Here is a 52,254-nt window from a genome sequence, read left to right on the forward strand (position 1 = left end):
TGCAGGGTTTGAACGTCCCGCGCGGCTCGGGCCCAGCGCCTCAGCCCGGGCGGCCGCGAGGGCGGGAGGCCCTCCTGTTGCCCCCAGGGCCCAAGGCCCCGCCCGGTAACCGACACCGCGCACTTTCCACCGGGGCCTGAGGTGAAACCCGAGGAGGTGAACGACGGGCCCGCCCTCTTGGAAACCGGGTCCCCGGGCCGCCCGGCCAGCCCCAGCCGCCAGGACGCCGGCCGCGCGCGAGGCCCGGCAGGAGCGCCCCTGGCCGCCCGGCCCCTGAGCGCCCGGCCCCTCAGCGCCCGGCCCTGAGCGCCCGGCCCGGCAGGAGGGCCCCTGAGCGCCCGGCCCTGAGCGCCCGGCCCGGCAGGAGGGCCCCCGAGCGCCCGGCCCTGAGCGCCCGGCCCGGCAGGAGGGCCCCTCGCCGCCCAGCCCCTGAGCGCCCGGCCCGGCCCGAGGGGCGCAGGCGGCCGCCATGGCCAAGGACGAAGATGACGAGAAGAAGGCGAAGAAGGGGAAGAAGGGGAAGAAGGCGCCGGAGCCCGAGAAGCCCAAGCGGAGCCTGAAGGGGACGTCGCGGCTGTTCATGGGCTTCCGCGACCGCACGCCCAAGATATCCAAGAAGGGCCAGTTCCGCAGCGCGTCGGCCTTCTTCTGGGGCCTCCACACGGGCCCGCAGAAGACCAAGCGCAAGAAGAAAGCACGCACCGTGCTCAAGTCCACGTCGAAGCTCATGACGCAGATGCGCATGGGCAAGAAGAAGCGCGCGATGAAGGGCAAGAAGCCGTCCTTCATGGTCATCCGCTTCCCCGGCCGCCGCGGCTACGGCCGCCTCCGGCCTCGCGCCCAGTCGCTCAGCAAGGCGTCCACCGCCATCAACTGGCTCACCAAGAGGTTTCTCATCAAGAAGGCGGAGGAGGCCGGCAGCGAGCGGGCCGCCGTGGACGCCTGGCTGCACCGCGCGGGCTCCCGCGTGGGCTCCCGCAAGCTGCCCTTCCCGTCGGGCGCCGAGATCCTGCGGCCCGGCGGCCGCCTGCGCAGGTTCCCCCGCAGCCGCAGCATCTACGCCTCGGGCGACCCCGTGGGCTTCCTGCCCTCCGAGGACGACGCCCCGCTGCGGCACGCGGGCCCCCGCCGGTCGCTGTACGGGCTGGAGGGCTTCCAGGACCTGGGCGAGTACTACGACTACCACCGCGAGGGCGACAGCTACTACGACCGGCAGTCGCTCCCGCCCTACGACGAGCCCGAGCCCCGCCTGGCCGCCTACGGCCCCTACGGCCCCTACGACCCCTACGTGGCCTACGACCCCTACGCGGCCTACGACCCCTACACGGCCTACGGCCCCTACGGCCCCGCCTGGCCGCCCTACGCAGACCGCACCCCCGGGTACCCACCCGAGGACGCCTACGACCCCTACGGCCCGGACTACTACGGGGGCGTCTACCCCCCCGCGTCTCCCTACGCCTACAGCTACGGCTACGACGACTACGAGCCCCCCTACGCCCCCCCCGGGGCCTACGTGTCTCCCTACAGCTACTACGACGGTTACGGCTACGAGGCCGAGCCGTACGCGCACGGCTACTACCTGGACCCCTTTGCACCTTACGAAGGGCCATTCCTGCCCTACGACGTCCCCTACGAGGGGCCTGCCCTGGACCCCTACGGGGTGCCCTATGACGCGCCCTACGGCGTCGCCTATGCTGAAGGCATCTACGGGGGTGGCGGCCAGGCCATATACCCCCCGGAAGTGCCCTATCTTTACCCGGAGGAGTCGGCCTTCGCATACCCATGGGCGCCACCCCCCATCCTGTCGCCCTACAACCCTTACGCCCACCCCATGGATGACATCGCGGAGCTGGAGGAGTCGGAGGAGGCGGCCGGGGAGCAGCAGGGCACCTCCTTCCGCCTGCCCAGCGCCACCTTCTTCGAGCAGCAAGGCATGGACAAGCCCGCCCGCTCCAAGCTCTCCCTCATCCGCAGGTTCCGCCTCTTCCCGCGGCCCCAGGTGAAGCTGTTTGGGAAGGAGAAGCTGGAGGTGCCCCTGCCCCCCTCCCTGGACATCCCTCTGCCCTTGGGGGGCGAGGAGGAGGAGGAGGAGGAGGAGGAGGAGCCGCGCCTGCCCCTGCGCACGGGGCCCTACGCCCACCCGCTCTGGGGCTTCCTCACGCCGCGCGAGCGCAGCCTGCAGCGGGCCCTGTCGGCCTTCGGCGCCCACCGCGCCCCCCGCGGCCTGGGCTTCGGGCCCGCGTTCGGCCGCCCCGCGCCGCCCCGCGCCGCCGCCTCGCCCACCTCGCTGGCGCGCTTCCTCAAGAAGACGCTGTCGGAAAAGAAGCCCGTCCCGCGGCTCAGGGGCAGCCCGAAGGCCGGGCGCGGGGGCCCGGCGGTCCGGGAGGCGGCCTACAAGCGCTTCGGCTACAAGCTGGCCGGCATGGACCCCGACCGGCCCAACACGCCCATCGTGCTGCGCAGGGCGCAGGCGCGCGCGCAGAACAACAACAACTCGCACCGCGCGCCCGCGCCCGCGCCCGCGCCGCCCGCCCACTGGAGCGCGCTGCTCGCCCCGCCCGCGCCCCGGCGGCCCCCCAGCCCCGCGCCCCCCGCCGCCCGCCCGCCCCCGCCGCCCGCGGGCCCGCCCGGGCCGGCCTCGCCCTACGGCTCGCTCCGCCGCCACCCGCCGCCCTGGGCCGCGCCGGCCCACGTGCCGCTCTCGCCGCAGGCCAGCTGGTGGGCCTTCGCGGAGCCCCCGCCCCTGAGCCCCGAGGGGCCCCTCGACCTGCTGGCCTTCTCTGCCCCCCGGCCCTCCTTCCGCGGCTCCCACCTGCGGCGGGGGGCAACCTTCAGCTTCCCGGGGACCTCCCCGCCGGCGTCCCGGAGGCAGGCCTGGCCCCCCCTGCCCTCTCCCCAGCCCTCGCTGAGGAGCCTGCCGGGCCTGGGCTACCGCTCCCCCGTGGGGCCTGCGTCCCCGCAGCCGTCCTTGCGGGCCGGCTCCTTCCAGCCGACCTTCTCGCCCCTGCCCCTCCGGCCCCGGTCACTGCGGGAGCCCCTGTACCCGCGCCGTGTCTCCGGGCGGCCGGGCACCCCGCAGGCGCCCCTGCTTTCCCCTCTGCTGGGCCCCGGCCCGCGGCGCGGCTCCCTCAACCTGCCTTCGCGCCTCCCACGCTCGTGGCGCCGGCTCAGCGAGCCGCCCATGCGGGCCGTGAGGCCCAGGCTGCGCCAGTCCTTCCAGAGGCCTCTGAGTCCCGGGGCTTGGCCTGCGGCAGTGGCCGCCGCTGCGGCTGCCCCCGAGCTCCGGGAGAGCCCGCAGGAATCCGAGGACTCCGAAGTACCCTGGACGGTGCCCCCGCTGGTCCCCAGCTGGGACATGGACATGCCTCCCAGCCAGCGCCCATCCTCACCTTGGCCAGGACGCGCAGGCAGCCGCCAGGGCTTTTCCAGACCACCCCCTATACCGGAAAACCCCTTTCTCCAGCACGTTGGCCCTGTGCCGTCCCCTGACCCCCAGCTGGAGGACCCAGCCTCTGACTTGACCAGTGTCTTCCTGGGCACACACCATGACCTGGGGCCTGGAGAGCTGGCCAAATCGGCCAGCCCCAGCCCTGAGAAGCCCAAAGAAGAGTCGCACCCTGGGAACCCATGGCCACCAGCAAAGCCTGAGCCCCCAAACCCAAAGCCCCCCAAGGACTCTCCCCGAGAGCAGAAGATGCTAAGGCTCAGCCTCTCCCACCCTCTGGCTGCATATGACAGGATGAGGGCCACATGGCCACCACGGCGCCGCTGGGGAACACTACCCAGTGCCCCAGCCCCCTTGGAGTCCACTGGGGCTCCAGGGCTGCTGCCCAAGGCAGGTGAGCAGCGCAAGGCAGGTCCTGGGCGTCTGGCTGTAGTCCTGCCTCAGGTGCAGAAGCTGAGCTCTTCCCAGCAAGTTAGTTCTGCCACCCTGCAGCCCCCCACCCAGCCGACTGAAGACCCAGAACCCAGCCTCAAGATGAGAACCTGGAGTGTGCTCTGGTCCTGCCTCTGGCTCCCAGCGGAGACCCACCGACGCTGGCCACGAGTACATGCCTTCCCCCCATCCTGCTTCCTGGGCTCTGAAGCTGCCTATCTGCCCCATGGGGGCCCCTGGGAAGAGGTTGGCCCCAAAAGCTGGTGGAACAAGGTATGGGGGCACAGGTTAGAGGGAGGGCTTGGCGGTTCTGTCCTGGGAAACAGGGCTGGAGACAGCCTCAGGACCTTGATGAGCTGCTGCCTTATTGGGTCTCAGACTTCCTATGTGAAACGTGGGGAGAACAACCCCAGGCTCCGCAAACCTATGAAGGATTGGACAAGGGATGCCCAGCACAGACAGGCACAGAACAGAGGCACCAGAAACTCTTTCCAAATCACTTTGGGAAAGGGATCTTGTCCTAGCATGGGCTCTGAGCAGCCCTGGCCTAGTCCAGCCTGTATGGCACGTCCATCCCCAGCTGTTCTCAGAGATTTGGGCTGAGTACAAAACTTCAGGACTTGTCTGTCCACCCTGACCCACCCTGTTCTACCCTGTCCCACCCCACATTCACATTCATACTGTTCGTTTTCCTTCCTCCTGACCCTTCCTCCAATTAGAGTCTTCTCTCTCTCTGGGGTTCCTGCTTAAGGGCAGTCCCCTGGGCTGCAGGATTTTGGACTATCTGAGGTGAGGGGGCTTAGGAACCAAACTTCCAGCCTCTTCATTGCACAGTGGGGCAACCAAACTCTAGAAGGTCACACAGTAGATCAGGGCTGAGCCAGAATTCTTCCCCAGTCTGGCCACCTGTGGGGTGAGGGGCAGGCAGTTTTCTGAGGGGTGCCAAGCCCATGCCTGGCTGCCATGCTTGCGGTGGAATGTGAGCCCCGGTGGCTGTCAGCGAAGGGGGAGTGGTCACCGGAGCCTCCCCTGGGGTGCCTGGGGTGGGCGGGGCACAGGCAGCAGGCCGTTCTCAGCCTATGCAGACCGGTGCCCCTGGAGCGGGCAGCCAGCTAGCCCAGCAATGGCGACCGGGGCAGCCTGGCTGCTGGGGGGGCCCTGGCCCCGGCGGCGGGTGCCCAGAGCCGTGTGGGCCACAGCATTGCGGAAGCGGGCCACAGGGCGCCCTGGGGTGAGGGGCAAGGATGCCTGGGCACTCCTCACCCTCGAATACGTGAGTGGCTGAATTATTCAGGGTTTGCGGCCACTGGCACACATGGGCAGACTGGTGGGCGGGAGGCCAGGGCCCCAGGGTGATACTCCCTGTGGCCTACTTAGCACTCAGAGCTCCCTCCTGGTGTCCCCTTTCCTCACCTGCTCAGGGAGGGGTATGGGCTGGATCTAAGAGGCTGTACAGGCGAGGTGCACATGTGTGCCTCTGTGCTGGGACGTGTGCTGGGTGGGCCACAGCCAGGCAAGGAAAGCATGTGTGTGGCCCAAGGTCTAAGCAGCTGTAGCATTCATGGGTCCCGTGTGTGCACAGCCAAGCTCAGCAGAGATCTTGCAGTCCGAACGTGGCATCAGGACTTTTGTCTCAGGATCCTCAGGTGTGGGGACAGCCCCAGGTGTCCATGTGCACGAGACTGTGTTAAATGGACATGGAGAGCATGTGCCTCCAGTCAGGCACCACAGGCCTTCACACATGTCAGCAGGCATCTTGCAAGACCCCAGGTGTGCGTGGGAGTTGTCTGACCTGTAAATGCTGTTGCGTGTGGGTCTGTGCACATGGGTCTACATGTTTGCTCGGCCTATGCACCAGGGTACAGCACTGAGTGGGATAGCCCTTCTTGGTCTTGGTCTTCCTGGAGGCCCCTTGCACCAAGATACAAATGGTTCAAGTTGTCACATGAGCAAAGACTTGGGGTCCACCCTGGAAAAGGGTGTCAGCACTGGGTTGTGGGGGGTTGGGAGGGAAGTCAGTGGGAGCAGTGCCCATGTGCAGCACTTGGGAGCACATGGGAACGCCCGGGCAGAGGGCAGCTGTGTGTCCCTGAGGAAGGCTTCACGGCCCCTGGCGTTCCAAGGCAAGGAGGCCCACAGGACCCACCTGGCTGTGTTTAGGGTTCCCTCTTTCACAACAGGAGCAGATCCCAGTGTGTCCAAGCTAGGGAGCCATGCGTAGGCACCCTCTAATAGGTGACCAGAGGACTTTCTCCCACAGATGCACTCCATCCGCAACCTGCCATCCACTCGGTTCCTGGAGCAGCACCGGGAGGATGGTGTGGAGGACATGACACAGCTGGAGTGAGTGGGCAGGGTGGCAGGTTCAATGAGGGGTCACTGGGGAATGGCCACACTCCCAGCCAGAGCACCTCCTCCTAACAGGGATGCCTCTCACCTCCTGGGACATTTTCAGAGCCTTGGTTTCCTCATCTGCAAAACAAGGGCATACAGTGTCACAAAAGCCAGCTGTGTGTCCAGCACAGCTCTGCACATCAGATGGGCCTGGGTTCAAATCCCAGCCCCACCACTTACCAGTTGGAGCACCGTGGGCAAATCACTTCATTTCTATGTGCCTCAGTTTCTCAACTATAGGATGGGGATGGGATGGCTGTTATGAGTGTGCTGGCACATTGGAGGTGCTCAAAATGTGAGGGCTGTGCATCCAATTATGGTGACTCAACCCTCACAACTGCTACCTAAGAGCATCCCCAGCCCAGTGAGTGCAGTAGGGACAGTGATTATCATACCCACTGGGCAGATGAAGAAACTGAGGCATCAGGAGGTTAAGCAACTTCCCAAGTCCTCACAGTGTCAGAGATAGGACTTTCTGGCCAGGCCCTGCACTGGGGGGAAGTGGACCCTGACTGCCCTTCTTCCTGCTCTCCCAGAGACCTCCAAGAGACCACTGTGCTGTCCAATCTCAAGACCAGATTTGAACGGAACATCATTTACGTGAGTCCTGGGGTGGCTCTGCCCTAGGCAAGGGTCTGGCAGGCAGCTTCCTCCTTGTTTCCTGGGGCCCCAGTGGGAAGCACAGGTTTCTCCTGCTGGGCCCCAGACTAGTGGCCTCTGGTTTTAACTTTGAGGTTTCTACTATTTGAGCCTGAGGCTCAGACATCCAAGGCCCTAAACATAGAGTCTTAGAGCAGGGGGTGCCAGGAGCAGAGACCTGGAGACAGGGAGCCCAATGAATAAAGCTTCCCGAGTCCTAGAATCCAGAGACCTGGGTCCCAGGAGTGGAGTAGCCAAGGGGAGGACGGGAGCCACTGATCACAGAATGACAGAACAGAGGCCCAGGACCACAGTGCAGGCATCAGGGTCACCCTGAAGGGCTCTGGTCACCTCAAAATCCCCTATCCTCCCAACCCCTTGCCCCTTCCAGACAGTGGAGGTTTGGTTTTATGATGAGGCAGAAGCTTGGAGCCTGGCCCTGACTATGAATAAGTGAGGTAGGCAGCAGCTGGCACTGGGGGGCTTTCCTCACTCCAGCCTCCGACCATCAAGCCGTTAGAGGGCCCAAGGTTTGAACACTGAGGTCAGGCAGCCAGACATTTGTCCCCATGGAGACAGGGATCCAGGTTCCCAGGGGCAGGGGAGGGACACACAGGGCTGCAAGGAACCACGGGCACTGAGGCCACTGTCCGCACAACAGACGTACATCGGCAGCATCTTGGTGTCGGTGAACCCATACCGGATGTTTGGAATCTACGGGCTGGAGCAGGTGCAGCAGTACAGTGGGCGGGCCCTGGGAGAGAATCCTCCGTGAGTACTTCCTGGACTGGGGAAGGGAACTGTGCTGGGCTCTCCTGAGTCTGTCTGAGCTTGGTGAGCCTCTGGCTGCCCCTCAGTCATAGGTTGGGGCTGGTGGCAGTTGGCAGTCCACCTGCTCAGCCCAACAATATTTCCCCAAGCCCTGGCCATAGCCCCTACTGGGGCTGCGGCCACTGGGGCTCAGACCATGATGGGGAACATTTCCCCAAGAATGAGGGGTGGAGCAGGATTGCCTGCTTGACTGGACAGAGATGCCACTCCACCTGCCTTCTGGGAGGTTTGGAAGCACAGAAGAAGGTCCATAGTAGTGCTCCCTGTGGCCTGTCTCTCCAGGCATCTCTTTGCAATTGCAAACCTTGCCTTCGCCAAAATGCTTGATGCCAAACAGAACCAGTGCATAATTATCAGGTGAGCAGCAGGTCAGGCTGGGTACCTTAGTGCATGTGTGGAGGGGAAATATGGGGGGACCTCAGGCAACAGGTCTGCCTCAGACAGACTGCTGTGGGTCCTGGGAAAATCACTCAGCTTCTCTAGGCCAGCTGGCCTGCCCATGTCCTCTTGCAGCATGGCAAGGTATAGGGAGCCTTGGAGAGGCAGTGAGCTGGTTGAAGCTTACTCTGTTCCTTTGCCTGGTCAGTGGCGAGAGCGGCTCTGGAAAAACTGAGGCCACAAAGCTGATTCTACGCTACCTGACCACCGTAAACCAAAAGCGGGGCATCATGCAGCAGGTAAGTCTGTCTGTCTTCCCAGGGTCCTTAACTGAGCACCCCTTGTGTTCCCCAAGAGGTGAGACTTCTTGGCTCCACTTGGAGGTTGGGGAGGCCAGGCCTAGGGTTGCACCAAGAGTGCTCTTAGGACTTGGAGCTCTCTCTCCCCTCCCAGGTAGAGTCTGTGGGGACCTCCTTTCTGCATCCATGCAGCTCCAGGTTCTACCCCTCCTGGGCCTGGCTGGAGGAGAGGCCACATGGGCAAGGGGAGTCACTCTACTCCTGCCTGGCCTCGCCTTCCTGGTATGGCGCTCAGTCGTTGTGAAAGAGGCAGGAGAGGCCTGAATGTGGGGCAGGTCCATGGGGGTGTGGGCCTCTAGATGCTGGGACACTGAGGAGGCCAGGCCAGAGTCTGCAGGATTGGAGGTCTGCTCAGAATGCAAACCCTGTGAACCTAAGAACGTTAGAGGTTTTCTGAGGACCTGTGTGCCTGGCCTGAGCTGGGCTCTGGGGAGGCAGGCAGCAGCAACACAGCCTGACTAATGTTCCCACCTTTGTGGAGGAAACAAAAAGAAAAGTCATACACCAGTGAATTATGTATCTGTGGAAGGGTGGTAAGTTGTGGAGAAAGATGTAGGGAGGGGGATGGGGAATACTGGGGTTTGTAATCTGAAGTGTGGTAGTCAGGGTGGGCTTTGCTAAGAGGCAAGGAATGGGCCAGAGGATGTCTGGGGGAAGAGCAGACAGGCAGCGGGAAAAGCAAGTGCAAAGGCCCTGGGGCGTAAACAGGTTTGGTGTGCTCAGGAGATAGCAGAGTGGCTGCATGGAGTCCAGGTGAGGGAGGGCGGTGGCTCAGGCCAAGGAAGTAGACCCCAGTGCAGTTCAGAGTCCAGCCAGCAACTTACTGAGGGACCAGATAAGGTTGTAATGGGGGGGACAGTCTAAGGGCAACCAGAGGCATTTGGCCTGAGCCACAGTGAGTACAACGCTGCCATCAGCTGGGTGAGCAAGGCTGAAGAGAGAAGACAATGGTGACCTTGAGGTGTCTGCTGGGCATCCACACAGAGATGGTGGGGAGGAAATGATGCACCTGAGCCTGGAGGTGAGGGAAGGTGGGGCTGGAGGCAAAGGTCCACCAACTCAGAACCTGACTCTCAGACTCTCCACTCTGGGCCCATAAAGGTTTGTAAATGGTCATGTGACCCAGCCAATGGCAATCTCAGCAGGTGATCTTGGGGGGCATCAGGCGGGGGCTGCTCAGCCCTCAGGTGGGAGTGGATTGGCCCAGGCTTTTGTTACTTCCTGGTGGGCTCCTCTGTTGCTTACCTGGATGTTGCAGCCCTTCCCATTAGCCTGAGTCTCCTGGCAGCTAACCAGACCGTCCCTCTGCTCCAGGCAAGGTTTTCAAAACCTGTAAGCTTATACTCCTGGAAGGATTGGCTAGGCAGGCAAGCAGATGTGTATGTGGCGCCCCTCCCATGAGCAGTGCCTTCAGTCATATCCCTCCAGAGCCTCACGGGCAGCCTGGGACAGGTACACTGGGGTCCACTCATGGATGGGGAAACTGAGGCCTGGGAGGGAGATGACTTACCCAGTGTCCCAAAGTGAGAGGATAGAGGCACTGGGATTGGAAGTTTACGGCAGAGGCCATCTTGGCAGGATTTCGGGGGATAGTTGGAGTTGTGGGACATGGCAGGTCTACGAGTTTCTATGCCCAGCTTGTGAGTATGTGCCTGCCAGCCGCTGGGACAACTGAGGGTTTATTTCATAGCCACTACTCATCCCTGCTCATGTAATCAGGCCAGATTTAGGGTCAGTTTTAGGCATGGCAGAATCCAAGGTCTTAAACAATGTCCCTTGTCCTGGCTCCACCCCCTCCCATGTATGGGCATCATCCTCAACCAGTCTCCCATTGGGCAGCAAGATGGTGCTGCGAACCACAACCCACACCTCTCAACAGGCCAAAAAAATTCTCAGGCCTCTCTCTCATTGGGCTGGTTTTAGCCTTGTGCCCTCACTGGACCCAGTCACACTTTGGCTAAGGCCTGGGCCACAGGGCTGAGAATATGACAAGGGTTCCCCAAGGTGGGGACTGGCTGGACCCTCTGCACCCCAAACCATAGGCACCACTCCATCTGGGGGCTGGGCTGATGGCACCACAGGACCAGATGTTAACCCACCTGACTCACCTGTCCTTTCCCCTGGCCCCTGGCCCCGTGCCCCAGACCTGCAGTGGGCACTAGGGACAGAGAAGCAGCTTACCCACCCCTCAGGTGCCCTCAAGGAACTCCCAGACTGAGGGATAGTACAGGCCACAGTCCAGGCAGACCTTGACTCGCTGAGCTACCCCAGGCTGGCCCCTGCTCCTTTCTGGGCCTCAGTCTACTCCTCTGTACAATGGGCACAGTATTTCTTGGATTAAACAAGATCATGGGAATGACCAGATGGAGGGGACAGGCACTTTCCCCAAGCTAACAGGTATTATTTCTACAGACACTGGGCTTCTCCTGCCTCTCCCTTAAGAGTTTATCCTGAGAAGATGAGTTAGCAAGAGAACACTGCATACACAACTACGTACACACTGATTATGGTGCTGTGCTCTCACTCTTACGGACACGTTACCTCACCTCTCCAAGTCTCAGTTTTCTAATCTGTAAAGTGGGTGATATTTGGGCCTACTTTATAGGAATGCTAATTAGCCAAAGGATCCAGTGCATAGTAGGTGCTTAATAAGTGGGAGCTGTGATTAGCTGTGCCCTGGGCAGCTCTGCTCTCATAAAATACGATTCCTCATTTCATCTCTTTAGCAGAGATTTGTTGAGGGCCTCCTGTGCACCAAGTCCTGTGTAGATGCTGGGCCCCAGAGGTATGCAGAAAGACAGATTCCTCCTGTAGAGGCAGACATTTTAGTGGAGGTAGGCATACAAAGAAACGAGAGAATTTGCCAATGGTGCTAAGAGCTCCAGAGGGAGAGAATTCTGGTGCTCAGAGGCAGGAGTGCACCTGGGTGTGGAGGCCACAGTCAGGAGGGCCATGGTGCTGGGCAGAGCCAGGGAGGGGAGATGAGGCCAGCAGGGGTTGTGCTGTGTAGGGCCTTGGAGATCACAGTGAGGTCTTGGCTTTGAGCCTGAGTGAGGTGGGAGAACGTGACCTATGCAGGTTTTCAAGGAACCCCTGGAAGGAGCACAGGCAGGGTCAGGGAGAAGGGTCTTCCAGGAGCCAGGTGATCCATGACTATGATGGGGGGAGAAGAGGACATCCCAGAGCCTTTCAGGGGTAGATCTAGCAGACACCCACACCTAGGGCCACACTGCAGTCCCCAAGCCCAGACACCTGGGGTCTCTGAGGCCCATGGCCTTACCTGGTGGTTCTCCTGCCTGCCACGGGCCCAAAGGGATCTGACAGTCCCTCCATGGTCGGAGGTCCCTGGTGGTGCGGGGGGAGAGGTGGTCAGGCCTACGGGTGACCTTCTTCTGTTCTTGTTCCCCTCTCCTTCTCCTCCCTGCTGACTGCTCCTGAAGATAAAGGTATTTGGAGTGTGTGTGTGTACATGCTCATGCCCCTGTGAGTGCATGTGTGGGTGTGGACAATGGCAGGATTGGCAGGAAGTAGTATCTAACAGCCTGTCCTGACTGGGGGCTGCCTTGTGAGAGGCTGGGGCTGGAAGAGGGGGACCTGGGGTCCGTGTGTAGGGATTGGGCTACATGAGGTGGGGGCATTGAGGGGACCCTGGGATTCTCTAGGGAGCCAACTCTGGTTGCCCCTCGCAAAGTGTGTCCTAGGGGAAGTCTGTGTCTTGGAAAGCCTGGGGTGGCCCTGGCCATGCTCCTCACTCTAGGCCACCAGAATAATTTCCACATCTTCTGGGGTCCAGATCCTGGAGGCAACGCCCCTCTTGGAGTCCTTTGGTAACGCCAAAACTGTCAGGAATGACAATTCCAGCCGCTTCGGGAAGTTTGTGGAGATCTTTCTGGAAGGGTGAGTGGGACAGTGGAGGAGCCCCCAAAGACCTTGCAGTGCACTCCAGTCCTGGCACAGCCCCTCAGAGCCAACACCAGCCCCCATTGCCCTGCCCACTGACTGCCCAGGCTTGAGTTGACTGTGCTCCTTACCCCAGGGGCGTGATCTCTGGTGCCATAACCTCCCAGTACCTGCTCGAGAAATCCAGGATTGTGTTTCAGGTGGGCCAGGCCCTTCAAGGCCCTTGTGTGTTGGGACATGGGACAGGGTCGGGGTGTGGGTGTATACTCAGTGCCTGGCACCTGGCCAGGCTGGGTAAATGTTGAATTAATGAAGCAATAGATGTGTATGTGTGAGTATGTGACCCAATCTCCTCCCCTCCTCCATGCCCTACAGCCACTTTGGCTCTTCCCTGTCCCTCAAGCACACCAGGCATGATCCTGCCTCAGGACCTTTGCACTTACTATTCCTACTACCTGGAGCACTCTTCCCCAGACACCTGTATGGCCAAAGCCTTCACCTCCTCCAGGTCTTCCCTGAAATGTCACCTGTGCAGGAAAGCTATCCCATTTAAAAATGAACTCCCCACCCCCTTCACTGCTTTATTTTTCCCAGAGCACTTCTCACCGCCTGATGTATTTTATGTTTCAGCCAGTGATTTGCTGAGTATCTGTCTCCCCAGCTAGCAGGTGGGATCCATGAGGCCAGGGACTTCTGTCTCCATTGTTCCCCACTGTGTCCCAAGGGCCTGAAAACAGGGCCAGGCCCATAGTAGGTGCTCAGCCACCCTGGTTAATGAGCCAGCAGGAAGCCTGTGTCTGCTCTATGGACAGGAGTGTGCATAGGCGTGTGTAGCCCATACACATGTGAGAACGGCCACCTCTCTCATTAAATGCTCATTAAGTGCAGGGCTTCTCCACTCCCTCTCCCTATTCCCAGCCAGAACCAAGCTGGGAGCTCACTCAGCACAGAGGTGACAGGTCTCACCTGTAGGCCTGTGTATGTATTTATATTTATGGGCATACCTGGGCCTGTATGTGTGTGGGGGTCACCTAGGTGGGTGGCTCCCCTCGCACCCACACACCCGCTCTGCAGGCCAAAAACGAGAGGAACTACCACATCTTCTACGAGCTGCTGGCTGGGTTGCCTGCCCAGCTCCGGCAGGCCTTCAGCCTGCAGGAGGCTGAGACCTACTACTACCTGAACCAGGTGAGCACCAGCAGGCACCCAACAGTCCCCTGCCCCATCACCCCAGTGGGCTGAGAGAGCCAAGTTGTGTTCTGATGGCCAGCAAAGATGATGGAGCTTTGGGAGGGCAAGTTTGGATGTGAGGTGTCTCATCGTGGCACTTAAACAGGGGTCAAATCTGGGGTAGAGGAGGCCTACATGAGTCTCCACTTTTCTAGAGACTGCAACAGAACTAAGCAGCCTGGAGCTACTATACTTCCCCTCTAGTGCCTCAGTTTCCTTATCTGTAAAATGGGGATAGCACGGTACTACTTTCCAGGGATGTGGTGAGGATTAAAGGAAGGAAATGTACAGTACCTGCTCAGAGCCTCCTGGCCCATGGGGATGAAATGAGTGCTGAGTGGCTGGCTTGGGCCATGCTGCAGGTCCAGACAGAGCAGGGTCCTTAAGGGCTCCCAGCCCCACCCAGGGTCCCTGACACCTGGGTCTGCCCTTGCCTAGGGTGGGAACTGTGAGATCTCAGGGAAGAGTGATGCAGACGACTTCCGCCGGCTCCTTGCTGCCATGGAGGTGCTGGGCTTCAGTGGGGAGGACCAGGACAGCATCTTCCGTATCCTGGCCTCCATCCTGCACCTGGGCAATGTCTACTTTGAGAAGTATGAGGTGAGAGAATGTCACAGCCTGCCATGGGGCCTCGGGAACCTTGGGACACAGGCATCTCTTCAGAGGCCTAGGAACCATTTATATTTGCCTTTCAGGTTACATCATACACATATCGTTAGTTCTTTATTCCCCCACTTTGGAGTTCACCTTTGTCTTGATGTATGAGAGCTCTTTACATATGTTAAGGACGTAAGCCCTGTTTCTTTGATATGAATTGTAATTATGTCTTCTGGTTTATCATTTATATTTTGACTTTATTTCCAGGTATTTTGGTGTTTGGGTTTTGGCCATATAGATTTTTAAAAATATTTTCAGGTACTTCATTAATCAATCTTTTCTTGTATAAATTTTAGCGTTTTTATCATTTTTAGAGAGACCTATCTCTCTTAAAACAGCTTTCTCCCATAATTTTTTCAAGATCTTTTATGGTTTTCCTGTTTTGTTTTTTTCACATTTAAATCTTTGGTCCATCAGGAATTTATCATAGTAAGGTGTGAGGTAGGCATCCAATTTCTTTTCCTAGGCAGTTACTCAATTATACTAATTCCCCCACTTGAGAGGTACAAATTTGTCATATACTAAATTCCTGTGTACATTTATGACTAATTCCAGACTTCCTATTGTGCTTCATTAATCAATTTACATACTATGTGTCTGTTATCTGTTTAAATTACCATAGCTTTGTAATGTGTTTTACCATCTCCTAGGTTGCCCTGCACTCCTATTTCAGAATTTTCCTGGCTCTTCTAGCTTGTTTATGTTTTTTTTTATGAACTTTAAAATCAGCTTATTTAGCTCAAAACACAGTCCTTTTGGTATTTTACATAGACAGACGCACAGGAGGTGGCCTCAGTGGTTAGCGCCCGGGAGATCCAAGCCGTGGCAGAGCTGCTGCAGATCTCCCCTGAGGGCCTACAGAAGGCCATCACCTTCAAAGTGACCGTGAGTTTTGCACTGGAGACGCCATCAAAGCCTCCTGCCAGCGCCTGCAATGCTGCTCTGTGCCCCGTCCTGGGGGGGCCCTCTCACCCCCTTTCCATCCACCTTCTGGATTGGGCCCAGAGGGGGTTAACCTCAGACCCCAAAGGCATTAGGTGCCCAATCTCCAGACCTTTGCATGGGCTGTTTCCTCTGCCTGGAATGCTCCTCCCTTTTCACCCCTACTCCTGATTTGAGACCCAGCACAGCTATCCTCACCTCCAAATGGCTGTTCCTTACGCCTGGCTGGGTTGGTACCTCCTCTTGCCTCCTACAACCCCTGGCCCTTCTTCCCTTCCCACAGCTGACCTCACTGTGTCATGTATGCTTATGCTGTGTCTTTCCCGTTAGGCCAGTAGCCCCACCCCGACCAGCACAGTCAGGCAGAAAGGAGGAAAGGGTGTTTTGTTCCACCCCTGGCCTACTGTGTACCTAAGACCAGTCACTCCATTTCCGTTTCCCACCCCACCCCAATCCTCTGGGGACTTCCTGGAGGTGGTGGCCAGCCTGCTGTCACTCAGGGGCCACGTCCCTCCTTAGGAGACAATACGAGAGAAGATCTTCACCCCCCTGACCGTGGAGAGTGCCGTGGATGCCAGGTGAGGCTGCACCCCTTCCTGCCCAAGCCTCCAGATGTCTAGCCCCACACTGTGCACACCCACCCCAATACCATCTCTGCTCCAGGGATGCCATCGCCAAGGTCTTATATGCGCTGCTGTTTGGATGGCTCATCACCAGGGTCAATGCACTGGTATCCCCCCAGCAGGACGCACTGTCCATCGCCATCTTGGACATCTATGGCTTTGAGGTGGGCTTCGTGGGTGGGTAAGGGGTGGGGGGACGTAAGGCTTCATCTCTCTCACATTTCTCTGTTGACAACACAACCATTGTTTGTTCAGTGCCCCCCCCTTATTATCATCTCCCTTGTCTTCTACCATTTCCTTTATTCTCCCACAAGCACTCCCTGTGGCCTCTGGGTGCCAGGCCCTGTACTGGGCAACACAAGGGACCCTGGAAAGGACCAGACCTGGGCTTTGCCCTTGGGAAGGTTCCAGGAGGACTGGGTGGGCATGGGGACAGAAGTTGACGAACACACATGGTCAGAGCCGTAACAGAGTCAGCCTGGCCTTGGTGGGGCCTAGGGGAAACCCTTAGCTGGGCAGGGATGAGGGAAGTCTTCCTAGAAAGGGAGGAGACATCCCTGAGCTGTTTCCTGAGGAAGCAGTAAAGGTGGAGGGAATAGCATATGCACATTGCACGTGCTGAGAGGTGTGGTGGGGCATGGTGTCTGGAGAGCTGGCATTCATTTGCTGGGGTGGAGAGATGCGACCACAGCACTGTTCTGAGTGCACAGTGAAAGGAATAGTGTGAGATGGCATGATCATAAAAATAAAAGTGACAGCTAATACTCATATGGTACCTACTGCATGCCAGGTACTATTCTAAGTGCTTTATGTTACTAATTCACTTAATCCTCACAGCAGCCTTATGAATGTGGTACGGTCATTATCCCTGTTTCACAGATTGGGAAACTGAGGTACAGTTAGCTTGTTCAAGTCACATAGTTAGAAAGGTTGGAATCCTGGCAGAAGGTTTCAGAGCCTGGGTCTTCAACCACTACCTAAGCTGCCTCTCACTGGGACCTAGATTGTCAGGCTCTCACCTGTGCATAGTGGAAGCCATAGAGGGTTCTGAGCAGGGCACCTGTGGTCAGACTCCAGGCAGAGGGCACTGAGCCTGAGCTGGGGGGTGGGGGGGTGCAGGACCCTGGGAGGGGAGAGATGGGCTGCTGCCAAGGAGGGACTAGGCCCACCCTTACCATCTGCCTGGCAGGACCTGAGCTTCAACAGTTTTGAGCAGCTATGTATCAACTATGCAAACGAGAACCTTCAGTACCTTTTCAACAAGATCATCTTCCAGGAGGAGCAGGTATGCAGGGCCTCCCCCATCCCCATGTTCACTGGCCAGTGGGCCTCCTTAGTGACAGATGAGATATGCTGGTTCTTTAAGGGCAAATCGGAGGTTGTCAGTAGACCAAATGGAAGGAAAGGTATTGTAAGCTGGGGATCAACACATGAGAAGGCCTGGGTTCTGGAGGGGCAGATGTTGGGGTGAGGAGTCCAGGGAAGAGCCCTCTTGGGGGATCCTCTTCACCCTCTGCAGAACTGTCCTAGTTAGAGGGAGGAGAAGGGCCTAGAAATGGTTCATGTTGCTCTGCTAGAAAGTGAGCTCCATGTGCTAGGAGGTATATAAGCAGAGGCGCCCCTGGCCAGGCCCCTTCAGATGGATTCAGCCTAGGAGGCAGGGTGGGTGGAACCTCAACAGAACTAGGTGACTGAGCCCCTGCTGCCTGCAGGAGGAGTACATCCGTGAACAGATCAACTGGCGGGAGATCACCTTTGCTGACAATCAGCCCTGCATCAACCTCATCTCACTGAAGCCTTATGGCATCCTGCGCATCCTTGATGACCAGTGTTGCTTTCCCCAGGTGACCCATGGGCACTGTGTGAGCCTGGTCAGGTTGCTCAAGGTCTGTGAGCCTCTTGTCCTCATCAGGCCTGAGTCCTACATTTCTCTCTGCCCTGGCCTGGGAGGAGGGCTCAGGACACCCAACCTGCCATTCACAACCTGGATAGGGGACTACAAGGATTCAGACAAGGGGCTACACCAGCCTGGGGCGTTCTAGAAGGCTTTATGGAGGAGGTTACCTTGGGGTTGGGCCTCAGATACTTATTGGAAAACACAAGGTTGGGGTGGGTGTTCCGGGCAGTAGGACTAGAGAGTGCAAAGGCAGCTGGGCTGGAGGAGAGGCAACTGGGAAGCTAACCAGACACACTTGTCTGCAGGGGTTCACTGAGGCCTCCCACACAGGGAGCCAGGGGAAGCTGTGACTTGTTCCTCCTCCCCAGTGATCACTGGAGATCAGTCAGGGCTGGAGAATTTGCCACTAAGCCAGGAACAGGGTGCCCAGGCCCCCTGCCCACTCACTAAACCCTGCCTGCCCCCAGGCCACAGACCATACATTTCTGCAAAAGTGCCATTACCACCATGGCGCCAACCCACTCTACTCCAAACCCAAGATGCCATTGCCTGAATTCACCATCAAGCACTACGCAGGCAAAGTCACCTACCAGGTGAGACCCAAGACAGCCCTCAGGGCCTCCAGTGCCCTGATGCTGGAGGCGTAAAAGCACAACATGGGCTCCAGACACTCCCCCCTGGTTCCAGTTCTGGCCCTGCTGACCCTTGGCTATGTAACCTTGGGTGAATCACTTTACCTCTCTGAGCCTGTTTCCTCATCTGGAAAATGGGTATAATAACAGTGTCCATCTATTGGACACTGTTATTATACATGGGTGTGAGAAATCTAGGCCTAGGGTGGATTTCATAAAGAGTAGCTATTATCAGTAATGATTTCATTGGGGTAGCTGTCATCACTGTTATATCAGGCACATTCCTGCCCTGGGGCTGTCTCAGGCCAGGATCCTAAGCCCCTATCCCCCTCTGGGCCGCATTTTCTTCATCTGCAGGACGGGCACAGGCCAGTGTCCTCCACTGAGGATGGGACCGAGCCCCGGACTAGTCATGTGAAGGTGGCTAGTGCCCCCTCCCCTGGGAGTGGGGAGGATAGTGGGGACAGGAGGGGAGGGGACCATATCAGGGGGATGGGTCCAGTTCTTTCTAGGACAGACGGAGACAGTGTCCTGGAGGTGCAGGGCCAGGGTCACCCAAGGGCTGCAGGGAGGAAGGCAAGAAGACAGTAGTAGGCAGGCTGATGCATATTGGATGGGTTAGCCCTCTACCCTGTGCCCCAGGCTGCATGGGGGGGGCTGGTTCCAGCCCCAGCTGCCCTGCCATTCCCCCTTTCTAGGTGCACAAGTTCCTGGACAAGAACCATGACCAGGTGCGCCAGGATGTGCTGGACCTTTTCGTTCGGAGCCGGACACGAGTGAGCAAGCCTCACCTCCCCCTGTTCTGGCCCTGCCCCAGAGCACCCAGCCCACAGTCATGCAGTTCTCCCAGTCCAAGAAATGGGGAGGTACCCTAGCCTGGTCCTGCCTCTGGCTCACCCCAGCCAGGCCCTGATCCCATCCCAACCCTAACCCCATACCCACCCAGCCTTGCCTTGCTCTGTACTTTCTCCCATTCCTGGCCCTGCCCCGTAAAGGCCATGCCCCTGGCTGGCCCCACTGGATTGCTGGGTCTCTCCTTTGGCACATCCTGGCCACACCCACCCAGCCTAGGCCCATCCCCTCTTCCATCTGCTTGATAAGTGGTTCTCCCATTGGCATTCTCTGCCACCTACTCCCTCTCTGGGCCTCCATTTCCTCATCTGTCAAATGGGCATCCTCCTCCTGAGGTCATTGCTAGAGTTCATGACCATGCAGCCAATGTGTTCCCCAGACTGAAATAAGAAGTCAGCCCAACCATGGGGCAGGTCCCTTGGAAGGTACTGAGCACTGACTTGGTTCATGTGCAAGCCAGGAGGACAGTGGCCTGGAAAAGAGGCAGGGGTCCCTTGTGTTAGTTTTCTGGTCCTTCTTGGTCTGGAGACTTGACTCCTTTTGTTCTCTCACTTTCTCTCTCCTCTCCATTTCTCTCGGCCCCTACCTCTTCCCCTTGGTACCTTGACTACTGCTCTGGGCCTGCTTCCCATGCTTGCCCAGGTGGTGGCACACCTTTTCTCCAGCCATGCCCCACAGGCTGCCCCTCAACGCCTGGGCAAGAGTAGCTCCATCACCCGACTCTACAAGGCTCACACAGTGGCAGCTAAGTTCCAGCAGTCACTCCTAGATCTGATCGAAAAGATGGAGAGGTGGGTGTGGCAGGTGGGCAGGACTTAGCCTCACCTATGACCCTCAGGGATGAGCACTTTCCTTCTCTGGGGCCTTACACTGCCTTCCTCCCACCCTTGCGCAGGTGTAACCCCTTGTTTGTGCGCTGCCTGAAGCCCAATCACAAGAAGGTACGTGATGGCTGAGGTCCCTGGGAGAGCCACATTCTCTTCCCTATGCTGTATGACCTTGGCCAAATGCTTTTGCCTCTCTGGACCTCCATCTGCCCAGCCCACCATGGGGACTATTTGCCGCTGACAGTGCCCTTTGCGCGTGAGTTGACCCATGTGCAGACTTTACCTGGGCCCTCTCCACAGGAGCCAGGCCTCTTTGAGGCAGATGTGGTCATGGCACAGTTACGCTATTCAGGGGTGCTGGAGACTGTGCGGATTCGCAAGGAGGGCTTTCCAGTGCGGCTGCCTTTCCAGGTGTTCATTGACAGGTACCTCCATCACATGGTTCCTTAGCTCCACAGACCTCTACCCCGCCCACCTTGGTCCCAGGGATACACAACCCAGGCAGAACAGGGCTTGCTATGCACAGTTGCTCAGGTGGTGCGCGACACAAGACCACCACGTGTTAGCCGCTATGTGGCGTATAGATTTTTATTGTTTTGCATTTTTTATAGTTTTGTGTTTTTTATAGTTTTATTATGTGTTGATTCCAAAGAGAAACAATTTTAATAGTTATTATCATAAATTCCCAGCAGATGGCAGTAAGGTACCTTAGTCTGCCGAAACCATTTTTACCATTTCCTGGCACCTAAAAAGCAGTAAGCCAAGTTTTGAGGAGAGAGCACCTTTTGCTAATTAGAAGACACTGAGTAGAGCCTCTGCTGGGATCCAGGCGTCCTGGAGACGGGGATAGGGGTGGTGACTGATCTAGCGGGCAACTGGGGTAGTAGGTCCCAAAATCGCAGGTTGAATTTGGGACCCTGCAGGTACCGCTGTCTAGTGGCCCTTGAACACAACCTGCCAGCCAGTGGGGACATGTGTGTGTCCGTGCTGAGCCGCCTTTGCACAGTCATGCCAAATATGTACCGCGTTGGCATCAGCAAGGTGAGTTCCACCCCACACTCAGCCCCTGGAGGGCCCAAGTTCAGGGGCTTCAAAACTGAAGCTGTGGAGTCAGAAATGCCCAAGGTAGAGATTACTGTCCCAGAGGAAGTATAGTTGAGCTCGGGAATCGAAACGCTAATCCTACCTCCAGACCTTGCTCAGCAGTTCCTACCACCTAACGGGCCTTCACCCTTTCTTCCCTCTCTCCAAACCCAACCCACCCTCCACCCAGCTCCAGGAGGCTGTCCTGTCCTGTCCTGTCTCCTTAGACTCCTGGAGAGGGAGGGGTCCTGAGTCCAGTTCCCTGGGCCCTACCAGCCTCAGCACTTGTCTCTGTCCTCAGCTCTTCCTTAAGGAACACCTACACCAGCTGTTGGAGAGCATGCGGGAGCACGTCCTGAATCTGGCAGCCCTCACTCTGCAACGCTGCCTTCGTGGCTTCTTCATTCAGCGCCGTTTCTGCTCCCTGCGCCGCAAGATCATCATGCTGCAAAGTCGAGCCCGAGGCTACCTGGCCAGGTGCAGCCCACATAGGGCAGGACTCCCTGGAGCCCTACAGCTAGGCTTGGGAGAGGTTATGCCTGAACTTAGGTAGCAAGCTCCTTGTTCCTGGAGGTATGCGAGCTGAGAGTGGGAGCTTCTGCTGGAAGGATGGTCAGATTCTCTGTGTTTCTGCTTTTGGATGTCCTTCTGTCCCACCCCCTGGCCCTTGTGACTGGTGGGTGGGAATCCAACCAGCCAAAAGGACCCCACCCTGCATCTCAGGGACCCTGGGATTCCAACGTAATAGGAAGTACATGATCCAAGTGGCTTAATCCAGGCTCTGCCACTTAACTTGCTGTATGACCTTAGGCAAGTTCTTGCCCCCTACTGAGCTCCAGTTTCCTTTGTGCCAAAGGGTCCCAGAGTGAAGTGTGGCACCAGCGCAAGGCTGGCACAGGTACCTCTGTCCCTTGTTTACCCATGACCCCAACCCCTAAGCGTTTCCACCAAGATACTTTCCTCCTACCCCCAGGCAGCGGTATCAGCAGATGAGAAAGAGTCTGGTGAAGTTCCGGTCCCTGGTGAACACGTACACAAGCCACCGGCGCCACCTGAAGGTGCAGGCCTTCTTCTTGCCCTTCTCCCAGGAGCCAGGCCCGTCCTGTCTGGGTCCAGGGAGCGGCAGGGATGGGGGGGAGGCACTTAGCTCCCAGGAGGAAACTGTCTTGGATTCGAATCCCCGCTCTGCCACTCAATAGCTGTGTGGCCTCAGCCCCTCCCCAGCCTTACTTCCCTATCTTCCCCTCGGGGTTGCAGAAAAGGTTAAGTGCATAGTGCACATGAAGGATTTGTCCTGGTGCTGGGTTCACAGTGGGGTCTTCAGGAATCGGGTACGATTAGAATTTGGCACCCAGTATGGTTTTGCTCTTACCTTGATGCCAGTCTTGGCCCGTTGTCATGTAAACCAACACCAGACAAATGTAACCACCAAACACTGAAGAACTGCTGTGCTTACTGGAGGTTTTGAGGAGAGCGCACCGGGCGTCTCTCCCTTTTCCCAGTGTTACACCTGCCCTTTGCCTTCATCTCTTTCTTGCTCTTTTTCCTTCCCCCTCCCTGTTTCTCTGGCCACACCTCTGCCTCCTTCCATCTGTGAGGTGGGGCAGTTGCCTCCAGAAACCAGGCAAGCAAGCCCTTGTTTCCCTTTCCGGCCGCTTTGTGCGAGCTGGCTTGGCCTGTCCCTGGCTCACCTGCCATGGCCTCCGCCCACCATTCCCTGCCTTGACCATCTGCTCTCCTGCAGCTGAGGGCAGAGCGGAGGCTCCGGGTGGAGGAGGTGCGGCTACGGGAGCTGGAGGTGGGTGTGGGGGCTGGGTGGCAGCAGGGGACAGGAAGGGAGGATGGCATCTGGGGGTTGTGGCAGGCCTGTCCCCTCACCATGGGCTGTTCTTCCAGGAGCTGAGAAAGCGGGAGGTGGTAGCTGTAGGACACCTGGAGGTACCAGCAGAGCTGGCTGGGCTCTTGCGAGCAGTGGCAGGTACATCTGTGCTGCATGGTGTGGTGGGAATGGGCATAGGTGGGCGAGGGAGCCAGGTATCTCATGCCCTCTTCTCTCCACAGGCCTCAGGACAGCCCAAGTGCCCCGGGTGGCCTCTGTGCGGACTCCCCGGCTCCAGGCTGAGCCCCGTGTCACTCTTCCCCTGGATATCAACAACTACCCCATGGCCAAGTTTGTCCGGTGCCACTTTAAGGTAAAGGCTGGCATAAGCCAAGCAGCCCAGGCCAGTGGGTGCAGATATATTAGTATTGATACTGTCCTCAGCCTGTGGCAGGCTCCTGTCCACGCCCTGTGGCATCAGGTATGAGCCCTTCCATCAGCTGCTGGATCATGAGGAGTCTGGGGCACCCATGGGGGCCTGGATAGCAGTGGAGGGTCCACAGGGCCTCGGGAAGTGGCCGTTTGCCAATCAGTGTGGAAATACATCAGAAATTTACAATTAACAATCGGTGGAGCTACAGTTTGTCACCCCTGCTTTAATTTTTTGTTCTCCAGGAAGGGCCTAGATGGGGGCTCAGACTGTCTCTACCACCACCTTTCTGAGGGCTGGTGTCTGCCCTCATCTACACATTGGGGACAGGAGCTCTTGCCTCCTAGGCGTTTGTGCTCCCATCTGGCACAGGGTAGTGGATCCAGATGTGCCTGTCAGCCCTGGCTCTGTCTCCATGTGTCTGCCCTGTGCCCTCAGGAACCTGCCTTTGGGATGCTGACAGTGCCCCTGAGGATGCCCCTCACTGGGCTGCCAGTAGAGTACCACGCAGAAGCCGTGAGCATCTTCAAACTGGTACGGGTCTGTCCAGACCACCTTTGAATTCGCAGCCCCTGCAGCTGAGGTCAGGCCATGGGACGACTCATCCTGCTCTCTGGAACCATCCACTAGTCAAAGCCACAAGCCAAGGAGTCGTCCTTGGAGGAGAGGTTTCTGTCGGGGGTCTGGCCTCCTCTCTGGGCTGAGATCTGGGGGTAGAGAGCTTTTCTTCTCCCAGTCTTCTTCCTGGCAAAAAGGCTGCGTCTCTGGACATTCCCAGGGACACCAAGAACAGATCCAGGTTCTCTCCTCAGGACTTCCCAGTCTGAAGGAGGAGGCAGAGCACATCTGGCCAGTGACCCACCAGCATGGACAGCAGGAGGCATGGAGGCTGGGAAGTCCAGACAGGTCCCCTGATCCAGCCCTGGGCAGGGTCAGATAGAGCTTCCTGGAGGAGAAGGCATTTGAGCTAGAGTAGGAGGAGGAGTCAGTCTCCCAGCCAGGGCAAGTGGAGAAGGCACAGAGAGAGGAGGAAGTTGATGTGGTTAGAACAGAGAAGCAGGAGTGCAGAGGCAAGGGAGTCAGGAGGCCTTGATTGACAAACCCGGAGCTTGGATTTCGTCCCAAGGGCCTTACAGAGCCAAGAAATGTGCTTCCATGGGAGGAACCTAGTCGGATATATGGCCCCTCTTGGGTCTGAATGGAGCCAGAGATGAGGTTCCTGTTGGAGGCCAGGGATGCTGGGCAGGGATAGTTTGTATGGGAGCTATAGAAGGTTCATGAGCAGGAGAGAGAGTCAGCATGCATGTTGGATCTTGACTTTTTCCCATGGCTGGAGTGAACTGCCTGGTCATTTGGTATAGGATTAACTATTATATTGTAACGTGGGGGACTTTTATATGGGCAGAGGGACACACGGGAAGGACATGACAGGGATGCGTGTTGGGGTTGGGAACCTGGCAGGAATGACTTTCCGAGAAGCCCAGGACAGTCTGTTTGTGGCCCAGATCCTGCGTTTCATGGGTGACCCCCACCTGCATGGTGCCCAGGAAAACATCTTCGGGAACTACATTGTACAGAAAGGGCTGGCAGTGCCCGAACTACGGGATGAGATCCTGGCACAACTGGCCAACCAGGTGTGGCGCAACCCCAGTACCCACAATGCCGAGCGGGGCTGGCTCTTGCTGGCTGCCTGCCTCAGCGGCTTTGCACCTTCCTCGCGCCTCAGCAAGTACCTGCTCAAGTGAGTGGAACCTGGGGGCTGGGATGAGGACAGTGACCCTGGCACAAGGCCAGGGTGCAGTATTAAAGGTCAGGCCAGGAGTGAGGCCTCTGTGCATGAAGCTCAGGCACGGAGGGCAGTCAGGGGCTGCTCTCTGTCTCCACTGGACTTACTGTGGAGGGTAGGGCTCTCAAAGCTCAGTGGGTGGCAAAACCAGGGTGTAGGGAATTTGGAAATGAGGCAGTGACCTCTCACATCATCGGGGTATAGTGAGGTGGTTAGAAGCATAGACTGGCAGTCTGCTTTCAAGTCCCAGCTCAACCATATCAGAGCTGTGTGACCTTAGGCAAATTACTTAGCCTCGCTGAGCCTCAGTTTCTTCAGTCTAAAATGGGAATAATAAGAATACCTACTTCATAGGCTGTGTGAGGATACATGTGAAGTGCTTAGATGGGCATGTGGTAAGTGCTAGGTGGGGGCAGCCGTTGGCAGCCCCTTGAGGAAGAGGGTGATGCTGTCACCCCACTGGGTGATAAGGGTGATTGGCAAGGAAAAGAGCTCAAGCAGGCCCTGGTGTGAATTCTCGCTGTGACACTTACCAGCTGTATGACCTGGAGTAAGTCATGGCTCCTCTCTGAACCTCTTCCCTTACCTATAAATTAGGGATGGTGACAGGACCACCTTACGGGTGGCTGTGAGCTACAGAGTGTAGAGAGGTTCACTGGGCCATGTGCAGTGGATGGGCAGCTCACTTGCCAGCCTTATGAATCTATGGCAATAGGGTAGGGCCACCTGCCTGTCCAGGGCTTCCTGTGGGCACAGCTCTAGTTCCCTCTTGTAGCCACTGTGGTCCCGCTCCTCTGCTGCTCCTGGCCAGGCACCCCAGCAATTGAGAGGGGGACAGGGAGCCAGGCATGAGGAATGCCTGCCACTGGTAGGGATCAGGCTCAGTGGTCCAGGTCAAGTTGAACTCTCACAGCCATCTCTTGTATAGGTGAGAACTTGGCAGCAGGCTCAGAGAGGACAGATAACCAGCCAGGGTTGCCGGGTAAAAGAAGGGAGGGCAGAGTCCTCCAGAGTCCCATTTCTTGCCCACATAGTGCAGCAGACCCTACCCTATCAATGACATTTTGCTCCAACAAGCTTAGGTGGGCCATCCTGGGACCTCTTTGGCCTATCCTTGTAACTCCATGCTGGTTTGAAATACTTTTGGGCTAGCCTGGTACCCTTCTTTTCTAGCCTAGCCTCAGAACTCTGGGGTATCCTAGGACCTTTTCGGCCTCACCTTAAAGTTCTGGGCTAGCCTGGGCCTCCCTTAAACTAACCTCAGAATTCTCCCCCACCCTGGGCTAGCCTCAGATCTGTCTTCATCTTGGCTCTAACTCTTACCTATCAGGTTTGTGTCTGATTATGGGCAGAATGGCTTCCAGGCCGTGTGTCAACGTCGCCTCATGCAGGCCATGGGCCGGGCCCAACAGCAGGGCTCTGGGGCTGCCCGCACCTTCCCTCCGACCCAGCTTGAGTGGATAGCAACCCAGGAGAAGGCCAGCATGGCTTTGGAAGTGGGCTGCTTTAATGGTGAGCTGCCTTCTCCCGCCTTGGTTGCCTTTCCTCCCTCAGGCCCCAGTATGCTCTGGGTCAGGAGAAGTCACAGGAGGTTCTAGAGCTGGGGAGGGGCCTGCTGGATGTGGCCCTGGAAAGAGGTCTTCCTGTGGGTGTGGAGTTGACCTGGAATGTGGAGAAGGAGCTGCGGCAGAAAAGGTGCAGACCTAGGATCCTGGGCAAGAGTGAGCGACCTAAGCGCAGGAAGTGGGCAGAGGAGCAGTAGAGCTGGACCGACTGCAGGTTTCCCAGGCTGAGCTCAGCACCTGCTCTTGTCCCAGGTGACCAGTTCTCCTGCCCAGTACACTCCTGGAGCACAGGGGAAGAGGTGGCTGGAGACATTCTAAGGCACAGGTTGGCACCTGAATGACCTGCCCAACACATCCTTATGCACCTGGGAAGGAGGGAGGGAGGGGAAGGAGGCCAGATTCCGCAAAGGGCCCCACGGGGTCCACTCTGGGCATGCCTGGGGTCTGCCTATATCCCAGAGTCTCCTCTTGGCTTCATCCCTCATTTATATCCCTTCATATGCTGTCACCAGGGGGCTGGCAGACGGCTGGCGGGGCTGGACAGTGGCCATGAAGAATGGGGCTCAGTGGGCAGAGCTGGCAGGCCATGACTACGTGCTGGACCTGGTGTCAGACCTGGAGCTGCTCAGGGACTTCCCACGACAGAAGTCCTACTTCATTGTGGGTGCAGAAAAGCCCATGGCCACCAGGGGAGGCCTGAGAGCGTAGGTGGCTACCTGGGCCCCCTCATACAGATCCTGTCCCAGCACAGGACTGCCCCTCTTGGCTGCTGGGAGCAGCTGAGTTCTGAACTTGAGCTTCAGGGTTCAGAAGGAGATGGGTCTTACCAAAGGGCCCTGCCTTAAAGAGTCATTCAATTCCAGAGTACTGTATTGGGGGGGGGGGGGGTGCTGGGAGGGCCTGGGTCTCTCGAGGGGTCAGATGCTCTGTGTTCATCTTTCCCACAGGGTGTTTGGGAACAGCTGGGACTCGGACGAGGACACCCCTACTAGGCCCCAGCCACAGGGGCATGTGCCCAAAGTCGCTGACTCCAATGGGTACTGCAGCCACAATGAGGACAGTGCAAATGGGGAGACTGAGGCCCAGAGAGGTACAACCACCCACCGAGGTCAGCCAGCAGTGGCCACTGTCTCTGGTGGGGAGGGAACCTGGGGGCTGGGTAGGTGATTAGCAGGAGAAAATAACTTTACTTTTGTGTGTGTCCCCCACTACCAGACTTAGACAGCCTTGGAGAGCCTGCTGTGTCCCACAGAGGGCTGGACTGCTACCTGGACAGCCTCTTCGACCCTGTGCTGTCCTATGGGGATGCGGTAGGGATGAGTGGGGTATTTGCAGACAGCAGGCACAGCACGTACACACCAAGTCACACACATCCACAGGGTGACATAGCCAGGGCCATGGGTGGCATGTCTCATCTGGGTCCCTGCTGGGGACTCAGCAAAGGATGAGGGTACTCTCTCGGCTAGAGATGCTCCTGGATAGAGGCCCAGGACCTCCCCCATGTCCTGTGGGAGCCAGCCCCCTCAGACACCCTTGCTCACTCTGAGAACTCCCAAGGGCCCCTCCATGGCATGATGTGCAGCCCTGAGCAGCAAATAGGCCCTCTCTGAGCCTCAGTTTACTCCTTTGTGAAAGGCGTGTGGTGTGTTGGGAGCTTGCAAGGTTGTGGGAGGCCTGACAATGCACATGGGCAGAGGCTGGGCATACAGCAGACACTGGGCCGGTGGGAGGCCCCTGGGATGGGGGAGGAGGCTGGTGTCAGGTGCCGTTGCCTTGGAACCTTGGGAGGACAGCATTGAGGCGGTCACTCGAGCCACCTGCTGCCCCCAGGACCTGGAGAAGCCAACAACCATTGCCTACCGTATGAAAGGGGGAGGCCAGCCTGGTGGAGGTGGCAGTAGCAGCACTGAAGACACGCCCAAGAGACCCCCAGAGCCAAAGCCAAGTCAGTGCCTGCCCCAAGGTTGGGTCCAGGGTTGGGCAAGGCTGGGATCCCCGCTGGTTCTCTGGGCTCCTTCCCGTGCTAAAATGGAGGCAGCCATGGGCATGGTGGAGGTGAGACAACTGGGGGGTGGGATGTGGTAGGAAATTCCCATTTCCCTCATCTCCCACACTTTGGGATCTGCTCCCTCTGACCCGGCTCCCTGAAGTCCCAGGCCTGGATGCCTCCACCTTGGCTCTGCAGCAGGCCTTCATCCACAAGCAGGCTGTGCTGCTGGTGAGTGGAGAGGGACTGTGGCAGAGGGGCAGGGAGTCCCCAGAGCATGGGCCTGCCTGGTAATCACCACCGCTTCTCCTCAGGCCAGGGAGATGACCCTGCAGGCCATGGCACTCCAGCAGCAGCCCCTGAGTCCCACCCCACAGCCCTTACCCCTTGAGGTGAGCCTGGCTGCCCAAGTGAGTGCTGTGCTGCTCCAGGGCATCATTGTATTCATTGTACCTCTCTGAGCTAGGACCCCCACAGCCCATCCTGGGCAGACATGGAATCTCTGAGGGCAAGCTGATGTGTCCCAGGAAGCTCACCTCACACCCTGCTCTCTGCAGAAGCCCCTAGCACCAGAGGCACGGCCAAAGTTCATAGGCACTGGACCCCCAGCCAAGCCTGTGCTCCTGCGCTCCACTCCAAAGCCCTCAGTCCCAGCCCCTCTGGCCAAGGCCCCCAAGCCCCCCACCAAGCCTGTGGCTGCCCCCATTCTAGCTCAGGACCGGGCTTCTCCAGAAACCAGTAAGTGTCCTATCCCTGCTGCGGTGCTGGTGGGAAGTTTCCCAGCACTGCGGGACTGGGAGGTGTGGTCTCACCCTGTCCCCACCCTCACCCCTGCCCTCAGCTTTGCCCTGCCCAGAGCTGGTCCGGTACTCCACCCTCAACTCCGAGCACTTCCCGCAGCCCACACAGCAGATCAAGAACATCGTCAGGCAGTACCAGCAGCCACCGCAGGGAGGCCAGCCCAAGGCCCTCAGGTCAGCTCTGCCCCACCCAGCCCTCCAGCCCCTGCAGACGCTTGACCTCCTCACTGGGCCTGAGTGCCCAGCAATGTTTAGGGAGTGAATCTGTATATGCAGATGCTCCACATGATCCCCTCAGGCAGAGGGAGACGCAATTGCTTTCTAGGTTGTGTTGTGTGACTGCAGGCCTGGCTCTGATGAGAACCATTCTGGGCTCTCATTTATAATGACGGGGGTGGAGGAAGAGGGTCATTATTTTAGGAATTTGTGACTGGGAAGGGGAACTCAGTGTCCAACTCACCAGGAAGGACTGCGGAAGGGTGTTCGGGAAGCGGCCAGACCCCCATGAGGAAGCCCTGATGATCCTGAAGGGGCAGATGAGCCACATGGTGACAGCACCTGGTACTCAGGTGAGGGGCAGAGTCTGACTGTGCCCAGGCAGAATGAAGACAAAGTGGGGCTTCCAGGGGAGCCTCAGAAACCAGCTGCCCCATAAGGTGGGGCCCTGCTGCTTCTTTCTCCATGGGCCCACCTGTACCCCCTGAACACTTTTTGGGGTGGGGACAGGTGCCCAGGGAGGCCGTGGCCCTGGTGAAGCCAGTGACCAGCGCACCAAGGCCATCTGTGAGGCCCACTGCAGGTGAGGAGCAGGAAAGGGAGGGAGGGACAAGAGGGCAGGTGTCCAAGTGTATTAGTAAGTCTGTGTGGGCACAAGTGAGTCTCAGTCTGCATGTCAGTGGCAAGTGTGTCCATGTCCTGAGCCCATGTACACCTACTGTGTGGACATTTGTGAAGCATGTCAGCACTTAACACTGATTTCAGGCCAGGCCCACCCTGGCCTTACTAAATCTTCACTAAAACCCTAGACACAGTACCATCTCTACCTACAGATGTTACAGATGGAGAAACAGAGGTACAGGGGGTTAAATGACTTGCCCAAGATCACAGAGCATAAAAGTGTCAGGCCAGGGATCTAAATCCAGGCCTCCTGACATCACAGTTGGAGCCCTAACCTCTACATCCTTTGCCTCATGGTAGCCACAGTGGTCTTAAGAGAGAGAAATCAGCTCAATCAAGTTCCTGGCCAAAACACTCCAGCAGCTCCTAGGAGAAATTCCATAGTCCTCACTGTGGCCTACGAGATCTGCTCATCTCCCCAACCTTGTCTCCTCCCACTTTCCCCTTGGCACACTCTGTTCCTCAGTGTTACTGGACACACCACGCCCACTCCTGCCCTGTGGCCTTTGTACTTGCTGTTCCCTCTGCCTAGAATGCTGTTCCCCAAAAGGTCTTTGCCTGCCTGGCCCCTTCTTATCATTTAGGTCTCAGATGTCACCCCCTCAGAGAGGTCTGCCAGACTGCCCGCCTGAAGGACCCTCACAGACCAGCCCCCAGACCCTTTCCTAAATCACCGTTTTATTTTGACTCCTAGCTCCTAGCACTAGGAGCTTTGTCATTTTTGAATTGTCTCTTTCACCCACACTTGCCAGGAGACTCTAAACTCAAGTTAGGCGCCTTGTCTACCCCGTGACATCCTCAGCCCCTAGCAGACCTGCATACGTTAGGTACTCTACATATGTGTTGTATGAAGGGTTGGGCTGTATGAGTATTCCTTCATGCATGTGATCAGGTGTGTCTGTGGCCAAGGGGGTGGGATACCACTCTACCCCACCCCTTCCCCAACACGAGGTTGCCTAGAATCCCCTCCCCAGCTGGTCCCCCCTCCCCCCTCATGTCTTCCTGACTTGCTGTGCTCCTCAGCGCTTCCTTCGAGGTCGCTGGACCCTCCTGAGGAACCAGTGCAGACGCAGCTACACCGCCTCCCAAACCCCAATTTCTATGGCTACCAGGACACCCCCTGGCAGATCTTCCTGCGCAAAGAGGTGCCCGGAGCCAGGGGAGGGGCTGAATAGGGGCAGAGGGGCCCACCCGGATTGGAGAACCAGGTCAGAGTGGAGCTAAGCTAGAGAACCTGCCGCTGGTATAGAGCAGGGCTGTATCTAGGAGGTGGGGCCAGGTGTAAAGCAAAGTGAGGGGGCCTTTGGAAGGTCCTCACTGAAGCCCTACCCCCACAGGTGTTTTACCCAAAGGACAGCTACAGCCACCCTGTGCAACTAGATCTCCTGTTCCGGCAGGTGAGGCCCTCTCTTCCCTTTCTGCCTCAGTGTACTCAGCAGGGCAGTGGGTACATGGACTAGCTGTCTGCAAACTCTGCTTGCACATTCTTGAGCATGGTGTGAATGGGAAGCTGTTCTACTGTATCCCCTACTCCCATGATTAGGGTCAACAAGCCCACAGACCCATCTAACCAAACTCATAGTTTGTCTGAGTTAGACAGGGCCCAGAGGTCAAATCCAAGTTCCATTGTATAGATTGGAAAACTGAGGCCCGGGATAGGTGGCATGACTTGTGGAGGTAGGAGAAAGGAGAGTGTAAGTGGGATCTGATTTACTGAGATGACCCAACAGCTGCATACATGGAACTTCCACTCCTCCTAGAACAGTCCAGCTTGGGATCCCAGTTGGGGGAGTCCCTCTGGCCACCCACATTACAGCTCATTCCCGCAGATCCTGCATGATACACTCTCCGAGGCCTGCCTGCGCATCTCTGAGGACGAGAGGCTCAAGATGAAGGCCCTATTTGGTACCACAGTGGGAGGGAAGGGAAGGGATGAGCCTAGCCCCCCTCACCTCCCAGACACCCCTCCTTGCTCAGCTGCTGGGCTCTCCCATGGCCAGGCGACATGTCTGAGGTCAGCTCTACCTGCCAGGCTAGGTGGCCTGTGCCATCCCATCTACCTCTGTGTATTGGTTTCCCAGTCTGGGACTGGGAGCACAGCGATCTCCTACCTCCTTGCTGAGTGTCAGTCTTCCTCCCTGCAGTGTGGGCCAGCAGGGGATTCAGGGAAGGTCCTGACCCGACCTAATATCCCTTAGCACAGAACCAACTGGACACACAGCGGCCCCTGGTGACGGAGAGCGTGAAACGGGCTGTGGTCAGCACTGCACGGGACAGCTGGGAGGTCTACTTCTCCCGCCTTTTCCCTGCCACGGTACGAGCCACCTGCCAACCTTCCCCCACCCCTATCCCAGCCCACGGGCTTTAAGGACAAGGCTAGAAGACCATCATATGCCCTTATCCCCACCCCAGGGCAGCGTGGGCACTGGCGTCCAGATCCTAGCTGTGTCCCACACAGGCATCAAACTCCTCCAGATGGCCAGGGGCAACCGGGAGGCCAGTGGGCAGCTGCGTGTCCTGCGCACATACAGGTGACTGGCAGGCGGGTGGAAAGGGGGCTAGATGGACACTGGGGCACAGACTGGCATCAGCATTTTCTCACTGACTTTCTGTAGCCGATTACTGAGCATCTACAATGTGCCAGGCAGGCTCTGTGCCAAGCCCTTTAATCCAGCCCATTTTAGAGATGGGGAAATGGGCTCAGGGAGAGAAGGTGCTTGTCTCAGGTCACACCGCCAGGAAGTAGATGAGCTAGGAACCTGCCCTGCCATTCTGCCTCCCAGACCACACCCCAGCCCAGCCCTCACAGAGCTCACTGTAGTCAGGGACTGTTCTGGTGCAGCCTGGAAGGGGAAGGAGCTCCAGGGTGAGGCCTTGCTGAGTCCTCCGGCCTCCTGCCAACAGTCCCTTTTGTCCCTTACAGCACAGGACAGGAATGGAGGCTGGCTTGCCAGTTGAGTACAAGCTCCTTGCTTTAAAAAAAGGAGAGAATTTGTTTAATGAGATTGGATCCAGAGGCGAATAGATGATAGATAGATGATAGATAGATAGATGATAGATGATGATGATGATGATGATAGATAGATAGATAGATGATTGATAGATAGATAGACAGACAGACAGACAGATAGATAGATAGATGATAGATAGATAGATGATAGATAGATAGATAGATAGATAGATAGATAGATAGATAGATAGATAGATAGCAGAGAGTGGGAGGGACTGGTCTGTTGGTGCAAAGGGTAGTAGGCAATGAGCCGAAGCCACAGAGGGATCAAGAAGGGGAGGCTGGGGAAGTTCCTTGGGTCCCAGGCGCTCTGGTATAGTGGGGCTGGGTTTCGGGAATGGGACAGGGCAGGGGCAAATGGAGCAGGATGGGTGGAGTAGAGGGCGTCCCTCTGGTCATAGGTTCCTGCCCTCATGCCACCATCCCATCCTCCAGCTTTGCAGATATCCTTTTTGTGACCATCCCCTCCCAGAACATGCTGGAGTTCAACTTAGCCAGTGAGAAGGTCATCCTCTTCTCAGCCCGAGCTCAGCAGGTCAAGACCCTGGTGGATGACTTCATCCTGGAGCTGAAGAAGGTCAGGGCCCTCCTACAGATGCCCCCCACCCCACACCAAGAGTCGAGGGCCCCAAGAACAGGGCTCTCCCACCCCAGATACACCAGCCACACCTGCCTGGGAAGTATGGATATGTGTGTGTTAGTAGCCATAGCCTACATAGACTTCTGTAGGCTTTCGGGCCTTTGTGCAGGCTGTGCCTTCCACCTGGGATGCCCTTCAGTCTTTGTCTGCTCCTTCAAAAACCTTTTCTAATGCCCTCAAGGATGTCACAGCACCTCCTATGAGCTCCACAGCAGCTGTGCTCCTCACCCTCGTGCAGTGACTGCCCACCTCTGCTCACTGCAATGTCAGGGCCCACCCCCTCCCCTCCCCCAGCCTGGCAGCCCCCAAGCCAAGAATATGCGATCTCTGCCTCAGGCCCAGCATCTGGCCTCAGTGGGGAAGCTTTGGTAAGGGATAGAGGGGTAAGGCATATGCACGTGCTACAACACCCATCCATATTCACCAGGCTTGGGCCTCTAACCTTCTACCCTTCTACCTGGAATGCCCCACCCACTTTCACCTAGAAAATGTTCTCTGATGAACTGGGAGGGATGCCTGCAGATGTGAGGGGCAGGGGGTGGCCCCGGGCCTCTGGGAGGAGGTGGAAGGGACCGTGGCCCCTCACCCTGCCTCTGCTAACCTAGGACTCGGACTACGTGGTTGCTGTGAGGAACTTCCTGCCTGAGGACCCGTCGCTGCTGGCCTTCCACAAGGGCGACATCATCCACCTGCAGCTCCCAGAGTCCCCTCGAATGGGTCAGTGCCTTGGGATGAGGTGGGCACAAGAGGGGGAGGCTGGGCAATGGGGCCTCCCTGGCAATTGCTGACATAAGCCTGGCCCACAGGCTACAGTGCCGGCTGTGTTGTCCGCAAGAAGGTCGTGTACCTGGAGGAGCTGCAGCGTAGAGGCCCTGACTTCGGTAGGGAGCCTGGGATCGCCTGCACATTCCCCAGCGCTCCAGAACCTGGAAACCCTAAGCAGAGCTCACCTGGTTTCATGCGCCCACACTACATATGCAGGATGGGGGTTTCTCAGTGCCCCAAAGTGGTCTGGTCTGGCCTGGCCAGGTCTCCTAAGGTGACTCCCGGTGACCATCCAGCCCAGCCCTCTGCCTGCATATCTGACTGAAGGGTCTCTGTGGGCATTAGTGTTTCCATGTTTGTGCCACAAATGCTGCTCAACTTCCCACTGAGGGAAAGCCTTCCCTCCCTGAGCCTCCCGTGTCCTCATCTGTAAATAGGTTCCACGGCATGCCTCCATTGCCGAGCTTGAGGGAGCGACCAAGCTACGCCAGTGTCCCTAGAGAGTCCCTTAGTCCCAAGAGGACTCCCTCCTGTTTGCCTCAGACTCCTTCCCCGCCCCCTAGGCTGGAGGTTCGGGACCATCCACGGGCGCGTGGGACGCTTCCCTTCTGAGCTGGTGCAGCCCGTGGCTGCCCCTGACTTCCTGCAGCTGCCTGCGGAGCCCAGCAGGGGTCGTGCTGCTGCCGTGGCTGCCGCTGTGGCCTCCACAGCTGCTGCATGGGAGGTGGGCCGCAGGAGAGAGGTGAGATAGATGGGGCCAGCAAGGGGTCACCCTGACTGGAGGTGGATGGGAACAAGGCCAGCCTACGGTGTTGGCCAGTCCTGGGATGGGGTGAGTCTGATAGGGTTAGTCAGACGAGTGACCTGTGGATGTGACCCAAGATGGTTGGAGATGTGGCCAAATGGGGTAGAGAAGGGTAGAGTCAGCGGAAGGGTTATGACCAGGCCAGTGTGTCAGAATGGGGCCAGGTGAGTGGGACAGGGTGGGGCACGTGGAGTGTGTTAGCAAGAGGTAGAGTGAGGTCGGCTCCACCAGGCAGCTGGGGAGACCATCCCCAGGCAGGGATGGGCCCAGTGGAGGGCGTGGCCAAGTGGGTCAGGGGATGGGGTCCACTGGGCACATGGTGGCTGTGACCTGGTCAAGAGGGGTGGAGGAGCGACGGGGGTTAGACAGGCCCTCCTACCTCCTGCCCTCTTGCAGGGTTCCCCCATCAAGACTGGCTCAGCTGACCGTGAGGAGGACCGCCTGGCTCTCCCACCGTACACAATGCTGGAGTTTGCCCAAAAGTATTTCCGAGACCCTCAGAGGAGGCCCCAGTGAGTGGTGACCCTCCCCCCATCTCCACCCTAAGGAGGTCCTTCTGGACTTCTTGCAGCTGTCCAAGTGGGAAGGCCCCACCTCTGGTGAGGGGAGGAGGAACCATGCAGGTGTGAGGCCTACCTGCAGCCTTAGCTGTGGGAGCCTTCCCGTGTGGGAACAGGGTGGGGCCACAGGCTCAGAGACAAGTGGCCTGTGTGTCTACTTCCTGTTGTAGGGATGGCCTCAGGCTGAAATCCAAGGAGGGCCGGGAGTCCAGAACCTTGGAAGACATGCTTTGCTTCACCAAGGTGCCCATCCCCAGGCCTCAGTTTCCCCATCTGTAAAATGGTGATGCCCCTGGCACAGATAGCCTTGTCCTCATAGAGACCCCTGCTCTTAGCACTCTGAGGGCCTGAGAGCAGCATATGTCCCGTGTCGGCCTGGCTCCCTACTTGGACCCTCCTGTCATGAGACAGGATCCACCATGTGGCCCTCCTCTGTTCAGATGCCCCTCCCCCATCACGACACACCTCCTCCCCTCACAGACCCCGCTCCAGGAGTCCCTCATCGAGCTCAGTGACAGCAGCCTCAACAGGACGGCCACCGACATGTTCCTAGGTTTGAGGGTGGTACTGTGGCCAGGGCCCTGGGCCAGGTGGAATCCAACACTATCTGACCCCTGTCGTCACCACTCCCCTGGTCCTCAGATGCTTCCCCTCCCCCAAAGCAGACATGGGGCTCCTTTAAGAGAAGAGAAGGCCCTAGCTGCCCCTGGCCACAGCCTCTCAAAGAGGGGCCTAACCCTGGGGTCCCCTGAGGCGGGTGGACAGCTGGGGGTCTGGTGGCCTGAGTAGGATAGGTATTTCCACAGCTGTGATGCGGTTCATGGGGGACGCCCCACTGAAGGGCCAGAGTGAACTGGATGTGCTTTGCACCCTCCTGAAGGTCAGTCCAGCCGACTTTGCTAGATGCTCTGTTTCCTGTTCTGTGGCTCAGTTTCCCCATCTGCCAGCCAGAGTTGCAGAAGTTTGGGGTGGGCAGCTTCTTGTGTGGCCCAGAGAGGAGTGAATCCCACTGGTGGGGAGGGGACTGGAGAAGGGATACCAGGCCTATCTCCAAGTGCCCATTCTGTTCTTATGTGCCTGGTATGTGGCTTGTGAACCAGCCCCTCCCTCCTACAGCTGTGCAGGGAGCATGAGGTCATGCAGGACGAATGTTACTGCCAAATTGTGAAGCAGATCACAGACAACACCAGCACCAAGCAGTGAGTGGGCTGGGCCTTTACCTCCATCTTTCTCTCCTCCACTGTGTCCAAGTCCAGGAAGGGCAGCTCAGCCTCCCACTTCCCAGGCCTGTCCCTTCCCAGATTCTCTCGCCAGTCCTCCTCACTCAGTAGACAAAGCACATGTATTTGGAATTGCTTGGTCTGAGACAAGCCATTCCTGCTCTTGGAGCTTCAGTTTCCCCTCTGTAAAATGGCAGTGATAAGGTGTGAATCCAGGTTATTGGTTGCAAATGACAGAAACTCAGTTCAAGTTGGTTTAAGCAAAAGAGGGTCAAGGTAACTGGAAGGTCCAATATATGGCCTCAGGCATAGCTAGATCCAGGTATCACCAGGGAGCAGGCCTTTTCTATACCCTGGCCCTGTTTTCCTCTGTGTTGATATCATTCCCAAGCAACATCTCCCATTGATTTGCAAGATGGTGGCTCTGGAGAGACCTTTCCCAGCTCAGCAATCCCGGAGAAAGCAAGATTGACCCAATATTTGCAGCAAAAATTCCCCAATCCAGTCTCATCAGCCCAGCTTCGTCACAGACATATCCACCCCTATACCAACCACAGTGGCTAAGGCTATAGGGCCGTGATTGGTGAGGCCTGGGTCACTGCTGTCCCTAAATCAGTCATCACAGCCAGAGTGAAGCTGAACTCTAACTTGGCCACAGCTGGCTCTCATGCCCGTCTCCACACCACATGGACCCAGGGAGGGGTGGTGTGGACAAAGGAAGCATAAGTGCTGTCCCCAGACACTAGAGGTCCCCACAGGTGAAACTCTTGTACCAGGGCAGTGTGCAGGTGAACTGTGCTCACACAGGAGCAGCACGCAGCCAGTGCCCAAAGCATGTGCTGCTCTTGGTACCACTGGGCCCACTGTCTTGTCCCCATCTCCTCCATCTCCTCCACTTGCTCTCCACCCAGCTGGGAATTTTAGAGCCTCTCAGCATGTCCTCTAGTCCGTTACTCCCACTCCAGGCCTTATCTGCCATTACCTTCACACAGCCCCAGTAGGTTCCCCTTGCCCTCCTTCAAGGCCCTTCACCCAGGAGCCTCTTCAGAGAGATTCTACCCAGGGAAGGTGTTTCTTTGTGCATGCCGCGGGCCACATCCCCTTCCTTCCCTGCCTCCCACCCTGGCTTCCCAAGCAGAACATACCTTCTGCATGGCTTTGGGGCCACCTGCCCTGCTCTCACCAAGCAGGGAAGAACATCCCCAGAACATGGGAGCTGCCTGAGAACCAGAGACCTCCAGCCCTATCCAGGAGACTCCTGGCATGGCACCCTAGTGCTGTGGCCACCTGTGATGTGGTCCTATGTGTGTGTTCTCACAGGGACAGCTGTCAGCGAGGCTGGAGGCTGCTGTACATTGTGACTGCCTACCACAGCTGCTCTGAGGTCCTCCAGCCACACCTCGTTCACTATCTCCACAATGTGAGCCAGACCCCAGGCCTGCCCTTCCAAGGTGAGGAGCCAACAATAAGTGGGGACCCAGGGCCGAGGGCCTGTCTGTATGAGTACTGGCTGGGCAGCCAGTGGGAGGGGAGATCTGGAGGACCTGGCCCCTCACAGATGCCTAGGCAATGTTTACTGAGATTAATTCACTCCCCAAACATTTGTGGAGGTCCCGCAGGGGCTGATGCACTGGGTTGTCTGATATAATGGGTAGGGTGATATGTCAGAGGAGGTATTGGCTTCCCAGAGGAGGTGTTGCTCTGGGTAGGGATTTCTAGGTGGGCTGAGCGGCAGGAGCACAGGTCTGGAGGTGGGAAAGTGTGGCATGTGGAAAAAGAGAAGGCGGTAGCAAGGCCTGGAGTACTAGGGTGAGGCTCTGCTTCTCTGGTCTTTGGGAATCAACAAGGGTCTTGAGTGGGTCCAGGCAGGGGTGGGCCCAAAGCTAGTGACAAGGTCTCGGCCGGCCTTTCTGTGCTTGGGGTATGGAGGAAGGGGGCCACTCCTCAACGTCATTTCCAGCCTTGTTTCTATAGCAACTTCCTGGTCCCCCTAAGAAAGAGACCAGGGCCCCTGTGGTGACCACAGCAGCTGTGAAAGAGATGGGGGACCTCCCTTTCTCTGCCTGTGAATCCTCCTCTTTTATTTGATCAACACACACTCCCAGGTTCAGAGGTGACTAGGCCCAGCTCCAGGGAAGAGCTGGAGTCATGAAGGCAGCTCTGGATTTGATCCTCCCCAGGACAGGGTGAGGGCACTGCTTAGCCCAGGGGTGGGGAACCTTTTTCTGCCAAGGGCCATTTGGATATTTTTAACATCATTCATTGGCCATACAAAATTATCGACTTAAAAATTAGCTATGAAAATAGCTCCTCGATTTATTGAATTTTGAGTCCTGCCTGTGGTTGCCCTGTCAGAACTACACCAAATGATTCCGCGGGCCGGACGTTCCCTGCCCCTGGTTAACCAGAGATGGGGAGAAGCAAACGCTGGAGTCTTTGCACTGGGACTCTGGTGAGGGAGGCGGTCAGCAAGGTCCCACCGGCAGGGGCACAGCTGCATCATCACAGCCACACAGCCTCTTAGGGGAAAGCCCCCAGTGACAGCTATTTCCAGGACTCATAGGTAGCCAAGGGGGCTATGGATGAAACAAAAGCCTTAGCCATGTGGGATGTGTGTTTGAGTGTAGCACTCATACTCCAGATTTTGACCTTGTGCAAATCACAGGCCCTCTCTGAACTGTTTCCTCAGCTATCAAATTGGGAAGTAAAAGCTTGTCCCACTGGTTGTGTAGAGAACCCACTGGGCTTGTGGCTAGTGGATAGAGGAGCCCCTTTCTCTTGCTGCCTACCTTGACTCTGTCTTTGTAGGAATCGCCAAGGCCTGTGAACGGAACCTGCAGAAAACCTTGCACTTTGGCGGCCGTCTGGAGCTTCCCAGCAGCATGGAGCTTCGGGCCCTGTTGGTGAGTGTGCAGGGGATGGGGCTGTGTGTGTGTGTGTGTGTGTGTGTGTGTGTGTGTGTGTGTCAGGGTGAGTGTGAGAGGCCCTGCTGTGTGTTCATATCCATGCAAAGGGCCCTTCAGTTCCAGTGTGTAGGTGCTCCGGCATGTGCCTGCCCCAAACCTCTTGGCTTAGGGACTCCCATGGCAGGGGACAGTGGCTGGTCCAGATCGCAAGACCAAGCTGTCCTGTCTCCTCACCCTTCCTTGTCCCAGGCGGGCCGCAGTTCCAAGAGACAACTCTTTTACCTCCCTGGAGGCCTTGAACGCCATCTGAAAATCAAAACATGCACTGTAAGTGAGGGGATGTCTCCACAGGCAGCCGCTGGAAGGGCAGGGACACCCCAGTCTCCAGAGTGAGCCCCAAAGGGTACTGAGCCTTTCCCAGAAGAGCAGACTGAGCTGTGAGGAGGTAGAGCCTCCAGCTCAGGGTCATACTACAAATAAGGGATAAACCTTCCCTGCATGAGGCTGATTCTCAGGGAGCTGAGCAGGTCCTGGCCTCTGTGCAGGGGGCCTGAGGAACTTTGCACTTCGTCTCCTGGCCCCTGGGTGGGCTGTGAGGACAGAGGCCACCTTGGCTGGCACTGCCTCACTCTTCCCTCCCCCCAGGTGGCCCTGGATGTGGTGAAGGAGATCTGTGCTGAGATGGCTTTGACACGCTCTGAGAACTTTGATGAATATGTCATCTTTCTTGTCACCAACCGAGGTGAGAGGCCAGGAGGACCGAGCATTCTGGGCTCATGCCCTATGTGGCCTGTAGGGTTAAGGTCAGATGCCACTTTCTCCCAGAAGCCCCTCAACACCCACGTGGAAGGACCTTTCTGTGCACCGAGCACCCCCAGCCCTTTGTCTGTTCCTCTCTGTTCTGTTGGGTATAAGTTTGTCTCGCCTACTAGACTGGGAATTTGTGGAAGAGAGGGCCCTCTCTGATTCCTCCCCCTGCCCCTCAGGGCTGCTCAGCGGACCCTGCCCTCAAGGAGCTCCCATCCTAGGAAGGTTTCCCTTAATAGGCCCCGGCTCCTGGGACCCACAAATGCAAGCATTTTTCCTTTCACTTATGCCTTAATATTGGCCATTGGTCTCACTAGGTCCTTCCCTGTGGCCCCTCCCCCTGCCCCTGCTGCTCACCCGCTCTAGGCCATGGCCTGGCCTGCTCCCGGCTGGTCGGCCCCATCCACCCCCAGCCAGCTCCTCCCGCTGTTGCCTCTACCCTGAACCGCGTGTCTGTCTTCAGCCCAGCTTGCCCTGAGTCCAGCTAAGATGACGGGAGGGGAAGGGAGTAACAAAATGGTCCTAACAGCTGACATGTCCTCTGTCTCAGGCGCAGTTCAAAGCATTTAATACCCCATCTCCTAAAGTCCTCACAACAACCCTATGAAACGGAGACCATTATCATCCCCATTTATGATGATGTGGGGAAACCGAGGCACACAGAGGGTGTAGTAGTTTCCTGTTGCTACTGTAACAAATCACCACATACCTGGGGACTTCAAATGACACATTCTTCTTATTTTTACAGTTCTGAAGGTCAGAAGTCCTGAAATCAGAGTGTCACTGGGGCTGGTTCCTTCTGGAGGCTCTAGGGGAGAAACTTTTCCTGCCTTTTCCAGCTTGTAGAGGCCGCCCACATTCCTTGGCTCATGCTCTTCCTCCAAGAGGGCATGAGCCAGTAGGGTAGCATCTCCATCTCTCTCCCACCCCCTCCTCCTCCTCATAAGGACCCTTGAGATTACACTGGGTCTACTCGGATAACATAGGATAATTTCTCCATCCCAAGATCTTTAGCTTAATAATATTTGCAAAGTCCTTTTTGCCATGAACATAACATATTCACAGGTTCCAGGTATTAGGACATGGACGTCTCTGGGGAAGGGTCATTAATCAGCCTGCCTTGGAGGTTAAGGGGTTTACCCAAGGTCACACACTGGGCTCTGAACCCAGGCTGTCTGGCCTCAGGAGCCTGGACTTGATCATCATGCCACACACCCCTCTCTCTGGTAAAACTTTACTGAAGGTGTGGGGTGGGGAGCAGAAATGTCTGCAGAAAATGAAAAGGCCTCACTTAAACCTTCCCTACAGGCTCAGACCCACTCAGTGCGAGATCCCAGTCCTCCCCACCCCGTACCCATTCAGGGGCCTAGCAGAGGTCTCTCCTGAAGGAGTTCTGCAGAAAGGCACCCGTCGGGCCTCGTGATGGAGGCCCATTGTGCTTTTCCTTGTGCCCAGCCTCTTCTGGAAGTGGACTAGGCTTTCTCTGACCATAACCCCAAACACTTTCCTAGACCTAGGGGGCTGTAGCTTTGAGTGGGAGGTATTCCCATCTGTGGTCATCAACATTCCACAAACACAGGGCACCCTCTTCCTTAACATGCTCTCCTTTGCTGAGGATGCCATGTCCCCAAATGGGGAGGGGCTAGCTGGAGGTGATGCTTGCCTGGGTGGCAGGCTGGGGTGTGTACACGTGCTCTGTGCAGACGTACACATATGCACATGCATGCCCCCACCAGTTGCCCCTGGCTTTCCGCAGGCCAGCACGTGTGCCCACTCAGCCGCTGCACCTACATCCTGGATGTGGCCTCAGAGATGGAGCAGGTGGATAGCGGCTACATGCTCTGGTTCCGGCGCGTGCTCTGGGATCAGCCACTCAAGTTTGAGAATGAGCTATATGTGACTATGCACTATAACCAGGTCAGCACATGTGGGCCACTCTGATGCTCGAACCTTCCAGGCTCCCCCCTACTGTGAGGTCAAACTCCATGGCCATTCATTTGAGGCGTTCATGATACAGGGGGTCCCCGCTGACATTTCTAGCCCTGGAGCCTCTGCTTCCTGCAGGGTGTCTGTCCTTGGAGCAGTCAAATGATGTTACCCTTACAACCTAATTCTCAGACCTTCACAGGTGCCAGCACTCTGCCTGGCCTGCCCTTCCTGCGTCTCTGCTTCTCTAAGTCTTCCCCAGCAAGGCTGCCCCACAGAGCAACTTTTCCATGAGGGCTGCCTGACTTCCCCTTTATCTTGATTTTCTCCTCTCAAAAGCCTATAGGCCTTGGCTGGCAGTGTTATTTTTATCTTTGTGTTACTCCCCTTGGATATTCGGTCCTCTAAGGATCCTGGGGTTTACAAAATCTGGTTCTCCCCGCCTCTGCTAACATTTGTGAAAGTGCTTGGACAGAGAGTACGTTTTTTATGTGGCCCTGGTGCCAAAGCTTCTGCAATTCCAAGCACAAAATAAGGTTACTTGGCTTTTATGGCCACATGGTGTCGCTGTTGCTAACTACCCCACACAGTCCAGTACAGTGCTGGTCTAGGTGTGGCCTATAGGCCAACAGCATCCCTTGGAAACTTGTTAAAATGCAAATCCTCAAGTCTTGCCCCAGATCTAGTCAATCAGAGTCTGGGGGTACAGCCCATGAATCTGTTTTAGTGACTCAAGCATGTTCAGGTTTCAGTAACCCCTGCCGAACAGACACCCACACACTGCAGTATGGATGCCCACACTTTTCCCAGGTCACTGTGGGGACTACCACATCCCATGTGGTTGACTGCCTGAATGCATGCCTGCCTGCCTCCCCTCATCAGATTGCTCCCCTGCAGGTCCTGCCCGACTACCTGAAGGGCCTCTTCAGCAGCGTGCCAGCCAGCCGGCCCAGCGAACAACAGCTGCAGCAAGTGTCCAAGCTGGCTTCACTGCAGCACCGGGCCAAGGACCACTTTTACCTGCCCAATGTGTGAGCACCTGCCCACCTGTCAGCCACCCACCCCCACGTTCCTCAGAGTTGGACATCCCAGGCCTTGTTCATCCCGCTTATGCCAGCAGGCTGTCTGGGAAGGGACTGACCTTGCTGTGGGGCTGAAGTCCTCCAACTCACCTAAAGAGCTGGGCCCCTCCTTCTCCCACAACAGGTTACTTCCAGCTGGTATTAACAGCTCAGAGTAAATTTAATGAAAAAAAGACTTTCAGGACACACACATCTGTCATACAGGAAATACACATGCAGAAACGTTCACCACAGTATTGCATCCAACAGCAAGGCATTCCTTAAGTAAATCCTGGGGTGCTAGGCAGCCTTTAAACTGATGTTCTCAAAGCGGTGATAAATCAGTCCTTGTCAGACTGGGTCTCAGGAATAGGACTCCAGAGAGCTTTTGTTTATGTGGCTCGTATCTATTGATATATATTTACCATATTCAAAATTAAAACTGAGAAACGATTCAAAATATTGATTTATTAACTAATTTAAAAATAAGGATAATAGGCCGCCTGGCGTGGCTCAGTGGTTGAACGTCGACCTAGGATCCAGGAGATTGCTGTTCAATTCTCCGTCAGGGCACATGCCCAGGTTGTGGGCTCAATCCCCAGTAGGGGGCGTGCAGAAGGCAGCTGATCAATGACTCTCATCATTGATGTTTCTGTCTCTCTCCTTCCTCCTTCCTTTCTCTATGAAGTAAATAAAACAATTCCTCCTTCCTTTCTCTATGAAGTAAATAAAACTATTTTGAAAATAAGGTCCTGCCTGCCGGGCGTGGCTCAGTGGTTGAGCATCCACCTAGGATCCAGGTGATCGGGGTTCGATTCCCGGTCAGGGCACATGCCTGGGTTGTGGGCTCGATCAGTAACTCTCTCATCATTGATGTTTCTCTCTCTCTCCCTCCCTCTCCTTTCCTCTCTCTGAGATCAATAAAGATATATTTTAAAAAAATAATAAAATAAATAAAAATAAGGTCCTAGCTGGTTTGGCTCAGTGGTTAGAGTGTCGGCCTGCGGACTGAAGGGTCCCGGCTTTGATTCCAGCCAAGGACACGTACCTCGGTTGCAGACTCGATCCCTGCCCCTGTTTGGGGCACGTGCAGAAGGCAACCAATTGATGTCTCTCTCTCACATCAGTGGTTCTCTCTCCCTCTCTCTCTCTCCCCCTTCCACTCTCTCTGAAAAGCAATGGAAAAAATGTCCTCGGGTGAGGGTTAAAAAGAAATAAATAAAAATAACATATTACATATTACTATCAATACCTAATTATAATACTATATAAAGAATAATTATACTACAAATAGCATATATTAGCATTATGTGTTAATATAAATAACTTACGAAAAAAACCTGTATTTTCCAAAAAAATTTAGTGAGAACAGTGGCACTGTTTTCACATGTTGTAAATCTATTTTATTTTATTTACTTATTTATTTTAGAGCAAGGGGAAGGGGGGGAGAGAAACATCTATGGGTTGCCTTGTGAACGTGCACCGACTGGGGATGGAACCCAGAACCTAGGCATGTGCCCTGACCGGGAATCGAACCTGCCATCTTTCGGTGTTCAGCACAATGCTCCAACCAATTGAGCCACCCAGCCAGGGCTGTAAATCACTTTACCACCTGGCTGAATAGAAGACAAATGGATTCTCATATCCGCTCTGCAGTTGGTCTGCTGTGGTCTCATGTCATGTAGCATCTGGTAGACTCCACTGTGCTTGCGAGAGAGCAGGAGGGGAAAAGCAGATAACATCTTCGTGTTATTATGGAAGTGTCTTTGACCTCCCAGGCCCTCGGCCACACTTTGAAAATCCCTGGTGTGAATAATAGTAAGATAATGTATGTACAGTGTATGTCCTAGTGCATAATGTAGTAAGGGCTCAATATGTAAAGCTCTTTTATGTTATAGTTTTCATTGAAAAGCACAGGAGGCACATAAAAGTATAATATGATCCTAATCCTGGGTAAAAATCACTGAGTTCTTACTCTTTGCAAGGCACTCAGTATGCACTTTATTTTCCCCTTACACAGATGTGGCAACTGAGGCCCAGAGAGGTTACATGGCTTAGCGAAGCTAACCCAGCTAGCAGGTGTGGGGGGTGGGGGACCAGGATGCAAACCTAAGAAGGCCAGGTTCAAATGCCAGGCTCTTACTCCAGCACTACAAAGAAATAAAGATCTCTTGGGGGAGGGGGTGCCCTTGATTTTCTCCCAACCTTTCCCAAGTCTGCAGCCCAGGTTAGCTGGGACTGGCTGGAACTGCAGTTGGTATTTTCCAGATGTCTGTAGAGGCAAAGGAGCTTCCCTGAGGAAGCCAGCATAAGTCAGAGAGAAGGGACTAGAGTGGGGATGGGGGGGCTGATGGCCTTGCAGGGGATGGGGGTCTTGCAGCATTCCTCTACCCCATACTCTGACCAGTGCTGGTGGTGGCTTTGCCTGCCCTGGTATTTCCACTCCTGCCACCACCTTGTCTTTCTCACCCCTCTAGCCTGGGCTTCTCCTTGTGGGTAGGCACTATAAAGGACGAACCCACCTTGGATTCAAGTCTCAGCCCCCCGCCTCAGACTCACTTGGTTACTGTGTGACCTTGGACTAGTCAGTGAACTTCCCAGTGCCTCAGTTCCCTCACCTTCAAACAGGAAGCCTAGTGGAGCTGGCCAGCAGTTAGTACGTTACACCTGTCTTCAACCCATCTGCACTCCCCAGCAGTTAGTCTTCCAGAGAGGCGCAAGGATCGCATCCGTTTTTGCATAATACCTGCAGTGAGGATTGAGTGAGACTGTGCAGAGCATGTGCAGTGACAGGTTCTCAGGACCACTTTTCCTTACACATCCAGACGGGAGGTCCAGCAGTACATCCCGGCTCAGCTCTACCACACCACGGCCGGCTCAGCCTGGCTCAACCTGGTCAGTCAGCACCGGCAGCAGACACAAGCGCTCAGCCCCCACCAGGCCCGTGCCCAGTTTCTGGGTAAGAGTCCAGGGCTGGGGGAGGTAATCATGGGAGCTTTGCTGAGGATGGGGTTTTGGAGGGTGGAGATGAAGGCACCTTTTTCTTTGCACAAAGGTATTTTCAGTGTTAGTCAAGCTGAGCTGCCTGGAGAGAACACCTTTCTAAAATTTTCACCAAGGTGCCACCTAGGCTCTGGGTGGCCCTTGGCAGAGAGAACTGGCAGCCAGGGATAAGAGCTACAAGTGGGGGGAGGGGGCGCAGAGAGACAGGAGGCTGGAGAGGTTTCAGGAGCCAGGAACAGAGGACTCCTGTGCCAGTTGCAGCAGGGAAGATGAGGGCTGTGGCTGTCACTGAAGAGCTGCTCATACTGACTGTCCTCCCACCCCAGGCCTCCTCAGCGCCTCACCCATGTTCGGCTCGTCCTTCTTCTTCATCCAGAGCTGCAGCAGTCTTGCTGTGCCGGCCCCCTGCATCCTTGCCGTCAACCAGAATGGCCTCAACTTCCTCAGCATCGAGACTCACGTGAGTGGCCTCAGCCTGCTCCGCTGCTCACCTGCTTCTCTGAGTCCTACCCCTCAGAGGAGCCGAGATCTCCAGCTGCAGAAGCCCAGCCCCACCACTTACACCTATTTGACCTTGGGCAAGTCTCCATACAGCTCTCTGAGCCTCATTTCCTCGCCTGGAACGTAGGGATAATAGAACCCAACCCACGAGGCTGTTGTGAAGGTAAAACAAGCTAAACACTGAAATAGTGTCTTGGTCTGCTTGGGCTGCCATAACACAGTACCACAGACTGGGGGCTGAAGTCCAAGATCCAGGCACCGGCAGGGTTGGTTTCCTCTGAAGCCCCTCTCCTTGGCTTATAGATGACCATCTTTTCCCTGTGTCCTCACGTGACCAGTTCTGTGCATGCACGTTCCTGGTGTTTTTGTTTTGTCCAAATTTCCTTATAAGAACACCAGTCAGATTGAATTAGGGCCCACTCTAATGGCCTCATTTTAACGTAATCGCCTCTTTAAAGGCCCAATCTCCAAATACAGTCACATTCTGAGGTATGGGGGTTAGGGCTTCAACATATGGATTTGGGGGGACACAAATTAAGTCTATAACAAATAGGACCTGTTACCCCCTTTTTAAAGTTCTTCCAGAAGTGGACCTTGCCATGAGGACAGGGCAAGTGGTTTATTTGGAGGTGGTGCTAGGAAACACTGGAGTGAGGAAGATCAGGAAGGGACATCTCACACACCTTGGGAAGGGTATATTAGCAAGCAAGTTGCCACTGTGGCAAGTGGCACTAGTCCAGCAGGTACTCTGGGAGACGGCATGGAACACACCCCATAGAGGATGCCTTCCGGCCTGGGGTCGGGAGCCACCACGTCCCCATCTGTCATTAATTGAGGCATTAACTTTTTTTTTCATATATCTTTATTGATTTCAGAGAGAGGAAAGGGGAGGGAGAGAGAGAGAAACATCAATGATGAGTCATTGATTGAGCCCGCAACCCGGGCATGTGCCCTGACTGGGAATTGAACCCCGATCACCTGGATCCCAGTTTGATGCTCAACCGCTGAGCCCCCCTGGCTGGGCTTGGCATTAACTTTCAAGTGCTCTGAGTTTGCTCCTGGAGCTAGAAAGCAAGCTCCAAAGAGGTGCAGGTGTTAAAAACAAACAGGTTTGATGTGAAGGTCAGGGCACCACCTGGATTGCAAGCATTTAGAAAAGTGCCTGGCACATTGTAGGTGTGTGCATCAGTATTTGTTGAATCAGTTTTACAGGTGAGATTCAGAGAAGTAAAGAAATGACTTGCTCCACATCACAGAGCAAGTCATTGGGGAACTGGTACTTGAAATGGGGTGTCCTGCCTCCTATTGATCTGGTCTGCAGGGGAGGGATAAGGGTGGGTGAGACTGTCCCACCCATAAGCTTGTCTGCCCCTTGCCCCCAGGAGCTGATGGTGAAGTTCCCCCTGAAGGAGATTCAGTCGACATGGACCCAGAGGCCCACAGCTAGCTCCAGCTACCCCTATGTGGAGATCGTGCTGGGGGATGTGGCAGCCCAGTGTACCATGCAGCTGCAGCTGGAGCAGGTGGGCCCTGCCCCTAGCACCCAGGCCTTGTCACCCAGCCCCTCACTCCCTTATTTCACTCACTGGGCTCTTCTCTGGGTCTGGCTCCAAGATAGGTCAGCTTCTGGCCAGGCCACAAGGAACATCCAGTCCAGTGCTGCCCCCCCCACCCTCCAATCCCCCAGATGGGAGCCCTGAGGCTGAGTCACAGCTTATTCTGGGCTATGAGTGCCAGATGGTAATCATGGCAATACAGTTAGAAACTTACCATTTATTGACGGGACTAATATTTTTTTAAATCTATATAAAGAATTTACACATAATAAAATCCCATGGAATCCTCACCACAGTTCTGTGAAGCAGGCCCTGGTAAATTGAGACCCTACGGTGAGGCCACTGAGGCTCAGGGAGGTAAAGTAACTGGCCCTAGGCCACCCATTTCACATGCCATAAAGCTCGCAGATGCTCTTGGTCTCCTGCTTGCTTACCCCTTCCAGCCTAGGACCTGGTGTTTCTCCTTCCAGCTTCTCATGCTCCTCCTAGGGCCCTGGGGGAGTTGGGGAGGCTGGTCTCCACCTGTCTTCCAACCACTTCTTACCCTAAGGTGAGAGCTGGGAGTGGACTCACCACTGTCTCCTGCAGGGCCTGGAGCTGTGTCGAGTGGTGGCTGTGCACGTGGAGAATCTGCTCAGTGTTCGGGAGAAGCAGCTCACGCTGCCCCCCAGTGAGATCACGCTGCTCTGACCCAGCCGCCGGCCCTACAACTGCCCTCTGCCAGAAGGCTTGCTCTGTGGCCCCAGGGGAGTTACTGGGCCTCTCTGTGCTAGTGACCTCTATAAAGGCCAGAACCTTGGGGGAGACCAAGAGGTGGTAGGAGGAATGACCCAAGTCCCTGGGAACCCAAGACTCATTCAGAGTTGGGATGGAATCAAAATGTGCAATCTTGGGTCAGACAGCAGGAGGAACTTCCAAAGGTGCCCCATGGGGCTTCCTGCCACGTACACACTGCAGGCCCTGGCTCTGACTCCCACTGGTGGCAGGGAAGTCCCAAACCAGTGGCCTGGATTGATGGGTCTAATGTTCAAATCTGCTCCACTTCTCAGCCCCTCACATGTCCTCCTTATTGTCTCCTGCACTGCTGCTCAGCCCAAATTCATGACCTTTGGTCATTTCTGTGCAAATAAAAGGTGCACCTGAGATCCATTCCTCCATGAGTTGCTGGAAAACAAGTCTGAGGGAGGAGGCAGGAGTTGGAGGCCTAGTTGTACCCGACTCATTGCCTATGAACAGCACTTCCAGCAGAGACATGTCTTTGCCTCTCTCTGCAGACCTTTGTGCCCCAACTCCACACTCCTTGGGTAGCCCCAGCCCTAGACCCCCATCACTGGATGAGTTTGCTAGGAATAGATGGAGGGGAGGGGAATGAACATTCCAGAGGAAATGGTGTTTTTTCCCTGCTATATCCCTCAGAGCCTAAAACAATGCATAACACAAAGTAGGCACTTAAAAAATACTGGTCACATGAATAAAAGAATAAATGAATATTAATAGAAAGTGCTGGTGCTTTGGGGAATCTGTGGGGGAGGGGAGCAGTAGATTTGGGAGAGGAAGTCTGGATAGGCATGTGGGGGCATAATTGGCTAGAGCCAGTGTCAGAGGAAGGATTCATTTATTACCTATTAAGCACCTACTGTGTACTAGGCAAATGCTAGGCACTGGAAGTTGCTCACATTTAAAAGTATAAACCAAGACAAGGCCTGTAAATGGGAATTAGCTGGTGATGAGGGGACTAAACAGCGTGTGCAGAACCCCTGAAGTGGGCATTACTAGGGGGTGGACATTACTTTTGAATTGTCTCTAGTAATTATTGCCTTATCCGTGAGCCTACTTGTCCTCTTGAGGTTTTTTTCTGGCAGGACTTGAGACTGAAGGCTGGCAGGGGTGGTTTGGGCAAGGCTTTGCAGACCATGTAGGATTTCATCCCAAAAGCCATGAGGAGCCTTCAAAGGTTTTTCAATGGGGGTGGGGCAGTCTGCTCAGATTGTATTCTGAAAAGGTCATTCTGACCACAAAGCAGAGTGCATGTAGGAGGTAGGGAGACCAGAGGGGAGGCTGCTGTAGTGTCAGCTGGGAAATTCTGTGGTATGGACACTGGTGGTGGTGACAGAGTGGACAGAAGTTAACTTGGGATTTAGGTCCAAGGGGCAGGACTGGGGGATCAACCAGTTTATCCTGAGATGGAAGGTCAAGGAAGAGATGCCACAGGGATGTCCCACTTTCACCACTGCCTTAGGTTGGCTTCCTTCAGAAGTAGCCCCAAGATAAAGAACCCAGTGCACATAGCTGATCTGAGGTGAGGGAAGTGGGGAAAGAGCCACAAAGAGCTACCCCAGCTGCCGTGTCTGTCCAGGTGAGAGTTCAGAGAGAGGCTTTTTGGGTTTCAGAATATGAGCAGGCCAAATGATTGAGGCCACTTGGACCTGGATCCTCCAGGCTGAGCCATCCCAGCTGATGCACATGGAACTGAGAGGAGCCTCCTGGCTGAAGCCTGACCAGAATGCAGATTTGTGAGCTGGATAAGTGACTGAGGTCTCGGTTCTGGGGTACTTTGTTACAGAACATTGGGTAAGCAAAACACTGGGGCTTCTGAGGCATAAGGCTCATGTTTTAACAGCTGTTCTGGTGACTCTGGTGGCATCAGAGAGTTGAGCCCTCTTGAGAGGAGGTAACAATCCCCGTGAGGCAGACTAGAGTCAGGGGTGGCAGGAGAGTCAGACACTGCTGTGTTCCCCAGATACCCCAGGGCTACCACACTGGGCCCCCCTACCTGGCCCAAGACCAAAAAAGATAGAAACTCCAGACAGGTATGGGGAGATCCAGAGCAGAGGGGACCAAGCCCCTGGGTTTACAGCCTACCATGGGGTGAGAACAATACAGGAGAAATGTCTGGGTGGCATGAGAGCCTGAGACAATCTACTGGTGAAGGTTTGAGATTCCGTATGGGTATAGCAGGATGCACCACATCTGTGTGCTGAAAAGTAACCCACAGGACCTTATGGCTGCCCCTGTGTGGGAGAGGGGCTGGACTTGGCCAGGTTCCAGTGTCTCACCACCCTGCCCAGGACCCACAAGGCTCTTCAGGT

General features: G+C 56.2%; 1 protein-coding gene across 1 annotated transcript; it reads left to right on the plus strand.

The window, feature by feature from the left end:
• Positions 1–469: 469 nt before the first annotated feature.
• On the plus strand, positions 470–50,598 carry MYO15A (myosin XVA). The gene is made up of 64 exons (XM_016196490.2): positions 470–4,150; positions 6,138–6,220; positions 6,808–6,871; positions 7,572–7,681; positions 8,024–8,098; positions 8,328–8,418; positions 11,919–11,924; positions 12,272–12,375; positions 12,515–12,578; positions 13,453–13,566; positions 14,047–14,208; positions 15,037–15,150; positions 15,727–15,785; positions 15,871–15,994; positions 17,020–17,115; positions 17,543–17,674; positions 18,195–18,320; positions 19,058–19,135; positions 19,854–20,002; positions 20,107–20,152; positions 20,339–20,463; positions 20,962–21,079; positions 21,423–21,598; positions 22,095–22,179; positions 23,018–23,099; positions 23,183–23,313; positions 23,809–23,904; positions 24,876–25,111; positions 26,487–26,668; positions 26,974–27,046; positions 27,234–27,425; positions 27,669–27,811; positions 27,937–28,031; positions 28,552–28,666; positions 28,872–28,939; positions 29,023–29,100; positions 29,266–29,446; positions 29,550–29,682; positions 29,972–30,077; positions 30,235–30,307; positions 31,429–31,550; positions 31,743–31,802; positions 32,235–32,310; positions 32,604–32,719; positions 32,818–32,936; positions 33,851–33,992; positions 34,661–34,772; positions 34,862–34,936; positions 35,384–35,562; positions 36,022–36,137; positions 36,356–36,428; positions 36,666–36,738; positions 36,992–37,065; positions 37,302–37,384; positions 38,726–38,856; positions 40,214–40,308; positions 40,561–40,638; positions 40,957–41,053; positions 42,875–43,035; positions 43,942–44,075; positions 46,931–47,064; positions 47,435–47,568; positions 48,992–49,132; positions 49,754–50,598. The coding sequence occupies exons 1-64, from the start codon at positions 470–472 to the stop codon at positions 49,853–49,855; spliced, it is 10,593 nt and encodes a 3,530-aa protein (XP_016051976.2). The 3' UTR covers positions 49,856–50,598.
• The last annotated feature ends 1,656 nt before the right edge of the window (positions 50,599–52,254 follow it).

This window comes from Miniopterus natalensis, chromosome 17, assembly GCF_054644295.1.
Source record: "Miniopterus natalensis isolate mMinNat1 chromosome 17, mMinNat1.hap1, whole genome shotgun sequence".
Lineage (NCBI taxonomy): Eukaryota > Metazoa > Chordata > Mammalia > Chiroptera > Miniopteridae > Miniopterus > Miniopterus natalensis.

Bases quoted from the DNA above. Each gene is read 5' to 3' on its own strand.
- MYO15A (XM_016196490.2), top strand. From the start codon at position 470: ATGGCCAAGGACGAAGATGACGAGAAGAAGGCGAAGAAGGGGAAGAAG. The intron at 27,812-27,936 runs GTACAACCACCC...CCCCACTACCAG, and splicing joins GGAGACTGAGGCCCAGAGAG to ACTTAGACAGCCTTGGAGAG. The intron at 29,101-29,265 runs GTGAGCCTGGCT...TGCTCTCTGCAG, and splicing joins CACAGCCCTTACCCCTTGAG to AAGCCCCTAGCACCAGAGGC.